Source organism: Anas acuta, chromosome 2 (genome assembly GCF_963932015.1).
Source record: "Anas acuta chromosome 2, bAnaAcu1.1, whole genome shotgun sequence".
Lineage (NCBI taxonomy): Eukaryota > Metazoa > Chordata > Aves > Anseriformes > Anatidae > Anas > Anas acuta.
In genome coordinates, this window is record NC_088980.1 from 16,368,070 (window position 1) to 16,439,178 (window position 71,109).

The following is a 71,109-nucleotide window of genomic DNA, read 5'->3' on the forward strand; positions in this document are numbered from 1 at the left end:
GAGCATATATCAAGCAGATGCAGCTTTCCCCCTTTGACTACTGCTTCTTAACCCAGCCCTTTTCACTGATATGGTGAATGTGACAGACCAAAAAAGCAGTTACATTGGCAGGGCTACTGCGAGTGGGTAGCAGGCATGGCCACAGTCCCTGCTGGCAGAAAAATTACAGCATCGAGCTTCCACCTTGTGAAAAAGACCGAGAGACAGCCCAGAGTAGCCTTTTGGATAAAAAAAGCATGCATGAGACAGAAATGAGGGGCTGGTCATGGGAGAGGAATAATGCATTTTCTCTTTCCAATTTTACGAAATGAAGTTGCAACGTAAATGTTTCAGGGCTATAGCAACGGGAGGGGAAGTGCGCCCGGGTATAAAACATATGAAACATCTCATGGAAAAGAATAGCTGAGAAGTGCCATGCAATAACAAAACTTCAGCTTCACATCTGTTCTGAAACACGTAAGCCGTTTAAAAATCCACTGGGCAGTTCCTGCTGCCAAGTCTGGGTGTGCTGGGCCTTATGTTAACACTGTTCTCTCTGCAGCCAGCTACTGAAGCCTCAAAGCAAAGCGTGCTGCCCCTCGCTGCGGGTCTCCTGTGTCCTGTTGCTGCTCGGTGTCCCAGATGGCGCTGATGTTAGAGGAGAAGCTGTGCTGCAAGGAGCTGCACTTGGTGCTGCGCTCTGTGCTCCCATCTCCAATAGCCACCAAGGAACAGGACAGCAGCGGTGCAGCTGTCACCCCTCATCAGCATCCCTGCGCTGAGGAGAGTGCTGGAGTTTGCTTTAATCATCTCCACCCATTGCGTGTGGCCGCAGAAAGTCAGCCGTGATCAACCTCAGGGCACAGGCGGCTGCTGCCGTGCTCCTCCATCACCACGGCAGGGGCAGAGCAGAGGTCCCGTGGGATCCGGCCCATTTGCCTCTGGGATGCTGCACTTGCATCTCCTGTCTGTTCTTCTCCATCAATTTCCTCCACAGTGGTTTCTGCTCCCCCACTGGGCTGTCCCCATAGCGGGGCTGGCCTTGGAGATCTTTGCTGCACCTTCTTACTTACAGTGTTAGATGGTTTGTGGGGTGAGCAGCTTGAGATGTGACCCAAAAGAGAATGCAGCCTGAACCAAGTATTTTAATAGCCCAAATTTACTCTTTCACTTTCCTCTCTTCCCCCTGGAAAAGCTTGCAGAAGGAATAGGGATTAACCCACTGGGTTAATTAATAGAGAATGACACCATCCAAATCATCTTCTGATACAGAGAGAACAAAAATACCCTATGGGACACCTCCCACTTTCTGGTCAAGTCTACAAGCAGGACCCTCTGTCTCTCCAAGTTAAACCTGCGTTCTCCAGAGCATGGTATTTAATTTAATTCTTTCAATTAGAATCACAAATTGTCAGGGGTGTGGGCTTGAAAATGGAGAGCTGCTTTTCTGCCCATTTGGAGGATTTAGTGTGACCATCGTGCCATCTGCATCCCTTGCCTTATCACCTGCTTTATGCCAAACGAGGCCAAATTTGCCATATTTTTGCTCCTTATGTATGCCCTGGAGCAGTGGGTAACGTTTTCTTGGACAGAAAATCTTCCCAGCTAGCAGTGCCCAAAACCCAGCTGTCCCACCGTGGCTGAAACTACAGAAGGATGCAGACTCAAAAAAGATCTGAGAAGGGAAAAAGTGCCAGCGTGGGGCAGAGGGGCGGATTTTGGCACCCAGATGGAAGGTGGGGAGCAGTCTGGTTCCCAGGGTGATGTGGGTACATGCAGAGAGGCACGGGGAGGGGGGGCCTTGTGCTTCTTCTCATCATCAGCTGGGGTCTCTGCGGACGGATGGGCAGGCGGAGGCCAAAACGATATTTCTGAAAAAAAAACCTGCTGTGGTTTTTAATGCAGGGAGTCTTCTTCTGCTTGAGGGGGCAAACATAAAAGGCAGAGGAACGTTTTGGAAAAAACTGTCATTTCAGAGCACGCCTGCTCTGCTGAAGCATGAGGCTGGAGTGCTGGGAGGCGGCGGTGCCCGGGTACCACACGCGCGGCCCTAAAATCGGCACAGCCTCTATCCCCCGAGTGCTGCTGGTACTTCAGCTGTTCGTTTTTTTACAGCACCAGCAGCACGTCGTGCAGCTGAAAGCTGCTCTCATCTTCCATTAGCACATTTTAACATCATTAATCTTTCAGGGAAATCCTGCGGTGTTGCAAGTCACACGCCGGGTAGCAGATTAAATTTGGGTGTTTAAGCGGCACCATTTCACCTTTCCACCGCAACAGCGTGGCAATGGTACCCCTGTCTGGGGATCTGACAACGTCAGCAGTGGCTCGAGCACTGGGGGTGGGAAGAGGTTAATGGAAAACCTTCACCAGAGCTCTCCTCCTCTGGAAAACGAAGCCGAAGTTTTCAAGGATACGCTGCAGAGGTGTCAATGTGCAAGCCCCGTGCCTTGGAGAGCAAAGCACAAACCCGCGGGCATGCCGCAAAGCCAACTCTTCCCACAGGCACTGAGGAGGAGGATTTAGAAATAAGGTGCTGGAGGTGGGAGGAAAAGGAAGAGGAGGAAGGTAGAGATATATGGGTTAGGATTACATGGAATCATTGCTGTTGAGATCATATTTTCTGGAGAATACTGTAGAACAGGATACATATATATACCGTGAGCACTGCAGAGATTAACAGAAATCTGCATACCTGCTATAGGAACTCCATGAATTTCAGCAAGTGGCAGGGTGCCATGGGGTGGAACAACCCCAGGTACTGACACATGCTGGGGGAAGAAAGATCTGCAGAAAGGACCCGAGAGTCCTGATGGACACCGAGATGAACGTGAGCCAGCGGTGTGCCCTTGTGGCACTGAAGGCCCACAGGCTCCTGGGCTGCTTTAGCAGGGTGCTGCCAGCAGGTGGAGGGAGGAGATCCTTCCCGTCAGCATGGGTGAGGCTATCTGTGAAGTCCTAAATCCAGCTTGGGGCTCTTCGGGGCCAGAATGATGCAAACATACCACAGCAAATCCAGCAAAGGGATGTGAAGGTGTTTAAGGGATTAGAGCATCTCTTAAACAGGGGGGAGCTGAGAGATCCGGGACTGTTCAGCCTGGGGAAGAAAAGGCGCAGAGGGGATCTCAGCACTGTGTATAAATACCTGACAGAAGGGTTTAGACACAGAGCCAGGCTCTTTACAGTGGTGGCCAGTGACAGGACAAGAGGCAACGAGCACCAACCGAAATGTAAGAAATTTCATTTAAGCACAAGAAACAAAAACTCTGTGAGAGTGGTTAAAGAGGAGAGCAGGCTGACCAGGGAGGTTGTGCAGGTTTCATCCTCAGACATCCAAAACCAGCTGGACACGGCCCTGGCCAACCTGCTCTAGCTGCTAGGTGACGAGATGACCTCCAGAGTCCCAGCCAGCCTCAACCATACAGTGATTACTTGTTACCCAGCTTCAAATTGATGTGGTTTTTATCTCTCCATTCATTTGTTGGTACGAGGACTTTTTTAGTGAATGATAGAAGAACTTTCTGTTGGTAAGGAGTATCCAATGACCTGGGCTTTACCAGCTCTCTGCTCAAGTGGAAAAGTCTGTAGATCTTCACAGGGATGAAATGGTTCTGCCACACGTGCTTAACAGGGCTTGGAAAAAGTACTCTGAAATAATGAGAATTTTATAGGAAAACGCCATGGAACAAATTTTTCTGGTTCATGTTTACATGCATATGAAGAAACCTTCTGGAAATAATCCATCTCAATTTCAATTTTAGAGAAATCAGTTTAGAGAAAGTTTTCCCAGCTTGCTTGGAACCTCAGCAAAGCCCTTTCTAACCAATAGCCCCATGCTCAGCCTCAGGAAGAAACGGCAGGCAGGCTGGCTCAGAGAGTGCTTTGGTGCCTTTGACTTGTGCTTCTCCAGCAGCAGCTATTCCTTGTTAAAATTATATATATTTTTTTGCACAGGAGCCTGCAGCCTCACACTGAGAGAAAGACGCTGAGCCGAGGCAGGGAGTGCTGATGTCGGGAGGTCTGTGGCAGGCAGAACAGATGCATAGCTTCATGCTGAGAGAAATCACCTCCCTGTATGAGCTGCCTCTGGTATCCCTCCCACCACTCCTGGTGGCAGCCGCCTTTCTGGAAAGCGAATCCACCACACGCAAGAGGTAATTTATCTTCTCCTTTTAGGAGATGTTTTTGCTGGCAGAGCCAGGCACCTTCTTTGCTCTTCAAGGTTTTCCAAGCACTGTGGTGGATTATTTCTAAACACACTTCAATAAAACCCACCAACTCACTTGTTGCTTGGCAGGGGGCTCACGGGTGGGTGGATGTAATTGGCTTAATCGCCTGTTTGACCCTCAGCTGGTGCAGGTGGCCATATCCCGACCAGGGCGACCTGCACCCTGTGGCACCATGTCCACCCTGTGGCACCACGTGCAACTTCCAACAGCAATGAGGAGGGCTGGGATGCAGCTAAACAGTAATGTTTTTTGACAGGAACAGCAGTGTGAAGTTCAGACTTATGTGCTGCGCTGAAGTCATCCAAAATTATGATCTACAGCATCTCCCCACCCACCGGGTTGCTACCCTTGGGAGCAGACCACCCAATCTGTCTTTCTCAGCATATCGCAGGCTCCTGCAAGACCACGTCCACGTGCTGTCTGGATGCACTGCAAGACAGGGAGCTTTCCAACCCACTGCCATTGCCATCACCAAGGACTGGTTATGGTTAAAGTCGTGCAAATAACTTTTTTTTTTACTATTACTGTTGGAAGTAAACTCAAAATTTCTGAGGCAGAACTGAGCTGGCAAGGAGCTATGGAGCAGGAAGGCAGCAAGTAGTGTGTGGAAGATGGGAGGTGTTTCTTTGCCATCTTCTGGCTTTTCAGGATCTGTCTTCTCCCAGAACGTGCAGAAAAAGCATATCTTCTATCTAGGGCATAGACGTAATACCAGGAAAGCATAAGTGTTTGTCCAGAGTTTGGTCCAGAGGTGAGCAGGACAGAGCAGGAGGAGATGGCACACAGCCTGGGCTGGGCTCCTGTGCCTTTTATCATCATGCACAGCACAAAGCATGAGGCAGGGAAGCTGAGGGGGCCACAACCTGCTTCAAGATTGTCGTGGTTCCGCTCGAGTGGGCAGCCGAGCTCCACCACAGCCGCTCTCTCACTCCCCTCCTCAAAGAGGAATGGGGAGAAAATATGTGAAAGGGGCTCAAGGATTGAGATAAGGACGAGAAAATCACGCAATAATTAGTGTAACGGGCAAACCAGACTCAGCATAAGAAGACAGATAGTAAGATTTATTGCTCATTACTAACAAGCTAGAGAAGTGAGAAACAAAGGAAAGAAACCAAAAGCACCTCCCCCCCCATCCACCCTCTTCCACCTCCTCCCCCCGAGCGGCACAGGGGAACGGGGGAATGGGGGTTATGGTCAGTCTACAGCACTTCTTCTCTGCCGCTCCTTCTCGGTCACTCTCATCCCCTGTGCTGTGTGGTCCCACCCACGGGATACAGTCCTTGATGAACTGATCCGGCGTGGGCTTCCCACAGGCAGCAGCTCTTCCAGAACTGCTCCAGCTATGGGTCTGTACCACGGGGTCCATCCCTCAGGAGAAAACTGCTCCAACCTGGCTCCCCTACGGGCAGCAGCTCCTGCCAGATCACCTGCTCCTGCGTGGTCTCCTCTCCACGGGCTACAGGTCCGGCCCGGAATCTGCTCCGGCAGGGGTCTTCCACAGGCGGCAGCCTCCATCGGTGCAGGGCCACCTGCTCCACCGTGGTCTCCTCCACGGGCTGCAGCGTGGAACCCTGCTCCACCGTGGTACTCCATGGGCTGCAGGGGGACATCCTGCTTCACCATGGTCCTCACCACAGGCCGCAGGGGACTTCTGCTCCGGCGCCTGGAGCACCTCTCCCCCTCCTTCTACACTGACCTTGGCACCTGCAAGGCTGTTTCTCACTCCCTTGACTCTCCCGGCTGCTGTGTGGTGCAGCATTTTTTTCCTGTCTTAAATATGCTCTCACAGAGGCGCAAAACAACATCGCTTATTGGCTCAGATTTGGAAAACAATGGGGCCCTTCCCAAACATGGGGCGGCTTCTAGATCTTTCTCACAGAAACCACCCCTATGGCCCCCTGCTACCAAAACCTTGCCACGTAAACCCAATACAAAGATCCAGGTGCTTGCAGCAGGTTGATCCCAGCCCCTGTCCATCACCGTGCCCATTTTCAGGTGCAGGGCACTGTGACGTGGGGTGCGATACGGAGCCATCCTCACATCGTCCGTCTGTGCTGGCTGGGGTTGAAAAACAAAAGAAATCTCTTCAAGCTGCGTAGATGCCTTAAAAGGAAGCAAACAGAATTAGCAGTTTTCATGCTGTCAGCGTGGGGAGGGATTTTTTCCCTCCAGTGCTATACCAAGAGAAAACGTGCTTTGCGTCACACTCCCAGCAGGGCTCCAGCAGCACAGCAACGCTTCTGCAGACTTTGCAGAGATGTAAATGTGGGGACCGGGCCCTTTTCACAGTCATGGATTCATTCCCTTCCGTGGGCCAGAACACAACTCCCTAAAACTGACAGAGCCGTCCCCAAATCCCCCAACCCGACCCCCTCTCGAGGAGCAGCGTCTCTGAGCAGTGAAGCCTAACTGGCAGAGGGAGGCAGTGCCGAAGCCACATGAGATGAGGACAGAGCTCTCCACATCTCCTCCCCTGTGGTTGTAAAAGAGAAAGCTGCGAGGGCTGAGCAGCGGCACCCCAAGGCCTCCTCTCGAGGCAGGGGAAATCCCCTGAGAGCGCTCGCCTCGCCCAGGCCACCCCGCCAGGAGCTCCCTGCGTCACGGGGCCTTGTGTGGGCACGGGCGCCATGGCACCGGGGGCGGGCGCCTCAGGAATAGACCCACGTCAGCCTTTTCCCGATTAAAACCCGAAGTTATTAGAAACTGGGCTGATGGTTCCTGCTGACAGGCTGTAAAAGAGACAGGAAACCGTGCAGCTTCCTGGGCTCCTTCAGCCGGTGCTGTGAATTGAGGCCTGTGTGGCACCGGGGTGGCCGGGGCTTGAGCAGGGGAGAAGAGATTTCACCCCAGGCCCCTCTGCCACAGGGGAAAAAAATAAATAAATAAAAAATAAAAGAGAGAGATTGAATTAGCCTCCTGTCAGCAAGGAGGCTCTGAATGAAGGCTTTCAGTTGACTTACAGGACCACTGGCACAGTGGGTCTGTGTTCGTAGCTTAGCAGCTCTGAGCTTGTTCCTGCTTCAGCACCTGACCCCCATGGGTGCAAAACACCTCACTCACCCCTCAGCTGTAACACAGCCTTTTGCAAATGTCAGTACGTTTTGCCCATTTCAGTACATTTTGCCCATTATATACAGGAGCTTGTTTCTGGAAATAATACCTGTAGGGCAGGCTGTCATATCACGACCACAAGCTTTCAAAGAGATGCATATAAACTGCTCTAGAACTGTGAGGGAGGAATAAGAAAGCTTTCATGAACAGGCAAGAAAGTTTTGAACTTTGTGGGATTTTGGCCGTCTTGTCAGCAGCATCCTTAGTGCCAATGGAGAACAGCAAGGTGGAACCCATTTCTCTTAATTTTAATAGGAAACAGGCTGAACACAACACATTTGAACAGGAAACAGAACAAAATCAACGAGTTACTTTTAAAAGTAGCTTTATTAAATTAGTGTATTAAATAAATACACTTACAGATAGCTTAATGCAGCAGTAACTCTTACGTCATTCGAATCTGAGTACGATCTTTAAACCTGACAGTCAGTGTGGTAAAGTCTTATCAAAAGATCATATTTCATCCTATCTGCTGCTCCTTACTCTGGTGTTACAGATAATAAAACAGGAAGATTAGAGTGCGTCTGTATTGCTTTTTTTTTCCATTTCTTTCGGCAACAAACAGTAGTGGCAGTGTCAAACAAGGTTACAATATCTTGTTTCATTAAAAACATCGCCATTATTTGAACATTTGAAATACTCGGCTACATTTTTGTCACAGCACCAAGTGAGCTGTTTCTTGGATCAGTTTTCCAGTTCCAGACGAGTTCCCATTCTCCCAGATACACACTAGCTCATTTACAGAAACAAAGAGCGGCCCAGAATGGACGACTGACTCACCAGACCTCCTGGCCATTCATCACAGCGTGATGCTTCAGCAGAAGACATGCCCTGTGTCTTCTTCCCAGCACAAACCTCTGTGTCATTGATACCGACAGCGATTTGTCAAAGACGCCTAAAAGATTTGGGGTTCGGCATTGGAGCCCTTTGAAAATTCAAGTTGTATTTGCATACAGATGCTTCGCTGTGCCTGAGCTTGGTTTTCTGCTCTACGTTTGATGCCTTTCATGTACGAGTATAGTTGCAGAAACCAAAACCCCCTTCCAGTGGTATTCTTTATGCGTTTATTATTACCAGTAACACCCAAGATCCTCAGCTAGCGACTTCTGTAGAAAGCTATTAAGCTACAGTTGCTTCTACAACCACGCTGGCTGGGGCTTCAGTCTTCTTTTCTCTAGAAAATAACTCTGACTTTTAGGCAGGTAGACAAGATTTCCTTATTCATTTTCTTTTTATTTTTCCCAATTAATCCTCATCAGCAAGGAAAAATAAATTAAATCAAATTCTCATGTTGAGGCTGAAAAAAAAAATCAGGATTACTTTCTGAATTGTGTTGCTACTTAACATCTTTGATTGTATATATCTGTATTTCACATTTATCATTGCCTCACTTGGCATTTTTCCTGTACGAGGCAGATTTTCATAAAAAAAATTAACTGAAGCCCAGAGAAAAGAATTACTATAAATGGTTAGGACATAAAAGTCCACGTTGTGCTAATAAACATGCCAAGAAATAATAGGATCATTAGACAACATCATGTCCAGCCATCAGGATTTATTTCCTCCTTTCCGGAGAGGAAAGGAGAGTGCATGAGCTGGTCTTGGAGCACTGCCTCTAACTGCTCCAGGAATCTGTTCAGATCTCAAGGTATGGGGATAAAGAACGTAATTATTTCCTGGAATGTGTATGAAGCAGTATCTAATCAAACATGGCTTTGGCTGCAAGGTTTATTTACTGTAACATATAAAAAACGATGCTGTAAGAGGTTGCACATTTCTCCCAGTGTTATAAGAAGCAGCTGACAGTCAGTGTCAAGGAGATGTGTCACTTGGGAAGGAGTTATTCTTCCCAAAATAGGAAGGCACAATACATGCCTCAGTTTCTCCTAGGTATAGAGAAGTTTTATAAGTTGTGCTGCTGTTTATGTAGCTGATGGTAACACAACTGTGATGAACAAACCTGGAAACTAGAGCCTGAGGTGCTTGCAGGGGCACGCAGTGCTCCAAAGAGCATATGGTATCGTCCAAACCTACCAAAACAAAAATAGTCCCAGATCCCTTCCCGTGGAAGCACTCACAGAAGGAAAGAGATAAAAGCTCGGTTCTTGATCTTCAATAACAAAAGGCTGTCTTGGAAGGAAGAGACAGCACGGCAGAGCTGGTAGGCTCCCACACGGAGCCATGTCGTGACAATGTGCAGTGGGGCGTCCCATAAATCATCGTAATGAGTTAAACAAAATTATTATCTGCAGCAGCAGTGTTTCCTGCCAGCATGCAGGGCTGGTGTTGACTGGATAGGCCAAACCAAAACTGAAGGTGAACAAGTTTCTGATGCACTGTTATTGACTTCAAAAGGCACAAGGCTGCAAGAAAAATCCAGAGCTAGCCAAGTTACCTGCTAATTCCCCCTGACTCTTAAGTACATGAAATATCTTCCTGAACATAAACTGCTGTCAGGTAGTCACACTGGAACGGCATGATCGAGCATTTCTGGGGGCTTTCTCCTCAACACAAACCCAGACTTTAATCACAGAGCCTGGGTGTAGAGTAAATGAGCTGTTTAACTAGAAAAATTAAACCTCCTTATACACAGACAGCATGCAGCTATGCCAGCTAGATGGCAAGTCTTTTACAGCAAACTGTTTATAGCCTACCTCTGCCAGGGGAACAATTTAAGTAGTAACAACTTTTTTTTTTTTTTCTGTAATGCTTCCCATTCCCAGACTTCTTTGTAAAGTCTGCGAAGAGCGATGCCAACATACCCCTTTCTGACCTACATAGAAAACAATTGGACTTGTGTTCCTGCTGCGTTATCACAGAAATGAATCGTTGCTGCCTCTCCTAAACGTCCTGGCGAAACGGAGAATTTTCTGCTGGGAAGTGTCAGCTGTATCCCGCACCTACTGCTCTCATGACACCAACTGCATATTTTGTGTTTATCTCAGAGAAGAAAAACACACAGCAGAAAAAGGCTCAGCTTTAAAATCTGCTCTTTGCCAGTACAAACACGGGAGCAAGTGAAGCACAACTTTGAAAGCTCCAGCTTATTAAACTCCAGAAAAAAAGAAAAAAAAAAAAAAAACAGATCATCAATCTTTTTAGAAAAACAGAATAAAGATGCTAAAGAAAAATGTTCACTCCACCCTAGACATTCACATAAATTGCCCAAAGTTGGGGAACAGCAGTGGCCATGTCATAACATCAAGGTCCACTCTCTCTTTATCTGAGAATAATTTTGGGGTTGTTTCCTGCTGTTATTTGAAGTCAGGAGGAAAAAACTTGCTGGGAACGGGGAACAGGGATGACAAACAGTTCTCTGCCTTCTCAGGCTTAAGAATCAGGTAAAACAAACAGATGACTTCAGAAGCCCCTGGGTCGGCTTGGCAAGGAAAGGTCCCCACTGAATCACAAAGATTAACTTCAGGGGAAGGCATCCCTACTGGGAGCGAGCAGCTGGCAGCCGGGAGTATTTATAGTCATCTGCAGCAGGGGTAGGTGGGGTCTGAAAGAGTCGAGGAGATTCAGACGAGGTGTCTTTGAATCAAGTCTGCATTAACCTATGTGATCTGAAGCTTCTCTCTTATCAGCATTTGGAGCATAAAATCATATCGCTTATGCCTAACTGCCACATACTTGTAACCCTATACATGTGGGATAAAACTAAATCAAGACAAACTAAGAGGCCTGTATTCACCCTTTATAATTTATAAGGATAAAATGCAAGGTTTTTGCCAGGGCAGGGTTCAGGAACTTTAGATATTCTGCTAGAAAGAAAATTTCTTCTCTCCCCATTAAGAGATATCTTTCAGAGTTTGTCAGACATCCAAAAATATTTCTGCTCTCTTCATTAAAAACCATGCTTTGTGACATACTCTTCACAGACCACCCTTTACTTAAACGGAATATTAATCATAAAGTGAAGCTGGAACGCAAGAAATGCTGCATCTCTAATCACGACTCAACGGTGGTGGATTTGACCTCTGTTTTGTTTGGAAAATCCCAGAAGGTGAACACCTCTCGAGTGAATTTGAGCTGGCTGACCGTCAGGTTGGCTTTCTCAGGGTTTGTTTTCTTGCTTTTTTGTGAGCTCTTCAGACATAGTTCCCCGGACCCTGAGGGATTCAGAGACCAATAGTTAAAACTCTTGCTCTGGGAAATGCATTCTCATTTCTGTATGCAACCAACTTCTGCCTGTTTCCGAGGATGGAAAGCATTGGATATTTTCTTCTTTATCTCATCCAAGACTTCAACAAGACAACCAAACAGCAACTTACTGAACTAACAGAGGAGATCTTTTACTTTATTATCTCCTAGAGGAAATACGAAATTACTGCAGAACAATTCAGATTGAGAACATTGTCCATACGAAAAAGGGGACCTAAAATCTTCTAAGTGGGAGAAGAGTGAAAGTCAGTTGCTATCTGTAAGCATTTGGATTTTTAGGGTAACCCAAAATGGCAAAATTCCACGTTCCTAAGCCAACTGCAATGCAAAGCCTCTTAAACATGGGTTTTATTGCAGAGCTATAATAGCTAAGGTGTTTAGTGTCTCCACATAAGAGATCATGGTTGCTTCAAGTGAGATTTTACTTTCCAAGCTCATATATAAAAAGCATTTGCTGTAATTCCTTCACAGGTGCCTGAAGATAATTTTCAAAGTAGAGGGGTACGAGGCACCTAAGGATGCACGGAGCCATTCTCCATAGCGTATTTTTGAGGTCACTAAATCTCTGAATCTTGTTTCAGGATGGAGTCAGCCTTGCTTCTTTTATTTACTGCAGGGGCTAAATGCCCTCTCATATATTGAATACCATCATCTCCATTCAGTATACTCTCTCGAATCCCATCCCTTTATAAAAGTAGTGCATCACTGGGAGGACTACCGAAAATTAAGAGAGGAAATAAAATTGATTCAAAGAGACAAAGCAGTGTTTCTTTTCACTGCCAGATTGTTGGATGTAATACTTTCCACTACATGAGTATTTTTGATGATTAATCTAACAGTAACTACCATTTATCTATGAAGCTTTTATGTATTCTTCCAGTTCTTCTTTTCATCCTGACAACCTCTAGCAAGAGCTCATAGAAAAGGACTTCAGAAAATCAAAGTCAAGATGTAAACATACAGAAAGCATTTAAATAATGCTGCTTTTCAACCCCACAACCCAACATCTAAAGCACATAGCTCCTCTCTGCAGGAACAGCAGAGCTTTGCCTGTGTCCAACACGAGAAGAAGAGACACAGAATTACGGGAATTGTTCCATCCTATGGAGTGAGCAACACAAATGGGAGCCTTTGTAATTTGTGGTGTTTTTACTTCCCCCATTGGGCTGTGAGGATAATACCTACAAGACATATTCTGGGAGTTGTTCCATGCAAGATTCCAATATAGGGCTGCACTGTTTACATTTACTACAAATTTGTATGCACAAGAGAGCTCAGCATGGGAACAAAAACCTATCTCTGAAGGCTTTCTGTAAAACTAATTGAACATAATGTTCCCCATAATAACAGGGGGAAACAGAAATCTTTTTAAAGGGCAAAGTATCTCAGAAAGTTTGCGTGAAACTTCTGTTTTCTAATACCACAGGCAGTGTTAAATGAGCATCTTAAATGGAAATGCTTCTTGAAAGTGCATGCTTTGTGTAGGCGAGGCCCATCGAGTCCAGCTAATTAATCTCTCCGTGGACCATGGAAAAGGCAGGATGGAAACTCAGCCTGCAGAGGAAACGAAGCTGTAGAAAGTCGCACTGCAATGCCAGTGCCACATTTTAAAAACCACCCCACTTTGATTGAATGCAGCTCTCTTCACTGCTGGTCCACAAATACTATAGGCCAAATTAAAAACTGCTGCTTATTGGTCAGATCAGACTACCTGTGATGAAAAGAGAATGGCCAGGAGAAAGAGAAGTAGGAAGGAAGGAAAATATTTGAGATCAATAGCACTGAACAGAGAGAGTCCAAAAAGAACAAGTGAGGAGAAACGCGTGTACCTGCAGCAAGCCCATCTTGCAGAGTGAACATGGCAGAGCAGTGTTTTCCAACAGGGACACTAAGCACTTGAAGAGATAGTTAAAGTGTTTAAAAAAAATAAATCACCTGTAATTAAGGATTTTTATAGTGGCATCAATCAAGCTGCCTGCTGGATGCAGAGAATTAGGCTCCATCTTTTCACTTCAGAGCGGCAAGGAAGGTAACTTCTGGAGACCATGATTTTATCTCCTGGCACAGGTTAGCCTTGTGTAAATCCTAATCCTTGCTTGTCTAACCCCAAATCGCCCCTGAAGTTTAGGATAATTTTGTACTAGAAGAGAGCCTTGGTGGTAACTTTGTGATAAGCAAGACAAAGCCTTGGGAGCAGCAAGTTTTCCGGCGAGTGGGATGATTTCACTGTTGAAACTCCCGAACTGTTGATTCATCAGATTTCAAAAGCAGCTCAGGCTGGAAATCCTAAACTTGCTTCAGCTGAACCCAGCGCAGACCTTTAACTAGCTTCTTGGCAAAATTATTGAAACGGAGATTATTTTTTTATCCATCTTTCCTGTTCCAAAGGCACAGAATCGTGTCAAATAAAACACAGCCTGTACCCCCAAGAGAGTATAAATTAAACTGAATTTAGAAATAAAAGTTGCAGGGAGGAAGCCATGCCCTGCTAGGAAGACAGCTCCTCGTCAGCCACCGATCCTGCGTGAGCACCCAGTGCAGCTCCCCTGCAGCCAGGAGAAGTGAAGCAGCAACCACATGCCGCATCCAAGCTGGCAAGCTCGGTGGTACAGCAGAACTGGGGTGAAATCCTGCATTTACACCTGAATTCGTGTCTCTGCAGGTGCTGTGCAGCTCTGCAGCGGAGACCAGCTCAGGCGTGTGCGCCAGGCTGCCCTGCAGAGGCACAGACTTCTTGTGTCATGTCAACCCTGTATTCACAGCCTTTTATTTTCCTACAGATCCTTTCAGAAAGTCATTTTTAGGCAGGATTTAAATGTCAAGGGAACTTCTGCAGCAGGATGAGAGTATTGGCTGGGTGTTTCCAGGCTGAACTGGTGAGAACAGCTTCCAGCTATGAACAATAAGGTGGAATCAGAGAATATCCCGAGTTGGAAGGAACCCACGAGGGTCATCGAGTCCAACTCCTGGCTCCACACAGGACCACCCAAAAACCAGACCCTGTGTCTGAGAGCGTTGTCCAAACTCTTCTTGAACCCCAGCAGCTCGGTGCTGTCACCACTGATCCTGTCCCAGTGCCCGACCACCCTCTGGGTGCAGACCCTTTCCCTAACCCCCAGCCTGACCCTCCCCTATTGCAGTTTCAAGCCACGACAGCTCAGCAAACGGTCAAGATGCTTCCAATATTTGATCAGTCTTAAATAAATGACCAGATCCAGGACAGACTCTCCAAAATATAAGTGCTTATTTTAGCAAGGGCTCTGATTTCCCTGGTTGGGGATGGCTGCATTTTAACACTATCTTAAAGAAAAGCAGAACTTGGAGCAAAACAAAGAAAAGATTTCATAATACAAGCAAGGGCACCCCAGGAGGAGCTGGCAATAAAACACCCAAAGCTGGTTGTGGTCTTGGCTTTTGCCACTTCTCTGTGATCGCAGTAAGCTCACGTGTACAAAAGATGATAAAAACAATAAAAATATTTGAAAGTTTTAAAGGGTAAACCCAAACACCTTATAAAAGGCAAAGCTGTTGACTGATAATGTGTGATACAGACAGTCAGATGCCTTTGGATACTTCAACAGGTCCCCTGCAGTGGTCTCCAGCTTTAGCAAGGAGGAGGGACACAGCTCAGCCAACCCCTGGGCTTCGCCACACCGCTGGCTGTGTTGAGGAGAGGGAAGGAGGTTATCCACGGAGGGAAAACGAGCCTGCAATTGTGTGGCAGCACAATTCCACTCGGGAAGTGAGATGGAAAGGGCCTGTTAAGGAAATGAGGATGAGAAGCACGTCTGAAGGGCGAGGGAGTGAGATCAGTAGGAAGGCAGCGCTGAGGTGAGAACAGAACTGTGTAGGTGATTTCTTCTTACGTAGCAGGGTGACAAACCAGCTGGGGAGGCGACGAGTGTTTTTCTAACAGTCTCTTAGGTTTCTAACATCACTCGGTGCTTTCTCACAGCTATAACCTGCAATTAAGCGAGGCAGGGGTGGAGAGTGATTGAGAGAAAGGATGCAGGGTGACAGGAATGAGAGACTTGATAGAAAAGGACGAACAGATAGCACCTCAAATGTGCGGGTGGCAAGGTGTGCAGCCTGGGGGACAAGCAGCAGGAACGAGAGCTCTGGTGCTGCCACCACAGCACTGTGGGAATGGCAGACACGGGGGAGAGCTCACGTGGTGGGAGCGTGGCCATGGGTGGGCACGAGCTCCTCAAAGAGCTTGAAGGAAGGGTGATGATCCAAAGGTCTCTTCCACCCTGAATTATGCAGGGATCTGAAGTACAAAGGACAGAACCCCGCAGGAACTGTAGTTTTGAAACTGAGGCAGAGGAACAGGGCATCTGGTACCTCCTAAAGTCCCAATTTTGGGGCTGAGTAAGCAAATTGCGAAGTTTATTGGTATTTGGGTATAAGCATCCTGTGTCTGGGTGTTAAAATCCTTCAAGTCTTTCGTAGCTACATGAGAACGAAGCCTCCTGGCCCTTTCCCCAGCCTTGTTGCCCTCCTGTGGATGCCTTCCAGCACCTTAACATCCTTGTTATATTGTGGAGCCCTGAACAGCACACAATATTCAAGGTGAGGCTGTGCCAGCATTAAATATAGCAGGAAAAACACCTCTTTTGGCAGGCTGGCTACGCTGTCTGCAAAATGCTGCTGGCCAACTTGGCTGCCAGGGCACGCTGCTGCCAACCAGCACCCCCAGGGCCTTCTGCAGAGCTGCTCCCCAGCCACTCGTCTCCCAGTGTGTACCTGTACCTTTTCCTCAGTCTGAGTTGAGGATTTCTCCTCATTGCCTGTGGAATAACTCCTCTCTGCTACCACCCTGGGCAGGTGATCAATAGCAGACACCCACTGCAACATCTGCTTTGCTGTTCTTTCCCTTAATCCTCCCCCGGAGGCCCTCCACCACACCATCCCTATGTGGAGATCCCTGTGGTACCCGTTTTGTTTGGCTGGGAAAAAGGAAAGTCGCAAGTACTCAAGTACCACCCTAATCTTCAACAGCTTCAAAGTCTGCTCGGGAAACAGGAGAAAAATTATTTGGGTTCTCTAAGGATCAAGATAGCAACAGACTGCTCACCACACCAGTGCCAAGCTTGATATCAAAAGGTTTTGTTAGCACCAATAACAAGTTACACCAAACTTCTTTCCAGCCCCTGAGAAGTTCACGCAGAAGTACAGGGATTTAAGTAGAAAGCGAAGTTTGAACATCAGTGCTCAAAGCAGTTAATATGAGAATTGATTCCTGTGACTAAGATAAAAACTGTTTAAAGTCATGTGATAACATGTTTATGAACATGAAATGGATGCACATGAATATTATTTGAGAGTACAAATAAATTAGCATCATACTGATCTGTAAGAGGGTCTTCATGGCACTCAAGGTCTAATTGATCAGATTGCTAACTGTGAACAGTGCTTCTCCCTGCCCAGTGGTATTTTACAAATACTTTGGAATTACTTGTTAGTGCACAAATTATTTCTGACAAATATACCTCCAGGAAAAGAGAACACACACTCTTCAACTGCTAATACCAACATACCAGGTCAGACTATACCAATAGAAAGTCCACACAAAATCATGTTCCACTAGTGAATTAAAGAATCTAAAAATATTGATGTCTATGAGTACTGTTTCTTTTTCAATATTGCATCGGTGTGATAATGTCCGAGTTACAGTCATCTCTTGCACAGAATTTCTTTAAAGGTTGCTCTTAAAAGATGTTATTTAACAAACAGCAGTCTGTAAGTTGTTCTCATCGTGCCTGCCATTTAGTTTTAATGCATGAGTGGCTCTCAAACTGGACAGGTAGAATACTCACAAACCCACCTGGAAAAAATCTGACATTTGACGGCTCTCTCCCCATTTCTCTTTCTGTCCTCCGTCCTTCCACCCCCTCCATCTTCCTCTAAAACACTATTTTATGGTGAAAGCATAGAGAACTCAATTCTTTCTTTAAGCCAACAATAAACATTTCTCACTGGTTTAGCTGATCTGGAAGAGGGACAGTCAGCACTCTGGTGAATATCTGAAAAATAAGGCAAGACTGGGGACAGGACTCAAAACACATTATGTGATTCCCTGTGGACCTCTGTAAAGAGCAGAGAGATGCAGAGATCATGAGAGGAAGGCTTTGGTGTTGCCTAGCAGGCAGCAACTTTGAGGGGAGTGATTAGGCAAGAAAAAAACTCCTACTGGAACCTGAAATACAGGCTTAAAGTGAAGCTGAAGGCAAAAGGAGAAACATGAGTGCATATCAGTGAGAACCAGTCCCATGGGTACAAAAGATAAAGAATAGACTGAAGAAGTTTGAGAACAGGTGGTAAACACGAGAGCAAACCCAAATTTCCAACGCAAAACAGGTGTGCTATTCTTGGAGAGCAATCCAGTATGAAGCTGCAAGCCCTCCTACCTAATTCCATTCTCTTTATTTTTGTCTCGGCACTATCTACATGAATCAAAACCAATTACAAAAATAGATGCACGCACTTGGGTTTTACTGGCTCCCAGAATGTGGTTGCAGTGGAAGCAATGACTCTAATATTTGTCTTCTTTTAACATGTGGTTTCACTGGAAGGTGGTTGCTTCTTGAGCTTTTCCTTAACGCATCATTTGGATGTTAACCACGAGAATTCCCGAGGGCTTTTGCCCTTGCTGCTTTTTTCAGTTTTTTTTTTTCTTTTTTTAAAGAGTGAAGGATATTTCCAAAATATATCTGTAAAACTTGCCTTTTAATGTTCTTCATTCATAAAACAGATGGAAAAGTGAAGAGTAAGGAGGAGGTAATGTACAGCAGGAAAGCAGACCTGTACAAAGAACCATCACAATGAAAACCAGAGGTTACCTGACTCTCCATTTCACCATAGTAGAAATATTAAAAGTAATGTTCTTCAGACCGTATCACATTTAATTCCTAAAACAGAATAGCAGCTACCTTGGTTTTGTGCCGAAAGTCACTTTCCCACTGCTTTTTGTAGGTTGCTTGCATTACTTAACTTTAAGGAGTCTAAAAGGCTTCTGATTGTTTCACTTCCCATTCCCTTTGTCCTTCTCATCTTGTTTGTATTACTTTTTCCAAATGGTATTAGTAGGGCTGCCAGTCCCCAGGGCTCTTTATTGATCATTCGCTGAGTTCTATCTTCCTTCTGTAAAATCCAGGCACTTTCTCGGGCCATAGCTACAAATTTCTCCAGCTGTGGCTGATTAACATTCTTGCTGATATTAAGGTCTTGTTCAAAGGGATTCCAGATATAAAGAGGAGACGACTCAGGTTTATTTACTTCCTTTCCCTGCAGATAGTGTAAAGGAAAAAAAAACACACACAAAGTTGCACGTAGGCATTATATGCTGAGCAAGTACCAAATCACTTGAGTTATCACATCAGCGTTAAGGGTATTCTGTCCTAGTAGAGAACTTTTTTTGGGAAAAAAAAAGTTGATTAATAATCAAGTTAATTTTCCTGTCAATCTAACTGTACGACTCTATTCTCTAAATCCTCTTAGTGGTTGTTTTCCTTGCCACATAGAGCTTAGATTTCCTTCGAGGCAAAGAACGTACAACAACTTACCCTGCCTTTTTGGCCACCCTCCCATTTGCTTTTCCACAAACCTCAAACCTCACTCGCTGCAATCTGCTCCTCTCTCCATTTGTGTACGGGCAGCACGAGTGTGTCATATTAACGTGCACAGCCCAGGCTGATAAACTACTCCAAGCACTTAATCTGTTCAAACCATTCCCCTCACAGTGCTCACTAAGAGCTACTATAACAAAGCAAGACTGCTGCCTTGGCTGAAATTCCCCCCCAGTTCAGTTTGGTTTTTAAGTAGAGAGCTATTTGGGTCACAGTCCACTTTTGTGCACTCGCTGTAGTACAATGCAAGCTGTTGACAACTACATAGTTTGCTACTTAAATGCACTTCCCATCACAGCGCTTATCAGTGCTCCCTAGCTAACTGGCTCTGCATTACAGAACCTCTGCAAGCTCTAGGAGGAACCTACCAGCTAATCCTCCTCCAGGAAGAGTCTACATACTGATACATCATACCCTTGGCCCCAGGGCCAGGACTAGTCAAAGAGAAAAACAGCAGCAGCACAGACATTTCCCCTGTCCAGGTCAGGCTGTGGCATGTGGGGGCTTTTGCTCATTTCTTAAGCCTTAACGGCAAACAAAATTTACCCAGCTTAATTAATTAGTTTCTAGGATCAGCCTGTACTGGCAAAAGAACTTTTATGCCAGAAAGTGTTGTACTGAAATCCCTCATCCTCCAAGCAACCCATCAAAAACAGGTGCTAGTTAAGGTACTTACATATATGCACGTCCATTACACTTGCACACACACACACATATCAGCAAATAATATGACTGATATGTAACAACCAAAGTGACAGTGCAGCCCTCTTGGCAAGCAGAGAATGATCACACATTACCTGTCACAGAAATTCAACCAATGATGAGAATCAGAGATTCAAATTCACTTACCCGTCGAAGATTTAAGGAATTCTTCCTGAAGTCAAAGTTTCCAAAATACTCAAAGAAGTCACAGAGCAGCTCATCTAAGGGAAAGAAAACCAAGAGCCAACAGTAACGTTAAGGAAACATTTATTTTCAACACACAGAAAAAGGGAAGTTGATGAAGATTTACCTACCAAGTGTTTCTGTGTTTTTTGTAGGGTTAATCTTGCTTAAATCGCTAACAAATGAGCAATCATATCCTCCAATTATATGCTTGTCTTTTTCATCTGAAACATAGATTGCAAGAGTATTCTGAAGTGATAAACAATAAAATGCCATTGTATGTAATCAGATTCAAATATGAGACATGACTGAATTCAATGAATGCTATCAGAGTAAGCACAGCAAATGAGAAGTTCACAAGCATGTTTTAGCTATTTAAGTTGAATCTTAACATTAAAGACTTAAAAGAAAAATATTTTTTTTGACAAGCAAAGGAGAGGAAGCATGAGTAGATGGCATATTTTCAAAAACATCCAGGAAAATGGTATATGACACCTTTATATCTCCAAAGTTAAGTAACAAACCTGATACCTCTGGATACAGAGCTTTATAATACACGAAACAGCACAAATTTCTGAGGTTAATAGTTATTATAGGGCATCATTAATCACACCCAAAACCTCCACACCCCTTTTTCTGTAATGGTATTGACATTTCTACAAGCATACTCCTATGACATGTTTCATTCTGAGTATAAAAATTCCGGGTTATTTTGAGAACTTGTTGGTAACTGCTGATGGAAACATTTAACCTGATTTTCCAACAACAGAACACAGACCTTTTTCTCTACTCAAAGCTTCCAAGGAAGCATGTCAATAAGCAGAAGAAATAAGTGAGGAGTCAAGAATCTGGGATGTCATTCTCCAAGCTTTCATTCAATTTACTGAAGATAACACATCCTGAAAGCTATGTATGAAACAGCCAGAACACCAACAGTCTCAAGGATATTACAAATTGTGAGAAAAAAAGTAATATAGATACATCTGGTGTCTATAAAACAACAGACATCGCATCAATCTGCACCAAATCCTTAAAAACTGCAGAGACATGAGATCTCACAGGTCTGCTGCAAAACAAAATAAACAATAAACAGGCAGCGTGGGAGCCCTGGGCAAATAAATCACTTCTAGTTGTCTGAGGCATAGAACAAGCCTAACCCCTGTAAGCAGAATTTAGCATTGCACTAGAAATGCAAAACTAAAACTGTTTTAAGATGCATTATTTTCGCAAAAAACACAAGTGAAACTTGGGTGTTCCTTCAAACTTAAGGCACAGAAAACATACATTGGTGTTTGAGAGCATACAGAAATGGCTTGGGTTTATTCATAACTTTACGGAAGTTAAAATAAATGTGAAAGTCACTCCAACCTCTTTGATAACCAGCTACCCTTACCTGCCAGTTCTTTAAGCTGGTCTAGTGTTGGAATGATAGGTGGTGATCTCTTTTGCAGAAAAAACATGACCATCATGGTAAGAGAGAAGTTTGTAATCCAGGTACCAGGAATGCTATTGGTAAGTCCATGAACACGGGCCCAACATCGCAAACTGAACACCAGGGCTCTCACACGGGGATCAAGGGTGCCATAGATGTACAAGAGTTCTGAACTTCTGATAGCAATACTGAGGAAAAAAAGAAAAGGTACGAGAGGTAAAAAATAAGAGAATGGGAAGTACCAGTTGCAGTGCTGGCTGCTCTGCCCTAGATTATCAGTTATAAGGAAAGATGATATCTATTAAACAACAACAATCAAACAAAAGAGCAATAAAAACCACTTTTATCCATTAAAGAATAGAAAAGAATGTCTGAAATCGTCCAGGATTAAATATCCGATAACTTCCTAGAAGAAGAGTACAGTTTAGGCTAAGTAGTAATATTACACTTGTGCTGTTTCCTGTTTCCTTGTTCCACATCATAATGAAGAAGAAAAGAAAACCCAAAAAAAACATCACATACTTGGAGTTAAACTATGCAGAATCAAGGCCAAAACCATATAGAACTTAGCCACAATTGCCTTTGGAATGCTTTAGATAATATGTCTATTCTAATATATTCTATACCAACTATAAATTCTTTTACAGTCTTATTGTAAAGACTGATCCGTTTGGTAATTTTCAAACGACCAACATTTGAAGCTTTATATCCTTAAGTTTTTGACAGCACAAAACGAACTTATGAATTTTAAACCATAAAGTGTTGAAGACATTATTAACGTGATCAGAATGAATCTGAAGTTGTTCTTCAGCAAGTTCTTTAAACAAACAAGCAAAAACTGCAGCTGAAAGCAGCAGCTTCGCTTCCAGGTGCTTGCTCTCATTCCCACACTGCCACATCCACCACGCTGGTAGTTGTTTGTAATAACTACCCCAATCCAGGTCCTGCTGCAAAACAACTAATCTGGAAGGATAAAGGCTTTCAGATGGATCAGCTTTGATCCGTTTCATCACATGGTTGTACAAACACTCTCGCAGTCTATGAATGGGAAGGCAGTGAAAGGCAGGGAAAAAAATGGAAGCAGGATGTGAGAGCAAGACTTAATTTGGGGCCAAATTTAGTTTAAATTGCTTGTTGAACTACTGTTGCAGGAATTTTTACTCCCAGTCTTACACCGAATTCCTCTAAAAACCCAGCAAAGCATTTTGCGGAAGTTTGCCATATTGAAGTTTTGTAATACCTGGACTTCTAAGATTTCAGCTGTGAAATGCTTCCTTGTGTCTGTAAGATTTTTGTTATTTCTCCACAATAACAAGACACACACAATCTCAACCAACCAAACCTTTGGCAGGGAATTACAAAGTTTGCACAGAACTGCATGTTGCCTCTCACTGTGGCTGCACATTTGAGAGCAGAGTTATTTTAAGACGTTTGTTCAATACTGTCCTAACAATTCCTGCATATTCTGAAACAAACCTTTGGGTAATTCAGAAAATTCAGTCTACATCAGATGTGATCAGGTGCTAGACAAATCACAACATTTATACTAGCATTGAATCTGTAAGTCATATCAGAAGTATTTTGAAAGATGATCACTCATCACCTTTCCCTAGCACTAATAAAAAGGGTTACATACTTTTTTTCAATTATGTACTTCACGCCAGTGCTACACGTGTACACTGATTTATGTATTACAAACTAAGTGACAGCAAAACAAACTATATGCTTGACTATCACCCACTGGTTACCTAAAAAAGTGAAAGCAAGCTGCAAGAGGAGGAAAAGATGCAAAGGGAAATATTTCTAAGAAGGCTGCTCCCTCTGTTGGGCACTACTGCGAAAGGCCCTGACAGTAACATTTCAGGCTGTTTTCTGAGGCAGTGGGCTGATTTATCATTCCAGATACTTTGCCAGCAAACAGGTAGACACAGGCCCTTAAGAAGCAAGAAGGAAAAAAAAAAAAAGACCCAAAAATAACTAAGAGTCTAATGACCACAAAGCAGCTGAAAGACAATAATGAAAATTAGCATGATGCTTAACCTGAAGCAATCAAAACAAGCTGTGCACCCACATACCTGAAGGGAAGTAGTGACTGAAGAACCACGTCTGCTTTCAATTCCCTACAAGCCAAACTTACCATATAGAGTGTTTTTCAGGCCTGCAGTTTCAGCTTTCAATTGTTTACCATACTGCAGAAAGAGATCTTAATTTAACCACATTGGAAAACTAAGATCTGGAAGTCAAAAACATCCTTTTCAGACCCAACATTCACATTTGTTAACAACGCAGAACTGGGTAGTCTAAACGTTTTTAATGACAAGTTTCCAAAACATAAGCGCATTGGTGTTCTGTGTAAAATGTTTAAAACCAGGCCTTACCTGTTGCTCACAGACAGATCACACTGGAATCCTGTTGGTTGATGGGCAAATTTCACCAGTGGGCAGCGAGCATTGAGTATCTTCTGTACGCTCATGCATCCGGGACCAAAATTATCAAGGCAATCACCGATCACAGAAAGAATTTTCTGAGTTGCTAATCTTTCTGATGGCAATCTTTTCATCTGATACTCCATTTCAAAGGGACCTTTTTTCTAACACAAGATTTTTTTAAATAAGTTAATAGTTCTGGAACTAAAGAGACATTTAAGAATAGTTCTGAAAGACAACACTTTGCAAAGGAGTCTGAGCAATTACGAGTTAAAATATAATTATTCAAAGCAGCCTGCAGAGCTTAAAAAAAAAACAAACCATAAAACATTACTTTCTCTTTTATTTTCTTTCTCAGTGATTCATTTTTTCCAGGTTAATAGTGAGTAACTTACTGTAAAGTTACTTGTTTAGATGAGGGTATAATGCTACTACACGGCTGTCTACAACAAGTCGTTCTGGAATTCCCAAGACAGCACAGACTGACTGAAAAGAGCGGCATACAATTAAGTTAAAAAGTAAAAGGGACAAAACACAACCAAACCACTATTAATTTCTAACCACCACCAGTAATTCCGTTTCATATCCTCAAAGTAGCAGTGTAAAGGAAAATCACTTTTAAATTAAAAAGCTTTAAAAAAATAGCATGCATATCGCTTAATGCTTCAAAATGACGGTAAGTTTCCTTAAAACTTAAAATAATTGCTTCACACCTGATGCAGTTTTTTCAAAAAAATAAAAAAATTGTGGAGCTGCACTCTGAGATCAGACATTAAGTTTCTTGTAGATATTTTAATTGTCCCATTTGCAGTTAACACCCAAATAAACTAAGTCCATACCCATGAAATCTCTGTTTGCTTTATCCTCTGTCTGTTTTTAAGCCCTAACTAATTTTGCTTGCTGATTTGACACCTGACAGTGACTTATCCTCCCCTGTGAAACATGTAATGAATGTAGTGTGAATGTGTATGATACAAAAAGCATTATGCAGCGACCTAATTAGTCTTCTAAGACATAAATAGAGGAGGTTACTCCTGTTGTCACTGTGTTAGCGCACAGAAAACAGGCACTCAAAGACAGGTGAAACAATTTGGGATCACGGACCTTGCAAATCATCCCATAGACTTACTTCAGGAGCTGTATTTGTGTCACTCTGATAACTAAGGTGACCCTTTCTGCTCTCCTCTTACCCACAGTTCTCCAGCCAGCCCATATGTTTGAGCATACCAGGAGAGTGCTCCTTAATCCCATTTGGCTATGCAGCTGCATGCTACAGCAGGACCAGCTCAAAGTGTAAGAAGCCTACAGCTACAAACATTAAGGTAGGTAACAGGAAAGAAAAAGATGGAGAATTGGCTGACACTTGGGTGTGCTGGTGTTTGTAATTATGTAGCAAAACAAAACAAAACAAAATAAAATAAAATCACAACATGCCTTCCCAGGCAGCAGCTCAGTATCTCTAAGAAATTGGATGAAGACTTTTTTGTAATAATGAAGGAGATGCTCTTAATTGGTTGGACTTTCACATGGAGCTTTGGTTCCTCTTGTGGAGGATAAAATACTGATACTCACACCCTGTGGCATGGTGCTCAAAACAGCAGATACAGGTAAAGTAAACTACTTCTTTGGGGTAGACTGATGCACATCCTCAAGCAAGAAGTGCAACATTTAATACAATAACTTACTCTAAAACTATCACAAAACTCTGTTTTAAGTCATTCCCTAATCTCCCAAACTGCTTACAAGTTAACCACACCACATCCGTGGTAAACACTGCACTGATCATCTGCTCTTGGTAAAGAACACTCTGACTTTTACTGCCACCTAAGTCACAGTCACTGACCTTTTTTGCCACAAGATATGATAAAAAAGTGTGATTTAATGTAAATAGATGCTGAAATGCCTGGTCCTCTGTCACTGCTGGTACCTCCTGAAAGGCTGCAGCAATTTGGTATTTCAGAAGATAGATAACCTTCCCCCTGCTGCTGCATCATCCTGTAACTAATGCTACCTTCCTCTGCCTCTGCTCATCCTAGGAAAGACAATCAACTTATGGTTATTAGGAACACAGTTTGCCAGGGAAAGTATCGTATCATTGTCCCCATAAATCACACTGCCACCTATATGAGATTTTTGCCTTCCTCTGAAGCATTAAGCTGTCGCCTATTATGGGAGGTCCCCCACATCTTGTTTCCCTACGAAGTATAAACCTCTCTAGGTGCTGCCACCTTATTCTCCTCTACTCTTTGGCTATGCTTGAATCAGGACAGGAGTTGCACTAAAGATTTTTACAGTCCTTTGCAAGACAATGCTTTAACAAACCTTGCTTTTGTGTATACTTTCACCGTGATGGAGCAGATCTGCCACATTTTAACACTCTGAAGTTTGAACACCACCAGTGAGATCTTCATCTTTAGCACATAAAGATGACATCTGCATACAGGACAAAAGCCTCGCTGCACCACAGAGCGTAAATATGCCGTGCAGCCCCTTAACCTGTCCCATAACCGGGAGCCAGCAGTGCAAACAGCATCCCTGCTGGCCTTTGCTGCAGCAGCCCCACCGCAGCAAGTCTGTCAACTGCCCACAAGTCCTCACCACTTCTAGTAACCCAGCCTGTTCCCACATCTCTCTGACGTTTATAACAGAAGTTTTAAATAGCGCAGTTCATTTAGGGAACGATGACAGGCAAATAGCTCTGGACACACACTGCTAGTTTGGTTTTTGTTTGCTTGTTATTATTTTTCTTGCAGCACTTGCTGTGAATGGATGACAAGACAACTTAAAAGAACAACGTATACAACTGTCTGTCCTCACGCTGAGGGAGAACACTCCATCTCTTCGGTGCATCTCGTAACACTCACTAGACCACCTGGATTCTCACTGCAGAATTTTTCATGCCTAGAACTGCTGCCATTTCTATACACTCCTTTTAGTTTTCCTGTCAACTACGTGAATCCAGTTCAGCTAAACTACGACTGAATAAAGCACATTATACAGCCCAGTTCCAAAGAACCTTCCATGACTCACTGGCAAGTGCAAATTATAGGCGAAGAAGTATTCTGAAATAAAATTTGGTGATGGGAAACTATTTACCCAAGTAAGATGTGGGCTGAAATGTCTCTAGCGAGGCTAAATATTATGACTACAGTGGATTAGTTCTCCTCCTTATCTTGTTGAGACTTTGCATCTTCTTACATGTAAAGAACATGTAAAGAAACACTAGTAAGAAAAGCTTGAAGAATTTCTGTAATTTTACTTTTTTTTCTGTATTTTTCTTAAAGTTTTCTGTACTTTTAATCTTTTATTAAAATGTCGTTGTTCATTATGTCAATTAAAAAATCCTCCTTTACCTTCACCTCAATTTCAGAACTGTTTTAGAAGCACAGTGAAGTTGAAGTGAGAATCTCTGTTCCCCTCCTCATATAAAATAATCTGCAGTGACAGGAATCACTCCATTAAAACAGAATTTATCAAGTATACTGTAATGCTGCCTGATGCCTAGGCATGCTGTCACTTCAAAATTCAACAAAAGGAAAAAAAAGTTATTAAAAAAATGGGCAACTGCAATTACACTTGCCTCCCTGCTTGATTTGTAGTTTTTCAAAAGGACAAATGAAAAGTTCACTATACAAGAACAAAGGACGTCAATGGTCAAATTTTGTTCTTTTTCTAAAATGAATGCACTACATGTTTCCTAGCATTGGTATGGGACTTCTGCACAAGGATGATTGATTTGACATCTTTTCCACCTCTCAAACATTAAGCAATTCATTTTAGGTATAGTCATTTTTCCTCAATATTTATATTAACATTGTCCTGAAGTCCGCGTGCTCATGCAAACCGCACACTTACCAACCCAAGTCCATTGTTTATATTAGTCTGACTGAAAAAATGATGCATACATATATAAAAAAAATGATCAAACCAAATGTTAAGATGTAGGTAAGATGATTTTAAAAACTAAGATTTACAGTGACCCACTGCCTTTTATCCTTAGGTCTGGTTTATGATTCTGATTTCATCTTCTATTATAAGATTGCTTTCAGAGTGTGCATTTTCCTTAGAAGGCACAACATGAAAGAAAGATTTTCTCTCTGCAGAGCATCAATACCAAAGAAAACTGCTACTTACAAAGCATGCTTTGAAAACAGACGTTTTGTATTTGTTTTTTCCTCAAAACTCAAGAGGCAACTAAAGCAAAGGTTTCCTAGATTTTAACCTTTCCCACAAAGGCACAGTGATCTTATCCTTTAGCTGACATACCTGCTTTCATTGTGTTTGATCACTGCAATAATACTGAAAACTAGGAACGTCTGAAGGCATATTTTAAAGAAAAATAAAATGCATGGTAATATGCAAATAGTACAGAAAAGCTAAGCAAATTTTCAATCTCCAAAAGCTTAAGGCCATCATCTTTTTTTTTTTTTTTTTTTTCTTTCCCTCTTTTTAAGGAGAACAAAGATAGCTTTCCCCAAACTATTATCACATACATAAAAAAGCAGCTTTGGTAATTAAGTGATTCTGGCATTTTCAGAATCTGTGAAGAACTCCAGCATCTCCACAGGACACTTCTAATCCAAATCTCCCTTCTTGTCCTGATTTTCACCTCTTTCTTTCATATTTCCTTCTCCAGGTCAACAGGACATTTACACTATCCACAGTCAAAAACCAATAGCAAGAAACAAGCCTTCCAAAAAGACCTTGTCTAGCCCTTTCCTATTCATTATGCCTTCACAAACCTGGACCATGACACAACCTACGGTAACCATTGCAACTGGGAGCTGCTCCAGTCCCAACACCAAGCACGTGACACTTGGCTACTGCACAGATTTCAGTATTCTGGTACCAGTGAAGACATGGTTATGAAGAAATTTAATTGTTGCTGGACAGACACCATAAACACGAACGGTGCCACCTGCAACTACTCACCAGTATTACTCCAGAAGGTCTTAACACAATCTTAGGTACAGGTGTATGTACTCTAGTAATGTAGTAAAGTTTCTATAGCAAGTGAGCTCTTTAAACCGAGGAAAAGAACCTGACAACCCTCCCAAAATGCAAATGCACAGAATTATTATGTACCAGGACACGGAGGACCTTAAAAATCACACCCAAGCTTTAAAATGGCATGGGTGAAGCCCAGCAGCTCCAGAGAAGAAAAAACAGTGATAATAATAAAATTGCGAAGTGTTGCTCAATCAGCTTTGGAGGATGAGGGTTTTCTTCACAGTGAAGTCCACCCTGACAGTACAAACGAAGTCTGGAAAAACAGCAAATTATTTTCTCCCTATTACAAGGAAGAACAAGGACTGAAGATGCACAGCGTAACCTTACCATTTTTGCAGCATGCTCTTGTGTGTCACGGAAGTCCAGAAACATGTCCACATCGCATCCCAGTTTGCCAAAGGTGTTCACTGAAGAGCCAAATGGCTTTACCGTGCTGTCTGGAAAATATGCACGTGCAAAATCCTGAACCAGGGAACAGGCCAGAAATCGGAGCTTGATATTTTCTTCGGTGAGCTGATACTCATTCAGCAGAATGTACATTTGACTGCTTATCTATTAAAGAAAATAAATACTGTAATAAAATACAAAGACCACCTTCTATTAATATATATTTTTCTTCTACTTACTATCATCGCAATTGTAAGATCTTTATTAGTTTCAAACAGGTTTACATCATATAGAAAAAACGATTTTGACATTTAAAATAATTTTCTCTATTTGTTTGAAAGTATGAGAACCACTGACACAAAGTTCTAACAGATTTTTTTTTAATAGAAATAAATTGCTTTATATACTTCACACAGCCACTTGCAAATCTTAAGTGGACACATCATTTTTGTTTGAGAAAACTCTAGAAATCTGTACTTACACTGTCTGCCTGATGAAGTTTTTGAATAAGCTCGTTCACTGGAATGTGAGACTGACGGGAGAGATGAACTGGTGTTTCTTCAGCAGTTTTAGCCACTGGATTTTTCAGCGTGAAGGTAAAAAGTCTAGATTTAAATGGGACGACATGATGCTCTACAGCCTTTGGAATTCCAACAACATCTTGTAATGAGGCTACACTGCTCTTTTCAGAAAATTCTATTAAAGCATGGATACCCTAAAAAAATAAGAATGGAAATAGACAGAGTTAGATAAACACATACAAGCCTTGAACTTATTGTACTGACATTACTCAGCCATTTGTGGTAGCACTGGGACATTTTAATGAGAGAGTCACAAAGCAGAATACCAGCTTCTGTACCTCAGGACTTTTAAAATGTTTTTTTTTTTTCACAAGAGGACAAGACGATGTAAGGCATGCTATTCTTGGTAGTAAGCACTACACATTACAGTTCTGAAATCTATTTACGTTCACAACTGTAATGTTCATTAAAAAAGTGAGCTCTATTTTTAGGATAATTTACAGTGCTACGTAAAAGTTTAAGATTTAATGTAAAGCAGGTTGCTAGAACCACTTAGAACAGCTATTGCTTAGCTAACTTACAAATAAAAATCTGTTGCTCAGCAACTTGTAAACATTAATAAAGACAAAAGCTAGTTTAACATATTAATTGTCCATAATATGCTTGACCTACATGTGTGAGGCCTTGACCAAATAAAAGCTTTTATTTTTTGTCCGAGTGCACATTTCAGTTTACATGGTTAATAACTTACCCGATTTTCAAAAAAGAAGTGACTGTTAATTTTTCCATGACTGGATAAATACTGCAGTAATTTTTTTTCATTAACTCTTGATGGGCATTTAATTAAAACAGTGCGTTCCGCTTGCTCCAGTCGTTCCGTTTGAACCTCTGTGAATGTCTTCTTTCTGGCATTGACTTCAGCATCTGCAAGAAGAAATGAGCATCGGGGTTTTTTTTCTACATAAAGATTTAAAATTGACTTTCAGCTCCTCTTCTGGGATTGAACAACTACAAGTTTTGCTTTGGCTCTCTGAGAGGATCACAGCAGAACAGCAAACAAGAAAGAATGAAATACATGAAGAAGTACCTATCTCTCACAAACACATATGTTCTCTAAGAACAAGGAATAGGAAATACAGGATGAAAACAACACTGACTTTCCTTGCTGCCACAGGAAGTTTGATGATACAAAGAATCTTTGCTCCTCTCTGATTTGCTATTCAACAGGAACAACTCAACATGTATCAAGTCTAACACCAAGGTACCCAGCAAGAACACCAGGCAAAGCCAGACCTTTGGCAAGCTGCCCTAAAAATTCACTTTCTCTCTGCTACCATGAAAACAGCACTTTCACCTGGGGAACAATTCAGCACTTGCTTCTTTTTACAAGTCACCACCTTCTTTTACAGTAAACTCCTACACAAAATTTTCATTTGATACTATCCTTGCATCAACTCACATCAATTTAACCACAGATCAGTCATATCTTGCTGCACTACTGGCAAGGTAAATTGCTGCTGACAGCCTACAGAATCAACACGGAAATAAGACAAGCTGGAACAGGCAAAAAACACTGAAAAGTTGTTTTTTTTGATTGCATCTAGGCAAAGGGGCCACAGCCCAAATCTGAAATCATAACCACATCCCTGCGTAACTCAAATTAATCATCTGACCACATCCCACTACCACAGGCTGGAAGGCGCTCCCTGTTCGTACAGCCATCCATAACCCAGACTGGGAAGCGGGAGAGCATGCAGCTACCTCCCTGTGGCTACAGAGAAGTTCAACAGAGAGCTCCTTGTACAATATTTTTGATTTTGAGGAAAACGTAGCATTTTGTAGACTCAAGAAAATCTTATCTAATCAAGCTTGTTACTATTTATTCTAAATTAAAAGGAGTATTTTTATAATCTCTTTGTTTCTCATGCAAGCTTGCAAACAAACTACACAAAGCAGTTGTTTCAGCTGCTTAGTTGTGCACAGCACTTTACATCAGAAGAAACACAAGTCACAGCACGTCAGCAATGGCTGGTCCTCACCGGTTCTTGGCTTGCACTAAGAACATGGCGACAATCGAATGTTTCAGCAGAACAACTGCTTTCTCTTAATTTACCTCTAGTCCATCTCTATGCGTAACATTTTTCCTGGGGGAGATGAAGAAGCGTATGGTGACTGAGGTGCTTGAGCAGTGACAGGTCCCATGGACCGGTGCCACAGCCAAGAGATGAACACAGCTCTTCTCGCTCCTGCAGCTCTCTGTATGAGGCCTGGCTGGCTACACACTTCTCCCCTGACCTATACATGTTTAGTTACTACAGCAGAAGATGCTGTAGGCACCTGGCAGTGCTCTGCCATCTCCTCCTGGCTCTGAGCACTGCACAAACGCCAATGAACCCATCCAAAGGGCGGCTGTGCGCAGCCTGGCTGTAACGCAGCAGCCCACATTACCTTCTTCCCCTGTCCTGTACAACATTCCCAGCTAGTGCCAGAGCTTTGCAGTTATGGGAAAAAGTCCCAGAGCAGCAGCAGCGGTGCTGGGACCAGCCCCGCCACCCCCTGAGGTGCTCACACACACCCTGAGGCGCCATCCGCACGCTGATCACACAGCGAGACAGAGAAAAGATTAAATTTATACCACAAAACAAGAACGATCAACCCAAATTGGGAACTGTGCTACATGTTCGTTAGCTAAAGGACACAAACAGCGAAATATTTTTTCGTGAGGCTGCGACAACACAGCCCGACCCCCCCCCACCCCCCCCCCCCACACACACTGAAACAAGCTGCCCCTGAAGTCCTACACCACCAACCCCCACGCACAGCCCCAGGACATTACGGCTGGAAAAGCCCTCCAGGATCGCCTGCTCCCTTCCCCTCCATCCCCGTGAGGCACAGCCTCTGCCCCCCCTGTCCCCCCCGTACCCTCCTGCGCCTCGGCCGCCCCCCCCGAGCCGAGGCGGGCCGCGGGCGCCCTGAGGCGGCCCGGCAGCAGGCGCAGCGCCCGCCCGCCCGCTCGCAGCGCCATGGCCGGGGCAGCGCCCGCAGCGCGCAGCCGCCTCACAGCGCCTACCGACGGCAGCCGCCGAGGCTCAGCACTCCCCTAGCGGGCGCAGGCCTACCCTAGTGTTTAAATTTATTTATTTATTTGTTTATTTATTTATTTTTGGGGTGGAAAAGGAGAAATAAAAGAGTTTCGGGGGTGGGTGTCGTCGGTCCGTGTCACGGTGCCCTGTATAAGGGGTGGAGAGGACACGCTGGACGCCGCTGCATGTGGTGTGTGAAGGCAGTCAGGGATGTAAAAGTTTCAGCACATCTGTAGGGGCGATGAGGGGTTGTGTGGGTGCTGTGTGGGGTAGCAGGACTTGGTGGGTCGGCTACGCTCTTATTCACCTCCCGTAGAGCTGGAAAGATACTTCTATAACTTTATTATCTTGGGTTTATATCCCAGGATGACCCAGAAGATGAAGTAGATCGCTTTTAAAGTACTGAATTTTAATTAATATCCTACATACCCATGCCACAGAGCAGAAATGTTTTCATCTGTCTCTCTGTAGCAACTACAGGAGTTTCCTCAGGAGTCCTGTGACGCAGCTTTCCTAATTTCATTGGCGTGGAAAGAGAGAAACTCCTCCTCTTTGCTCTTTGAAGCTGGGCTAAAAAAGGAAAATGGTTTAATTAAAATTAATTTGGGGGTTAGGGAAACTAATAACCGAGGCATGTTCCCGAAAGAGGATACCCAAATACCCTAGCGTGTGAGCTGCTGTGTATTAAGGATGTGTTACTCAGCCTGAACCTCCTACCTTCAGGCTGCTGCCAGCTCTGCTCTCTCCCAGGCCTGGCCTCTCTCCCTTTTACCCCTCCTGCAACCTGCCTTCCTCAAACCCCTTCGTTTCCTTCCTTCGTTTTAGTTCCATTAATCATCCTCAACTTCCTTGCATTTATTCACAGGCATTTCTCAGCACACGCGCCGAACAGAGCAATCGAACAAGTCCAGCCTCGACAAAGCAGATACATGTTCCTTAACGGGGCTTTGCCGATGTGTTTATCACCTCTGTGTTTTGGAGAAGCAAGCGTGCGAGCACGGGGCAGCCCTGCCAGCAGCTCTCCACACACCGGGTCGTGATGCTGAGGAAAATGGGGCATCAGGTGGCGAGTCTGTCTGAAGCCCTGTGCGTTCAGAACCTCATTTGTGCTGTTTTGAATATAGAGAAGTGGTAAACCTGTAACCTTTCAACAAGGTGGTCAGCGTGTCTAGATAACGTAAATAGTAAAGGAGTTTCACGTACTCAAACACCAAAACCTACCCCGAGTCTTTGTCCTGAAACCTTTTAAGGAAAGTTTTGCCATTGGCTTCAGTCAGCAAAATGTCAGTTTTTGCAGGTAATAAACAGCAAATGCAGCCTGTGTCTCATGAGATTGTGACAGAGGTTCAACTCGACACCTGCTACTGCTGCAGGAGCTGCTTTGGGTGATGGAGTCCCATTTCTCTCCTTAACCAAAAATTAATCCAAGGGAAGCTGCTGGGCAGCACAGTAGTCCTGCAAGAGTTACTGCCCTTTGGATGGGGAATAAAATGCAGTCCTGCCCCTTTTTGGAAATGGTCAAACTCATGCTACTGTCACCCGGAGCATTTTAATCCTAACGCCACTAGCAAATCCTACGCATTGTTGTCCTAAATTCCAGCAGACTTGCCGCTGAAGTTTTATTTAGATGATGCTTGAACTGAGTTCGCGTAGGAAGAGCGCTGGCTCTTCTGGAGTGCGTCCACCACACCGGGGGGACATGAGGGGCTGTGGGGACGGGGTTTGGCACCTATGTGCTCCAGTACAAATCAGGGCGGGCAGGGACACAGGCTGGGGACACCAAGAAAAGGGACACAGGCTGGGGACAGCCGGAGGAGCATGGTGCGCCGGGACAACCAGCCACTTCTGCTGCCTTTCGGGTTTCTCTTTCACCAAACGGTTCTTCATTCCGGGATGATGCAAGGGCCAAGCTGCTCAGACGTGCTCCCTGCCCTCACCCTCCCCACGATATTTGGGGCTGCTTCCACGGGGTACCCACGACCAAGGGGAGCTGTGGGGCGGCACAGCCACCCCCTCACCCCTCACCCCCGAGCCTCAGCGAGCCCCCCAGGGCCGTGAGGGCGGCGCTTGCTCTGTCCTTCCAGTAAAACGAAATAGAAACCGGAGCCGGTGCCTGCCGCTCCCCCGCCCCCGGCCGGGCCCGGGCGGTGCTACCTGAGCCCTGCCCGCCCCCGGGACTTCCCCGCGGCCGCCGGCCGGCCCGGCCCGAGCGGCCCCGGCGCTGGCTGCGAGCAGACGGGCGGCCCGGAGGCTCCCGGAGCCCCTCAGGTAAGCCTGGAGGGGGGGTTTGGGAGAGACGGGACCCCAAAACCCGGCCGGAGGAAGGGGCTCGGGGGGCTCCCAGCCGGCAGGTTTGGCTCTCCTGGAGCTGCCCCGGATGGGGAGCACCTGCCCGGGAGCCCCCCTCGGAGCCCCCTGGGTGATGCTGTAAGCAAGGATTTGGGGGGGTGGGGTGTTATTTATTTATTTATCTATTTATTTATTTATCTATTTATTTATTTATTATCCCAAGTGGGCATCTAAAGTTATGAAGAAGTTGAAATTGTGTGTTTTTTCTTGATCTGTCAACAACCCGAGAAGCAACCGAGGCTTGATCTAATTCATTTAACTTGCCATCAGCGGTGGGTGATCGCCCGCAACTTCGACCAGGAAATTATTAACCCTACAGGCAGCACAGGAGACCTTTATTTTGAATATCTCGCTGCTTGGAGGCAGTCAGCACAGCTTTTTAATTTCATTGAAGCTTTTTGGTCGACTCCTGCCACGCACGCACACATCCCAGGGGGACTCTGCGCTCCTATCCAGTGACTCTTACACTGTGTGGTGCGTGCACGTCAAAGCTGTGCTCTTCCCAGAAAAGGGGTTTTAAGGAAACGCTGTTCACGATAAATGGGAGAAATAAATCTTGGCTTGCAGCTTGCTCATGTGATGATGTTGAAATAGTGACAGAACTGGAGAAAGAGTCTTGTGCTTTAGCAACTGACCCAAGTGCTTGCTTAGAGGGTTTCTTTTTCCTGCTGTAGGTAAAAGCAGATTTTTAACTGAGAGCATAGGTAAAACGTACCTCGTGACATAATTCCTTAATTTTGGACTGTAGAGAGTAATTTGGGTCATTAGGTTCCCACCACAGGCATTAGTGGAGAATTTTAGGGGGAAAAATGGAGAACGGATTCCCTGGTGGTAAATTGACGCCTTTTTGCCAGTGGTGGAAATATAATGCATAAAGTGCTGTATAATTTAAAAAATCAGCTTCACGGAGCCTAGACACAGCTCTCGGTATGTAAACGTTTACTCCTTCGAATTTCCTAGGTTTGGGAAAAGAGACGGGCTTGCAGGTTTTCTCAAGCAGTAACAGCACAGAACTGAGGATATGCTGGTAGCAGACACCTCCTGTTATTCAGAAGGTCCTTTTGGGTAGTAGTGAGGCTGTTGAGAGTAAGAGTTTTACGCTGGAGTCTGGGAACACTTGGGGGAATAGAGCTGGTATTTAGGGAAAGCTCATTTTGCTCTAAACTCCCTGTTGTCTTCTGCATGAAAACATCAAAGAGGGAGTTGGTTTCATCGTGGTGCTTACTTGTCCATATCCACAAAGGACTAAAGCTTCTCTAGGCTCGTGTTTTTCTTCTGAAAGTCCCTAAAGACTTGTTTCTAACTTGACCTTGCTGTTCACATGCAGTCCCTCAGTTCCTCTTATGACTGGACTGGGTGTTTCTTTTCTCTCCACCCCCATTAATTGAGCATCAAAAAAGCAATGAATAAAAATCCTGCTGTGAGGAAAAAATAGAAATCTCCTTTATAATTAAGAGTAACCACTTTCAGGCTTTCAGGACAACCTTTAATTAGGGGGGTAGAACAGGAAGGTGAGATGCTAGGGGTTAGAAAACAGCTTCTGTTACTTCTTGCGTAGGTTGACAAAAACCCTGACCTCTCAGCACCCCAGATGCAAGGTCTTTGTGCTCCCTGCTGAACCAGTGCTAGCGACCACAGGGGTTCCTGCTCTGCCTCCCCAAAGCTGGGGACCCACACGTGGACCAGAGGCTGGGTGCACGCAGATGAAGCACATTACCTCCATCTGCCCAGGGCTGGGGGCTGGGGGCTGCTCTGGCAAAGCCACCACAGGGCTTTGAAAAGGTGCACGAGGTACTGCAGGCACTCCCCGTGCCTTTTCCTGTTCTGCTTCTGCCGAGTTTTCCTGCCCTGCCTTCCAAACTGGCAGCACATGGTCTGAACTCCTCTGCCATGCTAGCTGCGTCATTTTACTCATTTTTCTTCAACGTTAGAGCTGACGTAAATGCTCTCTAACCCATGAGAAATATGTGCCGCAGAGCTTCCACGTCCTTGTGGGGAGGGTAAGAAAGATAATGATCATAACCAGAAACTGTACCTGGGTAAGCTGCATTGCTTCATGGCCTCGGGGGACCGAGTCTGCTGCTTGTCCTTGAGATAAATAGGTTGTGCTTCGTTTCTTTTCTTTTTCTTTTGTAAGTATCTTCTTGTCCGGTTTTTATCTTTTGCTAAGAATAGTTGGCTGCAGTGGATTATGAAAAAGGGAAATGAGAGCTCTCAGTGTGTGGTGTGTTCTGATAGAAGAGACAAATCTCATTTTCCTCCATCTGCAAGCATGAGGCAGCAAGGATAAAACTCCAGACCTGCCCATGGAAAACTTACTTTTCACTACTACCTGGAAATCTGGATGATTACACAGTAGCTTGATTCTTTTTCACAGTCATCTTTTTCTGCCCAAAATCCCCTGTTATCTCAGCCTTGTGATTACTACTTTTTCTTTCCGTGAAGCCTGTGAAGCAAATGATCATATGAATATAAACCAGTCCTTCTGCTTGAGCTGGTCTGCCATGGCTTTATTTGTTTTGCTTTTTTTAATAGACTGCTACGGAACGCTGTGAAATTATCGGCGGCGGTAAACACGGGTTCGAGAAACATGACGGCTTTGGGGATTATATTGAGACGTTTTTGATGGTTTTGTGTGATGTAACCAGGATAAACATAAGGTAAGTGCTCTCAGACATTTACATGTCGAAAACTATTTGTGTCTGTGTATTAACGGCTGACCACGTATATGTGTTTTCCACTTGAGCAGAATACCTCTCTTTGGCTCAAGCTAGGAAACTGGGATGGGAATGGACTTCTTTGGATGTTGAATCCAGTTTCTTGGAGCTAGAAATCTACTTCAGCCAAACAGTCAAGGATTATCCTAGAAGTTATTGTTAGACATAGTGAGGGCAGAACAAACCACTGGAAACTGCTTCAAAAACTCACTGCTTTTATGCTAGCTCAGTTTCTGACTTTCTTCCTAAATCGGTGAAAATTTCGGTTCAAGTCTAGTTCTGGTCAGTCATTTGCAAAAAAAAAATAAAAAAAAAATGGGTGGTGTATCTCAGGTGGTGACTGATTTGTGCTTTATACAGTGATACTAACAGGTGCTTATTACTAGTGGATGCTTATTAGCTTTGCTCTGTGACCTTTTCTTTCTGGACACATCACGTCAATTGCTCACAGACTCTTGGGGATAAACTAATATGGTACATTTATATCTATCCCTCTTTGTCATCCATTTCCAAATAATGCATCCTTTTGTAGGCATTGAGGGTGCTCCTGCATTTTTGCATATCCAGCAAAATATAACTGGCCCATGCTTCCCTACTGTGTCAGTACCTCTAATTAAAAGCTTTGATATAAAGTAAAGTCCAAGACTAAATGACGGGAGAGGTTCACTAATAACTTGCAGAAGAATTTTGCTAGTAAAGGGTTTTTCTCCTTTTCCTCTTTACTCAGTCTACTAATGAGGATTTTTTTTTTCTTAATACAAAATGATTTTAAATCTAACTGTATATCGACGAGCCATCTGTCACTCTGATCACTTCCTTATTGCTTTGCTAAAACAAATTTGGAAGAAAAGTGTCTTCAGGTTTGTTTGTTTCTCTTTTTTTCAGGAGTGGTTTTGCAAAGTGGACAGTAATGGAGTATATGAGCACGGGTAGTGATAGCAAAGAGGAAATCGACTTGTTGCTAACTAATTTAAATATGTCTGAGGTGATAGACATCATGGAAAACCTTTATCCAGGTGGAGACCTCGTAGCGTATGAAGACAGCTTAATTACGATGTGTGAAGAAGCAAATCAAAATGAAGAACGTGCAGAATCTTTACTGTTTTGTGAACGGGAGGTTTCTTTGATGTCCTCTGTCAAGTATGGGACTGTGGAAGACCTGCTTGCTTTTGCAAATCAGGTGTCCAACACTGCAAAACAATTTAAAGGATGCAGACAGCAAGAATCTGGAATCCTCTTGAATATGGTACGTTTCTTTTCTTTTTACTTGAAAATGAGTAGGTATTAGGTGTTCAAAGTTACTCCTGAATCTAAATAAAGATCACCTCCATTCCCATGGGCAGAATGTTGTTCCCTGTGGAAGCCTGGGCCTGGAGGGAATCCCTCAGGAGATCAAATCCAGCCCCTGCAGTCTCAGGCTCTATGGAGAAGGATCTGCTGCTCAGAATGATCCGCTCTGTGTTGACTCTTGGTAGCCCTGGAGATTAGAAAACATTTCCCAGTGCTGAAGACAAACTTGAGACACACACAATTAAGAAAAAGACACAACTCTGAGGGCTTACAGGGAGAGTTTGGGAGATGGCGAGGGTTCTCCAGTGCCTTGTGCTCACGTGGTAACAGAGCTCATTATGCAAAATTCCCAAATAAAGGTCTAGGGTCTATTTCGGTAGAGCTGGTAAGCTCACTGTCTGCACAAAAATGTAAAACGTAGTAATGAGAGAGAAAGTACATAGTATCAACTGTGACTTTCAGAATTACAATATTATCTAATATCACACTCTGCTGAATGCAAGCATGGGTGTGTTGTTCTGAGCTCTGTCCATTTTTATTCCTGAAATGATTTGTGTTCTACATGCATGTGTAGATACTGGTGTCATTGAAGTTCTATTAAAAAATCATCTGTTTTGGAAACAATCAATCAAGAAAGGGAAGTTTATTCATACATGCTTGTCCTGCTGCTTTGTTCTCTTAGTATGTTCTAGATCTATCACCTAAAATACTGTGCATGCACTATGTTTTGCATGTGAGCAATGGTTGCTTGAGGCTTAATGAGTTTCTTAAGTGTGAAGCAGCAAAGGGTAATGCTTTATTCTGATTTTGAGGGCTATTGCAAAAGGGTCCCTTTTTGAACTGTAACACTGAAATGACACCAGTATTAAATGTTTCCTATACTTAGGGTAGGCACTGTTCTACATACCCAGGGTTGTTTTGCTTGGGTATTATTCCTATAGATGCATACAATTGGTATGAACCAAGTGTTATTAGGTGCACGTGACTCGTTGAGCAACTGAGGACTGGAGGCAGGGCCTTACCTATAGATGCGTTTCAACAGGCACATCTGCATTGTAAATACCTGCTGCATTTTAGTCGGGATCAGGCGTGTTTCTGATTGCCTGCTGACTGCCACAAACTGCACCGTGGCTTGCATCATGGAGAGCCTCTGAGCACACAAGCTGGATTTCTTTCAGCTGAAACTAAATTGGAAGATGATGGGCTATGGCCACAAATGAGCGTTTGCCAGGCTAGGAACTAGTCCAAAGGGAAGCCTGCTGAAATACGAATAGTGTGATGTTTCCTGCTCTCTTTTGTTCTGCAAATGCACTCCACTCACTCTGCCTTGCTTACCAGGACAGCTGTCACCCACATGGATTGGTGAATCTCAACCCTGTGAAATGCAGAAGTGCTCAGGGGAGATGCAGGGATTGGTACAGTCTTTGCCTTGGTCCTGATGAGTAGCTTGGAGGCTCATTCTGCATATCCAAAGCAGGATAACACCAAAACACCTTTACTGATAAGGCACTCTCCCCGTCAGCTAAGAACTTAACCTCACAAAATTTAACAGCTTCTAAGAATTAACTTATTTCATATATTTAAATAGTAGCCACAGATGACTGTTTTAGCAGTCGAGAAGATGCTTTCCTAAATCAAAAACACCGAAGTAGTTAAAGCACGGAGAGATTACGTGCATGACATCTTAAAAAGAAATCTAAAACCTGTAATCTTCCTAAGATGCTGTTATCTTAGGAAGGAAGGCTGACGAGCAGAGCACATTGAGACCATGTGACGGGCACAGTGATAAATATCCTTAATCTACTTTTACATGCCTTGAAGAATCTTGGTTAGCTATCAGTAAACAGGTTAACCATATTCTGGATGCTGGCAGAACTGTATATCCCTGCATTAATTGAAAGCATATTCACAGGAAAGACTACTACTGCTTTGGCTGAGAGAATATGAAGAGACTTCAGAACCAACATCAAACCTAAGGCAGGACTCATGTTGCTGCAGTTAGGACTTTGGTTTCTCTGTCATGTGCAGAGGGAGGGAGCTCTTTCAGGGGAAGATTCAGGGCGAGATAACAGACTTCGATGCCCTGAACCGCTTCCTGGAGGACCCCTCCTTGCCCTGGTGACAGTGTTGAAAACCAGAGCCCTATACATTACCCACCTAAAGCACATACTGTGATTCCCAGCCTTTTTTTCAGCTACAATATAAAACTTCAAGAAGGTGGCTGGTGAGATTGTGGCAGACCTCTTCAACTGCTTACTAAGCAGCAGAAATTCTGATACAAAATGGAAAATTAAAATATGTTCCCCTAGCAGTCCATGTGATATTAGGAAATGCTGAAACTCTTGCTCACATCATATAAGATAGCCTGTGAGTAACAGGTATGTGGCATAACAAGTTAGCAGATTACAGGAAGGACAAACATGTGCAGGTAAATCTAATAACAAGAGGTGGGTAATTTCATTAACCCAGCTGCTGTTGTTGTTGTTTCAAGACAATTAATTGCAACTTACACTTTGTGAGTTAGTCACTGGAGAGAAACGTGGATGCCTGGGCTGTGAATGGATGCCACACCTCACATGCTGTTCCCATTTGGTGTTTCTAAATAAAGACTGCTGAACAGATCACGTGCGTCGTGCACATATACAAGTGATATTTTTCTTTTCACAATGTATAAAATTAATTAGGCTTGAAGTGATTTTAACCTCAGTGTTGTTTTGCTTGTGTTTTTTTTTTTTTTAATTTTACTCCACAGATCACCCCCAAGAATGGCCGCTATCAAATCGACTCGGATGTGCTCCTGTTCCCTTGGAAGCTGACTTACAGAAATATTGGCTCTGACTTTATTCCTCGGGGAGCCTTTGGGAAGGTGTACTTAGCCCAAGACAGAGAAACCAAGAAACGAATGGCATGCAAACTGGTATGTTAGTTCAGTGGTTTTATCTCTGAGCAAACACGGGGTGACATGGTACGTGTGGTAAATTTTCAAATATGTCAGCATCAGATTCCACTGGTGGGCTGAATATTGCCCGGGTTTTGTTGGCCTACACAATGCAGGAGAAATGGACGTTTTTAAGTGTTAATTTGTTTTTGGTGTTTGGCCCCAAGACCTTAAAAAAAAAGTTTCAGCATTGTGGAAGTATCTGGTAGCCTGTGTGGCTGCCCCGCGGGCAGGCCTGCTGCCCTGTGGCAGAAGAATTTCTGCTTGTCCTGCAGCACTCGTGGAGATAGAATATCAGTGTGGAATCACATCCCTGCTGAAGGTGACAGTGAAACCCTGTTGCTACAGCTGATTCTAGGATCTCACCCTTCAGCTGGGGCCTTCAGACACATGTTTTTGTTAGTCAAGTACAATTAATGTCTCTGTGAGCTCAGCTTACACGCAACTGTCATCGCGTTTTGGACGCTAACTCAGCATAGCATTGTGAGGTGTCTCAAGACAATTGCTGAGCACCCCTGTATTTTTCTGCAAGCCAATGTTTTTTTTTTCGACTTTACCTTTCAACAACATATTCTGAATTGAGTAGTACATGTTTAGGGCCAGCAAAAGCTCAGCTGGGACACTCTCCTGTATCTCAGCACTTGTGAATGAGCACCTGTGCGTGACAGAACTGGGGAGGCAGTTGCATGTCCTTCCCTTGTGGCCAGTGTACTGATGTGGGAACGGATTTAACTTGCTAGCCCTGCATAACCCACTGCAAGGTTAAAGCTCCCTAATGCTTCTGAAAATGCAGGCAGTGTTTCTCAGAAAATATTACTGTGTTAATTGCTTCACAGCCGCAAGTTTGAGGGAAAGAGAGTAAAAAGAGTGGTAATAGCCTTGCTGTGTGTAAACAAACACTGCCTATTGCTTTAATAATCTGCCATCAGTACTTTTTAAAGAAATAGTGCTGAGTGCTCACTTTAAAGCGGATTTCCTGTCTTGGAAACTGTAAAAGAAAGCTGATAAGGATTTAATCAAGGTCAGTAATGGTCTGGAGCATTGTTAGTCTGCAGACTGTGCTGAGCGTTTCTTTGCTAGAAGCTCTGATCCACGTGTCAAATGGGTGTACAGATCTCGTGGAGCAGATGAGTGTGTGCAAAGCTAATTAAAAAAGCAGTGGGACTTTTATCTCCTTCACCAGGAAGTTTGCTTAGAGCTTTTGCGTAACCACTAGTTTTTGACAGGAATTGTTACATTGCTTTTTCTGGAAGATTGCACTTTTTACTCGGGCACAATTCCAAAAACTCTCAGTTCTGAACAGGATGTGCTCCTCTGACCTGGAAAGGAAGAACAAGTCACAGGATCAGAATAAAATCAGAATAAATCATATTTTAATAAGTGGACAGGGGTGCTTTGCTTCCCTCTTCCATTTCAATCTATAGGAAAACTACTGTTTGTAGAGATACCCTGGGTCTTGAGCTGCTTGTGTGTGGTTTTGTTTCCATCTCCTAGGTCCCAGTGGAACAGTTCAAACCATCAGATGTTGAAATACAGGCATGTTTCCGTCACGAAAACATTGCTGAATTATACGGTGCTATTCTGTGGGACGAGACGATCCATCTCTTTATGGAGGCTGGAGAGGGAGGATCTGTCATGGAAAAGCTGGAGAGCTGTGGGCCTATGAGGGAATTTGAAATCATTTGGGTGACGAAGCATATCCTGAAAGGGCTTGACTTTCTTCACTCCAAAAGGATTATCCATCACGATATCAAACGTAAGTGTGTGATTCCTTCGGGTGCTTTTTGTTGCAGGTCGGACTGGGGCTCCGATAAAAGGCCTGGTACGGAGCTGGGGTGCACTGCCTTGCGTCACAGGGAGGGAGAAACTGGCTGACGCCCAACAAATAACAAGATCAGGTTCTTAAGATAAGTTAGTTACACTATTTATTACTACTTTAGTGAAGAGGATGGTTTGCAAGTCAGAGTTCCTTTGCTTTCTTGAGCAACTCAATCTGGAAATAAAAACCTGAAGAAATAGAGCAAAATTCTCAGGAGGGATTAACCACTTTTCTTCTTCCCATGGAAATTTACCGAGTGTTTCCTTGCCCATCTTCCACTTGTGCCTTCTTTTAATAATTTTGTCTTTGTGCAGGGCTGATTCACAGTTTGATTCTACTTTGGAACTAAATACATAATTTCTACTGCTTTTTCTTTTAGCAATTCTTGGAAATTTTAACGTTTGTTTTTAAAATCCTCTGGGCATTAACATGTAAATAATCAAAGTGCATTGATATTAAACATGAAATTAATAGATTAATATTACATTGTTCTGACATTCAATTTTAATGCATTGCATGTAATTTAATATTAAATACTATTTCTCCCAGCAACTCCCCACCACTGCAGACAGATAAATGTGCCTGCCTTTCTAGTAGCAGTGCTTCTAATTAAGATGCATCTCTTCTGCAAATTCATTTTTGCTAAAAATAGATATTTTTTTTCTGTGAATTAGAAATATTCAAACTGGAAGTGTTAGGATTATTAATCAGCGGAAAGCAATTATCAAGAATTGCTAAATTTTGTTGGATTTTATTTTTAGATAATAGGGGTCAGTGCTTGGATGAAAATTAATTTTCATGTGTTTTAGGAGGATTTAGGGGTGTTATGGGGTATGTATGTGAAAGAAGCAGGGCGGGCAGTCTGTGGGGGTGTTCCTCAGCCTTGCACCCTTGGGGCAGTTTGGAGGGAGCCACGAAATCCCACTTCAGCTGATCTTAGACTCCTGTGCTGTGGGGCAAATGGTTTCTTTTCACCTCATGCTTGCTGGGTCTGCCGCCAGCACCAGGAGAGCTGGCAGGGGGCCGCAGCACAGGAGTAAGGGGCATCATGTGTGGAAGCAGGGAGGCCCCATTTTTGGCAGAAGCGGGGATTTAGGTCCCTCTAATTCTGAAATTTCAGGCTCAGGCATGTGCGGTGCCCCTGGGTGTGAACACCACGGCTTCCTGGCGATGGCCTGTAGGTGTTGGACAGGCTTTGCCTGAGGTGTCCGCACTCCCGATGGGACCCGGTGCACTCTGCCCCAGAAAGCTGACCTAAACGCCTCGTGTCGGGCAGGGCAGGTTCCCCAGAAGGAGCCAAGGTGTGTGGTTTTCCATGCCAGGCGGAGTCAGTAGAAAAGGCTGTTATCCAAACATCTCCGATTTCTTCCTCTTCTATTGAGTCTGTGGCGCTGACGCAGGAGGAGGTGGGGGTTGTAGTGCCAGAAAGGCCTCCTTGAGCCGGGAAGGAGGGGGACTCTGTTGGCTCCTAGGAGTAGGTCAGTGCTGTGGCTGATTTTAACCCTTTGCTGGGAAACTGTTAAATCATGAGTTTAATGGAGGTGTGTTGAGGAGGAGCTGTAGCAGAGCTGTCCCTCTCTGCAGGGTCCAGCTCTTCTTCCCATGTCCCACCTCCAAATCTGGCCTGGGGTGCGATCCCAAAGCATTAGCTGCCCTTATGGCAGTGCTGCCTTCTGCTTCAGTTTTTTGTGGTGTTTGAAGTCTGTACCTTCAAAGTTATCCCTACAGTTACACATTAATTTGTGCTCTTTCGTGGCACTTGTAAGTAGGCAAATACCTGGGAGATTACCTCAGGAATCCATATAACCAAAATCAAAGTTTGTTTCTTCCCATTGTGTGGTCATGGTGGGCATTGTCAAGATGGGAAATGACCTGACTTCATGGTTTTCTGTGGGGGGAAAAAGTATTTCTGTAGCATAACTTGGAGACTTTGTCTGTGTTTTGGAAAAAGTGAATACAAATGTCTTAAGGCTTACACAGAGCCTTACTTTGATAAGCACTTGATCAGAAATACAACTGCAAAGAAAGCCTGTGAGTGCAAAGCTGTGCCTTAGGCAGAGTTTCATGAAGGAGAGTGAATTAAGCTCCTAGATATTGCTGCAATTCACTGGGAGTTTGAAATTCTCTCTTTTCTTACTTTTGCAGCTGTCTTCTGCTATATTGAGCTGATATTGCTGACCGGTGGGGCTGCTGTGGCGGGGCCTGCGTTCTTTATTTCTGTCTTAATTTAAATTGCTTGGGTTAAGAAATCTCTTGGTGACCAATAGTTATGTTGTTCCTAGCATGAGCTGCACAGCATGCTCTCACTTTGGAGACAATGAAAGGTCTTCAGAGCAAGCCAGGAGCTCTGCTCAAAACATTGTTTTCTTCTTTTACACAAACCAGTCCAGCTTGATTTTTTTTTTTAAAGATATAATTAAAAATTGGTCCCAATCACTAACAGACCTGTTCTGGCTAGGAGAAGGACTTTGTTGGCTGTTGGGACTGGTTGTGCTGGTCTCCAATTTCAGGCAAACATCCAAATGAAAGTCATGTTGTGAAATAAACGCTCAACATGCTAGAACCTTAAATGCCATCTTTTTGTTTTTCTTTTAGCAAGCAACATTGTCTTTATGTCAACTAAGGCTGTTTTGGTGGATTTTGGCTTAAGTGTTCAAATGACTGAAGACATTTACTATCCCAAAGACCTTAGAGGAACAGAGGTAAGGCACTAGAGGGACAAAAACCTCTTTGTTGTATCACTCCAATTGCTGTGATGCTCAGGCTCAAATTTGGAGCTCAAGGGTAAATATATGTAATACTTTTAATTAATGTTTGATTTTAAATTTTTATAATCTCATTTTTTTAAATTTTGATCTGTTGAATGGAAACTCAAGTGTTACATTTTGAAAACCTTGTTGCCTTCTCTGCAGCCCCACTTTTTAGTGGTTATTCAATGTGAAGTCAAGGAGGAAACTGGGATCCACTATAGCCAAACAAAGGAACAATGCTCTGGGGAGGGTGGTTTGCAGCAAATCAGCTGCTGGTCACAGACACTTCAGACTGCAATTTGGTTCTTTTGCTCTGTCAAAGATTTCTTCTTGAGATACCAGCTGTGGACTGGGGTGACCTGCTCAGCACGGCAGTTGGACTCCTCCTTTGCAAACCACAGAAATGACAAACCTGTGGGTTTTGATCTCTGGCATTTCTGAGCCATGTTTCCCATATGTGTGTTGTCCTTACATGCTACGGGGGTTATGTGCTGCGTGGGTGATGGTTATCTGGTAAAATGCTTGGGCATTACAGTGAAGGAGGTGGGGGCCTTCGAAATGTTCTCAAGCACTTGAACTCTGAACACGCAGAGAGGTCCTGCTCACCGCTTGGGTACTCTCATGCCACAGTGTTTCCAGGACTGGAGCTTTAGCAAACAATCAAGCAGGGGTAATTAGCACGGATGCAATTGTGGCTTTGCTTGTCCTCTGTTGCCAGAGAAGGTTGTTCACAGGAAATGCCTCAGCTTAACTGTTGGCGCTTACCATTTTGATAGCCTTTCACAGCAGAGGCTTGTATTTGGAGGAGATACTCACATATTTGACAGAGCGTAGCACTCCTTGGCAGGGTAGGATAAACTAAGATTTCACAGAATGCCACCCTTGTTTATTTATTTTCAAGATATTTGGGAAGATACTTGAGCATTTGTTTGCATTGGCTTTCTGGTCAGAGGAATTAAGAGCTTTAAATGCTTACCGTACTGGAAGTAATGTGATTTTTTAGCATTTAATGTATATGCTTTGAATATATGTGCATGTGCATGCTGTTAATACAAAAATAGTGGGATGACGATAGGAAAAAAATGGGATGGAAGCCCTGGAGATGTGTGTAGGTGGGAAATTCGCAGGTTTGTGGAGCAGCAGTGTTCCACTCTTGGCTGTTGGAGGACAGTTCAAGTTTGTGTTGGTAAGAACAACTGTGAAAATCACATAATTCTTCACTTAGTAGAAAAAGACTGCATTGTTGAGTGCCTACAGCCATGTCCACAGAAAGCAGACAATCCATGAACCCTGAAACGTGCAGGGGCTTGGTGTGTGCTGTCTCAAGGTGAGGGTGATGCAGAGGCAGCCAGTTTCTGGCAGTGGCCATCCTGGTGTTTTGCTCCAGGTGAGAAGTAAGGCTGCGGAGAGGGTGCTGGGGAAGGAGAAGTCCCAATGCCAATTGAAGACTTGCAGGAACATCATCAATGCTGTGTATGGGGTTTTGTGCTTACGAGTTCTGTAGGTGCCCATGGTGAGCCTTGTGCAATGCCTGATCTAGTTGCCCATAAATGCCACCTGTAGTCTTTTATAGCACCATTTCTCATGTAACGTGTGTATGAATCCTCTCTGAGTTTATAAAAATGAATAGTTGCAATTCTGAGCGGAATGATTAAATGGTTAAATTTTGTTTAGCTTGTATAGAGTGAAAAATCTGGGTTTTCTGAACTACTTTTCTCCGATGCACGCAGTGCTTTACACCATGGGTGTGGTGAAGCTGCTCTGCAGGACAGGCTTTCTGCTGTGCTTCTGTCGCTTTGTTAAAGTGCAGAGGCTTCAGCTGCAAACATTGTAGGGGAAAAAAGTCTGCTGAGGTTAATGGAACGTTGAGGGTGTGCTTCGTTTGCACGAATGCTGAACTAAAATGAGGGCAGCACAAAAAATGGACCGTGTTACAGCTGGATTGTGTCTGACGGGCAGACAGCTGCTAGCCCAGTGACGGGAAGGAGCAGGAATGGGGAAATCTGGGGTTGGGCTGCCCTCTTTGGGGGGCAACCGAGCTTTAGGCCAGACTAAATCAGTTTGCGATCACAGCTTGGGTGCACATCTTTGTCCCTGCGCAGTCAAGGTGCATCTTGACCTTTGTCACACACTGCAACTGCAGACAGGTTCTGCTTCCAGGGTCCTTTTTCCTCAAGAAGGCAAATTCTGTTTGTCTCTACAAACTTCACTGCAGCTGCACTGTACACACTAATTACTTATTTTATAAAAATGGGAACTCTTTGCTTTGCTCTGTATGAAATTTAACCGTGGCAGGTGCCTTATTTTACCCTAGCTCTGAGGAAAGCAATGGACAGGGGTCGGTAGCAGCCCTAGACATCTGCCAAACGTTTGTACGTGCTTCCAACCCCAAGCTCTGGTGGCAGATGTGAGTGATTTACCGGGAAGTATTCCTGGGAATTTGCGTGAGCACGGCAGCCGCTCTCAGTCTGCAGCAGCCAGCCGTCCAACGAGGCAGTGATGATTTAACTTCCTGCCCCTGTGGCTTTTCAAGCGATGCCGTGTGGCAGGGCAGCTTGAACTAATTAAAGATCCATGTTGGCTCCTTCAGAGGGAAATGGGGCGAGGGAAAAGTGGAAACCAGAAGCGAACAGGACGGCTTGCTGACCGAGCTGTGTGTGTTGAACCCCTCCCCGTGGCAGCAGCATGGGCAGGGAGTGCCTCCTGCATCCCATCCTGCTCCTTCTCCTCCAGCTGCAGCTGCTGGGGACTTCCCTGTGAGCACCCCTGCTGCTCTGACAGAGCTGAACTTTTCAGTCAAGGGTTCAGATGGAAACCGCAGCTTGGTTTCGAGGAGATTGGAATTCCTGGTTAAAAAGGGGGTGGGAGAGAGATGCTTGCCTTAACAGCTGCTTGGGGGAGAAATCAGGACTTGAGACCTGGCTTTTAACTGGTGCCCAGCCTCAGACCTGCCCCATTTCTTAGGGCAGCGCCCCAAATGCAGGTTATTAGATAAAGGGGGGAAGAGAAGGCTAATGAAGACATGAATGAGTGTATCTGCCAATTCTGTCCAAAGAGTTGTGTATTATTCAGTGTAACAGAGCAGAAAATCTATTCCACAGCTGGTGCTCGGTCTCCAGGCTGCGGGTACCAGTGGGATCCGTGTGTGTGTCTCACACAACAGCATGTCACGCTTGGTCTTTGCTTGTTGCTTTCCTCTATTGATTAATCTTCTCTGACAATTCTTCACAGATTTACATGAGTCCTGAAGTTATCCTCTGCAGAGGCCACACGACAAAAGCAGACATCTACAGCATGGGGGCTACCATTATTCATATGCAAACTGGCATCCCGCCCTGGGTGAGCAGATACCCTCGCTCTGCGTACCCATCCTACCTCTACATCGTAAGTGCTCTCAGAAAAGCCATAGCTCTGGTTCAGTCGAAGGGTTTCCTGTGCTCTTGTTGGGAAAGCTCCAGTCATATAAAGACTACCAAAATATTTGTCAGAGAGATGATATCATCCGTTTTGCTTCGGGGGAGGGAGGGAAGAAGCGGGTTTTGATCATTTAGGGGAAGACAGAAGCTGAGCTGGAGTCATCTCTGTGGTCTGTGTTACAATGTACAGGCCTTGGGTTTCCTGCAAGGACAGGGTTAGAACAGTGTGAAACTTCATTGGAACAAGCCCATCTGTGTCCGACCAGTTTGTTTTGCTTAGAAGCTGCAGATAAAAACAGAGCTTGGCAAATTTGATTCTGTGGCTCGCCCACTGCGGCACAGAAGTCTGATGAATTTGCATTACACTGGATTTTATACTTGCTTGGAGTAGCTCTGAGTTTTGAGATTTATGATAAAATCTGCTAAGAGGTAGATTTTGTGTGCTTGCATATTCTGTTCTAATTGATCAGCACAGCTTGGAAAGCTGGTGAGTTGTAAGTGGGGAATTCCTAGACTGCTAACGCGATTATCTGTGACTTCCTTTTCCATTGTTTTTGGAATAACTGTTTCAGTCTTTTTTTCTTCCAATAGATACACAAGCAAGCTCCCCCCTTAGAGGACATTGCTGAAGACTGCAGCACTTCCATGAGGGATTTGCTAGGAGCAGCTCTGGAAAGGAATCCTAACCATAGACTGTCTGCGGCAGAGTTACTGAAACACGAAGCCTTACACCCACCCCCAGAAGATCAGCCGCGGTGCCAGAGTCTGGACTCAGCACTGTTTGAAAGGAAAAGACTACTTGGAAGGAAGGAGCTGCAGTTACCAGAAAACATTACAGGTAAATACTATCAGCCTTACTCACCTTGCACTTTGTAGATTTTACTTATTGTCAAACTTTGATTTGACTAAGTGTTTAGAAACAAGCTAGACTCAAAAAGCTTCTGGAAAGAGACCAGTAAAATCCCAATCAGATGAGGTCAGACCCAGAACTCATTAAGAGTTCTGTGAAACGCCCGTTGACTTCAACTGGGGAAGGACTCAGCCTGCATTCTGCAGCTCTGGAAGGATTGGCTCATGAAAAAGCTGTGGCAATCATTCAGAGCAGTTCTTCGTGGAGTATAGGTTGCTGTGCCAAGTTGACTTGATTTGTCCCAGTACTAGGGATGTTTTACTGATGCTACTGATCTGTTTTTAAACAAAAAAAGTTTCAACAATCACAACAAAAGTATCACTTTTTTCCTCCTTAAAGATAAGACACGCATAAAACCGTAACTGCAATGATGCTGTCCAAAGTACAAGCCCTCTGTTTTAAAAACAAAAATGACAGTAGGATAGAATTCAGTTCCCTTGTGCATTAATAATTGCTTTATTAACACATCAATAATAACATGTGAACCATTTAAAAACAAACAAACAAACAAAAATAAACAAACAAAAAACACAACTTGATGTGTACTCAGACTCAAGCCCAGGGAAGCCTGGGGATCAGTAACCTGCTAGCAGGCTTCAAAGAGCTTTTCTTCTATTTCTAAGACACGTTAGGATCATCCTGAGAAGCAGCATTTTAAAAGTGACCCCAAATACTTTATTTTATTGTGATAATTATTTGAAAAAAAATATCTATGCAAAATTTTGGGTGCTCTAGTGCATAATTGTTGCAGTGAATCCACTTAACATTTAAAGTAATCACTGCCTTTACATCTATAATGGCATTGCTCCTTCTGGATTTTACTTTGTGTGTGCATAATATTTTGACTACAGGCAATAAGAATTGATTTTTTTTTGTAAGAATGTTTGGCATTAAACTGGAACTCTAATTTAGGTGCATGAGATTCCAGGACAGTCATTACACAAGTATTCTGGGGATGTTCTGTAGCTGCAAATTTCTTCAGATGTTGAGCTAAAAGAAAAAAAAAATCTGAGGATGATGGTCCTGGGTTTGTTCTGTACTGTTACGCCCAGTGGCACAAAGAGGATGTCATTTATTTAGGTGAAAATTCCCCTGTAATGAAGGGAAATTCTCAACTGGCAGAAAACTATTAGAGTGTTGTATTTTTTCTTGCACCAGCCTCTCCTTTAGTACTGTGGCTCAGAGAATGAGGAACCTCTGTCTAGTTGTCCCAGCTGGCAGAGGGCTTTTGAAATAAATGAACATATTTGCTGTTTGCAGTAGCAAGCTGCTTACCTTCCTTTGCCCTAGAGTTACGAGCTGCTTTGGTATCTTCCATTTTATTTTATATGAAATCTATTTTATATTGTCTTTAAAAATTGAGAGTTCTAAAGCATGAGTAAATAAAAACAAATGCTAGGCCAATTATTCCAATAATGCCTGTAACTGTCAGACTGCACTAGTAGAGCTGTTTGTGCAGTAGTGACACGCTTTGTCTCTTTCCTTTTCAGATTCCTCATTGTGTACTGGGAGCATGGAGGAGTCAGACCTGCTAAAGAGGCAAAGATCACTCTACATAGACCTCGGAGCTCTAGCTGGTTACTTCAATATTGTCAGAGGACCACCAGCATTAGAATATGACTGACACCATAACATTTTGTGTCGGCAGGTCAGAAATGGACCTCTACCTCTTAGAACTTGATCTTAAGACTTGACTTTCAAATCTGTACATAAAACTATTGCCATTGTAGGCTGTAAAATGTGAATAGTGTTTAATTGCACAGATGATTAAGCTAAACCCTTTGGGGCTTTGATAAGCTGATGCCAAGCAATGATATTCGTGCGTCTGCTGGCTGACCAACAAGAAGACAGCAAAAAGAACACTGCTGGGAGCGCCTCATTCTTGGGAGATCTTCCTGTGCTGGGTCTTGCACTTTCATAAAGCTGATATTATATGCTTGCAACTATTGCCATCAAGAAAAAAAGAAAAAAAAAAAAGAAAAAAAAGAAAAAGAGCATGTGGGCCATAAGATCTGGTCTATCTGAGCTGTCCTTAGTGAAAACTTTCCCAAAACAAAGTCCTTGGTCAATCTTTGAGACCTGGCCAATCTCTGGTCATTCTTAATGTAAATCAGGACCTTCCTGAAGCTGAGCTAGTTTCTTTCAGCTGCTCTTTCAAGTCAGAGCATCACTAGTTACTGATATGTTTCGGCTTTGCATCTTCCCTGTACCCCCCGCTCTGCGGGTGGAGGGAATCCATCAGTGCATCTGTTAGCTTTGGGAGTAGCTCAGCAAGCTGGTCCTGACAGCGCGCGGCAGTGACTCCACCTGCTTTCGATGTTACAGAAGCTGCAAGGATATCTCAGCTAGTTTTCAGGGGTAGGGCAGATGTTATTTCCTACTGGTAACAGTGGACAAGCTCCAGACTCTTGCTTTTTAATACTTCAGACTTGTACATGTGTATAATTGGCGTGAGCGCTATGGTTTGGAAAGCGTGTCCTTAGTGACAAGCTGTGTTTATGTTCCTATGGAAATGGAATTATATTGTTCTCGCTGTGCCTCATTCATTTGAAACACGATGTTTTGGATGATAGTAAAACTATGTGAACTGCATAGTTCTGTACATCCCATGGGATGAGAACGTAAACTTTTATAGAACTCTTTGATGCTTAGGATGACTCTCTTTTAAGCGTTTTGTGTTAAAATGGCATACTATGTATGTTGTACACTGAATCTTTTCTGAAGCACAGTCTCTTTTTCATACATCTATTATTTAATGCTGCTCCTATCTAACATACAATCTTAAACAGATGATTTCTAGTTTGATACTGATACGGTCAAATGAATAAATCCAGCTCAGCGCCTTGAGACATGGTCACTCTGTTCTTTTCTCTTTGGAAACAGCATGGGGCTGTGATCCTTCCACCTCCCCTTCCACAGCCCAGGTACATACGTGCATTCTGCAATGCTGAGGTGTGGGGTGAAGGGTGTTGCTGACACATTTGGGACTCTAACGACAGACAACCAGTGTTTCTGACAAAATCTCACCTAGACCACGACTCTCCTTCTGGACTGCCTGAATGGTGCACAGCAGTTGTGTGCAACATGCAACAAACATGTCAGTCCTGATGGTAATTTCTGCAAAAAGTCCAGGTGGGAATAGCCAACCTGCCCCGTACTTACTGCGAAATCTCCAGATGGAGAACTGTGCAGGGGAGCCCTCCTCGTATTCATTCTGGCTGTAGCAATCTTTTCCCCAATTTCCCTTCTGAAAAATTAAGATGTTTATCCTTGTTAAAACAGTAGCTGGATGTTACAGAAATGCTTATCAACTATTGAGATACCACAAGGTAAGAATTACAGGCTCCTAGGGAGCTTGAAAAATGTTATGGTGATTTTGTTGTTGTTTAATGTGGTCCTTGTCTTCCCCCCACCCAGCCAAACAATTCAGCATGGGAATCTGCATGTGGGGGCAGGCTCACTAATTAAAATTTGTTCTGAGTGTATGGCGGGTATGTGTCTTCACACCATGCAACTAATATCTGATCGGGCTGTCCAAAGTAATTACACTTAGCGTGGTGCCAGATATCGGTGATAAGGTTTGGCTGAGTGAACCAGTAGCTCTTTATGGTCACATCCACAGGTCTAAACCGTATGAGGCTGCATGATAAAGAGCACCTCCGAGGCCTGGTACACAACCAACAAGTAGCTGTTCAGGTACGCCAAGCACCAAGTGGTGCTACCAGCACTGAGAACTTTCTAATAGCTGAGGGTGATATTGCAGGTGAGCCACAGGATTTCTCTCCAGCATCACATCCCAGGCAGATCGTGTCCCTCGGCGTATCCCACAGTGCTTGTTCCCTGTGCACTTGGAGCGATGGAGGCGGAGGGATGATGGAGAGGGAATGGAAAGGGGTGGTAGGAAAGCTGCCATCGGGGGGATGGCTGGTCTGCCCTGAGCAGTGGGATTTTGCAAATTGGTTGCCTTTGTGTTAATGCCTGGTGTGTAGTTTCATTTTCTCCTGGGGGAATAGTGAGACCGATGCTAAACACAGAAGAAAGTGTAAGTGTGTGGAAAAAAACAGCTCTGGGATGCAGAGCAAGCAAAACACGGTTTGGAGCCAGAGCATCCTTTTCTTTTCCTTACAGGAAAGCCCAACCAGGTGCATTTCTAAAACTATCCCCATGCAAAGCTAATCATCTGGGCGATGGAAAAACAAGTTCTTTATAAACTCTGCATACCGGCAAAACTCAGCAACGCCCAAAAACTCCAGACAGACCTTGGGAGTGGCTCGTTACGGTCCCGGGGCTGCACGCACACTGTTTCAGGCTGGCCACTGGCATAGCCCTGCTGTCTGATGCTGGGGCACCGTGACTCACCAGGGAGGAGACGAGCAGTGGCCCCACACCTCCCACAGCAGGCAGCAGTGCCTGCCACCTGAGCTGCACCCTGGTACAGGGCAGAAGGTGGGCTTGTCTGGAGCAGGACCGGTGGGAGAGGAGGGAGGAGTGCCCCAAAGGGAGGTGTGCAAGGGAAAAGGGCTGTGCCTGCATCATGCAGCAGCAGCGGCACAGGCACCCAGGGATCCACTCCAGGGATGCTGGCTAAGGGACGTGTCTGAGAAATCGTCCCCAGCCCTGTGCAGCTATGGCTGGTCGGAGTGGCTCCTTGCTTGCTCACAGACCTGCTGCGGCAAGGGCACGTGTGCTGCATCCCCGTGGTTCCCAGTGGAGGTGGTTTAGAGTGCACAGAAAACCAGGCTTCACTGGTTCATGCACTTAGCCAAAAACCGTTTTCATGTATACATTGGGTTATTTTCAGGGAAACCTGAATCATTTTCCGTGTAAGAAAAGATCTTTTCATGCAAGCAAGGTTACCCCTTGAAGTCAAGTTGGCTCCCCCACAGAAATATGAAAACATCCTTGGCTGCACCACATCAATAACTCATCTTGCCGAAAGAGCAACATTTCAGGGAAGGGGAACGACCCAAATAATGATAAAAATGCTCAGGAAGTGCTGGCTCCCTTTCTGCACGTTTATGCAACTGCTACCACAGCTAGGGTTTATTTTCCAGCTCTGCAGCAAGACTCCAGCATTAACCGTGGAGCCATCTCTTCACCTTCCCCGTAACACACACGAATAAGCACACGTTTGATAAGAAGTCAGAAGTGAGGTGGAAGGAAGAGGCCTCGAGGTGCGTTCACATCTTATGGAGAGGCGTGGTATTTCCTCCTGCACCCATTAAAGCTGTGCATGGGGCCAGAAGCATTCCTGCCTCCATGACGAGCGCGGGGTGACTTCCAGCTCTCATTTCTCAGGCAGGTGCTTGGGCAGTGCTTCACATTCAGCCAGACTTTGGTGCGTGCCCGGCCCATGTGCCTGTCAGCAGGTCCCTCAGTGGGCAGGCCACAAGCAAGAGTCCCTTCCCATGCAGACCTGCAGGCCGCACGGGCAAGGGGAAGCTGTTTTCTCCATGTGTTTGACAACCACAGAATGGTTGAGGTTGGATGGGACCTCTGGAGGTCACCTGGCAGATGACCTGATGTGCTCACAAAGCCCACTTGCCAGGACATTTGGGGGATGAAGCCAGCACGGTCAGAAGGCCTGCTGGAGATGGTGGGCAACACAGGCCCTTCATGCCCCAGTTTGCAGGAGAAAAATTCTGCATTTGGGCAAGGAGCTGTGACGTTCCTCACAAACTTCAGTTGTAAACTGGAATTTGCCTTCTCATAGACTTCAACTTTTTGCAGTGCTCAGTATTTCAGTTGGTGCCATTCCTCTAGGTCTCACAACAGTGATGATTCTGGTACTTCATTGCGCCTTTTTGACCAGGAAAGGTCTTATTTATATTTAGGTAGTGGTTTCAGTGAACTGGGTAGTGATGCTATGTGAAAAGCCATCAAGGCAGAGCCAAGGTGCTCACAAGAGCAACCGGTACCAGAATCCCTACGGACATCTCATCTTCTCAGCAACGATAACGTGGTGCCCTATTTGCCAACACCGTCTCAGACAACATCACCTCTGCCCCTGAAAGATTATGAAATGAGGCAGAGGTTATGCACCAGGGAAACACGCCAGGGACTGGATCCCAGCCCGCTGGGGCTGACTCAGCCCCACAGCATCCCTCCCGAGTGCTCCTCTCACCAGCGCCAGCCCGCGAGGCTGTGACTGTGGCCCTGAAGTCACACGCTCGCAGTGACATAACAGCTTCAGGCCTGGCTTCCAAAGCCGTGAGCAACCAACTGGGCACATAAGATTGCACGCACATTTGCGAATCTCATCTATAAGGCCAGTCACCTCAAGCTTATAAATCGGTATTTTTTTTTTACAGATACGGGATGTGTTTTCAAAGCGTGAATGGGCAAGGCCCTGAACAACCAGCTCTGACTTTGCAGTCAGCCCTGCATGGAGCAGGGGTTGGACTCAAGACATCTCTTGTTGGACTCAAGACATCTCAGGCCCTGCAGGCCTGTTTTTTGGGGGGCTGCACACATCAGGAGAAGGCTGAGCCATGCTGCACCCCATTGCCTGGAAGCACCCAAGCCTCAAGCACAGGATGAGACTTGGCACAACTGTGTTGTCCCCAGGACGTGCTGAAGATCAGAGGAGGCCTGTGAGGCTGGCTCCAATGCAGGATGCTGGGGAAGCTGAAAGCCATGGGATCAGGTCCTGTACTCCCCACAAACCAGAGCTGAGTGGCCCTGGCAGGAGCACGGATGTGCTGCTGGCACGCAGAGCAGAAGGGTGACAGATTGTTTATTTCCACTTTCCCAGCACTGTCAGTGCCTCCACCTCTTCTTTCAGGACATGAGGCAGTAAATCCAAAGTTGTTCCACCGCCAGCTCGTGAGTCAAAGCCATAGGGTGATGCATCTTCCAAAAGGGCACCGGGGAGGCAGAAGTGGAGAAAGACACAGGATGTAGTCCAGCTATATCAGTCTGTCTAATGCACTTATCCATAACATGAACACAGGTTTCTCTTTTCCTTGAAACAAATCCCCCCTGGACCTCCATCCTGCACACTCCTTCACACAGATCACTAGCTAGCAGCTTGCTCCCTGCTAGGCTGATGTTTTTATGCTTTTCACCCAAGCCTTGTGATGTCTCTGTGGTGTTACACAGCTAGCAAAAGAGGAAAGCTGCATGCATTCATTGAGCCTGCTCCTTCCCAAGACCCAGCCCTAGCAGCTAAGCTGCCTTTGGCCACTCAGACACTTGAGCTCTCAGCTATTCCCCTGTGGCAGGATCCTTATAATTATCCCCACCTCCTCCTCGGCAGCCAGTGGCACAGACCCAGGCAGGCACTTCAAAAACTCCACATGGGGCATGTTTGCTCCACATCTGCTGGGACAACAGATAGCCACATATATTTAGGGAGCTATGTTCCCCCTGGCAGCGAGCTTCACATAGCTTCCCATCACAGGGAGGTGCACGTCGGCTCCTCCACAGCCCCCGCAGCCCCCCCAGGCTCACTCCAGCTGCTTCCCAGCATCACGCTGCCGACTGCGCGGGCATGGTGCCAGGGACAAGATATCTTCCTGCATGTGTCCCGGTTTGTAAGGGGCTTCTCAGCCACATGCGCTGGAGGCTTCATCTTACTTCCTTGCTGTCAGGAGCCAAGTGCAGCACGGTGTTTTGTTTATTTGTGCCCGAAGCTTGTCTCACCTTTCACAGGATGGGGAGGGAAAGGCTGGTGCCCGAGAGCAGCGTCGAATCTGGAGGAGATGGGAAGGATGTTTCAGTAGCAGCAGGCTCTCTGTCTCGAGCCCTCCTTTGCTGTGGTTCCCCAGCCCTAGAGGGGCTTTCCACAGTGAGGTTTTGTGGAGTCCCTGTGGGGACGGAGGAGATGCCCCGGGTGCCAGACCTCACCACAGGCCAGCTCATCTCCACGGCTGCAGGTGGAGGGGAAAGCTCCAGCGCAGGTCAAAACGAACAGAGTGAACCTACAAGATAGAGAGGAAGTGGTTCAGAGGCCTTAAAGCTAGGAGGGCTGGTTATCATCTTGTCTAACTTTGTGTATTACACAAGCTAAAGGTCCTCTCACAGAAAGTCCCCCAGTCCTCTTCCCTCCCTTGCTCCCCGGAGCAGGTGGGGATGAAGAACGGTGGAGGAAACACTTCAGGGACAGGAGAAGGCCTGAATGCCAGGGCTGTGTGACACCAGCTGCAAACAGAGGCCTCGCAGACCTCAGCCATGTGGGGGTCTCCTCTAGGTCCTGCTCAATCCCTTGGAGGCACTGAGGGGACAGCAGAGGAGTAAGCCTGGATGCTGGGTGGGCCAGGCGGTGGGGATGCCTCTGAGCACCCCAGGGCTGCAGTACCTGGAGCAGAGGGACTTTGGGCATGAAGGCAGGGGCAGGCTGGTGACCCCAGCAAGCGGGTGCCTCCGTTTTGTGCCCCCCTTGACGACTTTCTTGGAAAAGCCTGTCTCAGGGTGATGTTTCCTATGTACAAGAGCAGTGCAGAAATGAGCTGGCAGAGTGGAAAATTTACTTTAAAAAACACTTTCAGACTTCACCTGAATGCAGAGAAAATCTCTCTCTCTGTCACATTTTCAGGTGCTTTTCTCTACTCTGGGAAGTCTAAGCTGGTTTTATTTTAAACCCTTCCAGCTGGGGGATTTCCTGAGAGCTTGAAGGAAGAAAGTGTCTGGAGCCAGATCCTAAAAAGGACTTTGAAACTGAAGTCCGGCATCTGATCAGATGATGCCAGGCCTCCATCATATTTAAAGCCTCCTCTTTTTTTTTTTTTTTTTTTTTTCCTTTACGCGCAAACTTCCCTAGAAACTGGAGGAAAACTTGAACTAATGAGAAACTAAGAGGATGTAGCAAAAACACTGTCAGGGAAAATGTCTGCACAGCCCTGCTGGTTTGTGCAACACCCCCGACACTGCTACATCACGCAGCAGACCTTGCACAAAAGAGGAAGGGTTCCTGTGGTGAGTTCTTTCTCCACTTAATTTAACCCATGCTTTCCTGTTTGTTTTGATGTCTTTTGGCTAGTGTGGTTGCCTCATGGCAGTTTTCACTTGCCTCTCGCACTGTGAGACATGCAAGGCATGACCCCAACTGCTCAGTCCCTTTTCAAAGTCTCTGCAGGTTCCTGCTTGCACGTGAAAGGACATTAACTCATCCCGTCAGGGATGCAGACTTTCCAATCTTCCTCTTTCTCTTGAGGGGCATTTTTCCCAAACAGCTTCTGCATTTACTACTTGGTGGATCACAAAGAATATGGTCAATAAATTTGCCTCTTACACCTGGAAAGGGGATGGCCCTGCCAGCCCACAGTCCGTTCCCTGCTGCTCTGGCTACCAAGGGCTCTGTGGTGTTTCTCTCCTACGTGACTTGTGTCCATGCATGCAGTCAAACAGAGACCTCTTTGGCATTCCCTAGCTGACCATCCAGACACCTGGAACATGCATGAGCATACGCGGAATATGTGGGAATATGTGGGCACTTCTGGTTCTGCAGCAGAGGACATCCCTGCTGGCTCTGCATTGTGGTTCATCAAGTCCAGGAGGAGAAAAACCTCCTGGCTACCACCTCCAGGCCATTGCTGTCCTTTTTTGTTTGTTTGTTTGTTTGTATTCCTATTCAGTAATTCAGGAGTCGAAGTTCCTCTCCAAAACTGCCATTATTACTCCTGCTCTGATGAAACTTGGAGATTGTTATCACAATGCAAAACTGACCCGGAAGAATTTATGACAGATTTCTAAAACTGCCCTGCTAGCACTTAATGACCAGCTCAAAAAAACTGATTTTTACACAGATCATAATTTTCCAGTACCACTCTCTTTCCTGACCTCTCTCAACCCTACAATCCCGAGAGCATTTTCCCCTACTGTTATCTCCTTACTGGTGGATTACGTGTCTTTCACTGGAAGATCAAGGTCCTCCTCCACTTTATTAGCTGAACTGATTACATTTAGGTACAATGCCCCTTAATTTCTGTTCTTTCTATTCTTTCTTTCTTTCTTGGTTGCTTGCTTTCTTTCTTGCTTTCTTTTGTGTGTGTGTTCTTTCTTTCTGTCTGACATCAACATATTTCTTAGTGGAAACAGGCACAGTTCTCTCATTTACTGTAATGTTTCCTTATTAACTAACCTTATCAGCATGACTACTTCCTTTCTCCTTGATACACATTCTTCCTATATCTCCCACTCTATCTTATTTTCCTCTTCCTGTCTCGTAAGATTAGACAGAGCAAACACAAACTTTTTTTTTTTTTTTCAACAGTTGAAACTTGGAGTTGAATGGGAAGTTGTCCTGATAATAGGCTATAAGCTGCAAGAACAATTCTCTGCCCAGATCTAAATTTCAAAATCATTTTGTTTGTTTGCTTGTTTTTAACTTGAAGTATCCTGTAGGGTCAGCTGGGCTGGATCCAGCCCCCAAAGGTAAGTCTTTCACCTAGGTGGATTTCATGCTGGGAATGCCTCCCTAAGGTCTTACATCTCCGCACTGTCCCTAGAGCACAACATCTGAAAACATCTGCTTGTTTTCACTGTGCATCTAGGACTTTGAAATCCTTGTCTGTGGCCTGAAAACTCCACTGGACTCCACCTGAAATTCCCTCACTTTTAGTATCTTCCATACCCTGCCCTGTGCCAATCTGTTCTAGTGTGATTTGCTCAGGGTCATTTGGTGTAACATAAAGAAAAACCCACAGGCTTTCACTGCTCCCAAATATATTTTCTGTTTCAAGTCCACACTCCATATCATTGCTGTTGGCAAATATTTGCTCTGTAGCAAAACCTGTTATCTCTCCTGCAAGAAGTGTATGGTGTATAAACAGATCTGCACCTCATCCCCCCATCCTGGCCAGAGGCTCTGCCTCTCTGAGTGGCTAACACCAAATCTGTACAAAACTCACTTTGAAAAGGAGACAATTATATTTTTTTTTTATCCAAATTGGCCTACTTGCTGAAGGAAAATATGCACAAATAGTGCTTACTTAAAGACAGAGTGTATCTGGGCTCTATCCCAGCAACTGAACATGAGCTTGGGCAGGTTAGGGAAAGCCTTGTGTTCAGAAAATCTGGTGTTTGTCTGCTCTTCCTCTGTCAAAATGAGGGTTATCAGATATTTTCAGATCCTCAGACAGGAATTCCTACTGAAGAGACAAACACTATTACTCAGAAACATTTTCTGCCTGGCAAAACTGGAACAGACTTGTGGATGCTGACACCAAGTGGGTATTTCAGAGGGAGGAGAAAGTATGTGGCTTGTTCACAGGGATAAGTAAGCGTCAAATTTTGCTTTTCCTTTAGCTAAGCACAAACCAAATTATCTCATAATTTGTTTCCAAAACCTCCTGACTCTGTCTGAACCTAAAATACCCTGAGAACTGCCTTTCTTGCTGCCTCTCACTTCTGCTTTCAGTTGTAACTGGAAATCAGAAGCTCAAGAACACATGAAAATGAAAATAGCGGTGACAGGAGAAAGAGAATTACATTTATTTTTCTGAATACCAATTAAAAAGAAAATAAAAAGAAAAAAAAGAAAAAGAAAAAAGAAAAGGTTAAAACTTCCCAGACTGGTCTGAGCTTTCGGTGGAGCCTGAAGAAAGCAGCTGGTGCAACTGCAGGTATCATCAGCAGGGCGAGGGCCGGGTCATCTGCCTCCAGCCTGCCTGGAGGCTGCCCATCCAGATGCAGAGATCAAATATTAAATTGCTGACATAGACTCTGAATGGCCAACACTCAGCTTTGCAGCTTGTGGGACTCTCCTTTGTCCTTTTTTTTTCCCAGTATGTTGTCAGGACACAGTTAATATCAGCAGTTTTAACACGTCCTTCAGGGTGCCCGCCAGCACCTTGCCTGGGCTGGGAGAGGGAAGCATTTGAGCCCAAGCCCCTGGTTTTGGCAGAATACTTCTTTCTAGCTCAGGAGGAGATCCTCAGCCCTGTCAGGGTTTGCAAGCACTTCCACTGGTAGGAGAAGTGGGTGATGCAATCCCGACCTTTCCTCAGCAAAGCCTCTGCGGCCTTACCCGAAGCCGTGCTGCTATCAGGCTGGGGACGATGCCAACACACTTCCCCATGGTGCTGCACGGCAATGTCCTGCTCACTGAGCCTTGCAAGGGGTTGCAGGGGGCAGTGAACCATCTGAGGTGTCCATTTCCTTCAGCTCCATTTGAAACCAAAACCCTGTCATCTAGACCACAGCCTCTTCTTTCTGTCTCACGGGGCACGATTGCATCCAGATGCTTACTGAATGACATGGGGCTGTGGGGTGTATGAGGACAACATGCTGTTTAGAGGGTGGCACAGGGAAATGAAGCCATGAGGACCGTGAGGGCTCACTTCTATGCTGCAGAGAGGCCACGGATCCTGCCTGTGCCTGCATGCACCCTGGACTTGAGGGAGGAGGTGACCTGCCCTTACGAGGTGTGACATCTCCTGAGTCACGGGGAGATCTGGGGCACAGGCACTTGTGAATTCCATGAAATACATCCCTGCAAGCCCATGGAGGTGATGCTGAAGATGATGGCTCTGGGGACTGGAGGAGCAGAGGACAGGTTTCACCACCCCAGCAGGATCTGCTGTCCCTGCTGGGAGGCAGAGGGATATCAGAGCTTTTGGGGTGCCACCTCTGCTCCCCTACCACGGCACAGCAAGCAGCAGAGCAGAGGGCAAGCAGGAACATGTAGGAAACAAGCATCCTTGGCCTTGGAAACTTCACTAGGATGCCAAAGCAGCTTAGGTAACTAACCCAAGTGTGATTTCACACTTGTGTGTGATGGGCCAGAAAAAAAAAGAAAAAAAAGAAGAAAAAAATTACTCAAACCCTTTCTAAAATTCATCTGGAACTGAAACTCTGTGCATGTTGCCTGACAACAATGAATCATAGAGGTCATTTACACAGAAAAACAAGTTAATCGTGTTTACAGCATATAATGAGGAGATACACCTCCCACAGCTTCCCTAGGCAGTACCTTAACACCCAGAATGGTGTCATCCTTGCAGAAATTTGTTACTGTATATAATACTAAATGTAATTTTTCTTGGTTTCTTCAATCTTGCAAGCAGGAGTGTCCCCCAGAGGTGGAGATGTGCTGGGGTGAGGACTCACGGGTGGGAAGGCAGCATGCTGTGCCCCGAGTGAGCTTTTATTCCTGCACAACATGCCAAAGGATGCTCTGGGCACTGTGGTGTTGTTCTGGCCAGCTGGCCAAGCTCTGGTTATTTAGCCAAGATTATTTGCCCCACTGGCAAGCAGAGGTCCTCCAGCTGCCTCTTTATCCCTGCCCCAGCATGCCAGATCCATGCCTCAAAACAAATATTGATATACTGCAGCTTACTGCCTCTCACGGAGGGAACAGGAGTGATGGCCAGAGCTGAAGAGGCCCAGCTACAGCCCCCAGCTACAGCCTCTTCCCCATGGGGATCTGCACAGGCAAGGGAAGTTAGCCTGCTGTGCTGGCAATGTACAGGGCAGTACTATAATATTATTTAAGGTCTTTCCTGCTTTCTCTGACTGACGTTTTTGCAGATCAGCTGAGGTCCAGGTCAGCCCCATTCCTTGAGCAGTTTTGGGACAGCCTGAGCCCCTAAACCCTGTGCAAAGCCTCAGATTCCAGCTCCGTTTGAAAGCTTGTATCGCCATCTAGTGATGTTTTTGGTAGAGGAACATCGGGAACTTCACGGCTGGCACCAGCCAGTTCCATCCACTAGAGCCCAGAATGGGACAGGGAACAAATAAATGAATGAATGAATAAAGACTGACTGAGAGCAGGGCTACTGCAACTGCTGTCGCCTTTAGTTTTGCGATGTGCCAGGTCCCTGCTAGCCTCTGGGGATGTCATCTTTCCAAAATGTGGCTGAGGCTGTGCAGATGGCCAGGATGGCACAGGGTGCTACTGGTGGGTGCAATGCCCCATAGATGCTGAGGCCACTCGGTAATTCTTTGCTCAGTGGGCAGCCACCAGCCACCGATTAACATCCAGGACAAACCTTTATAAAGTCATCAAATACAAGATGTGATGCAGAGGAGAAGCATAAACCACAGGGCAGTTAAAGGTTCTCTTTGTAAAAATGAACTCACTAAACTGATCCATAGAAAATGATGAGCTACCAGTCCTCCAGTGATACAGATTCATTCACTGCAGCCGAATTTTCTTAAATGGAAAACTTTAAGAGATGCCCTGAGATATTTGTGCAGCAGGAGCAGGAGGATCCACAGTCACAAGATCAAAAAAAATATATATATGTAAAAAGGTTAAATAACACCATCACAGGTTTGTTGGCTCTGTCCTTCGATGCAGATGTGTGGCAGTCACAGGCTGCCTCTTCACGAGGTGTCACACGAGTGTGTCTCTGCTGCAAAGCTGGGACAAGGGACCCTTTGCCCTTCTCCAGGCACTTGTGCATCCACATGCAGTCCACATCTCCCTCTCACTCCTACTTGGAAATGGATCTGGCTAAAAAAGGATCTCACAATGAAACTGAATGAATCTGGGAGCAAGCAGGCAGGGATGGGGAGCTCCAATCCCAAACCTGCAGTCAGAGTGTGGTGGAAAGGCACCCTGACAAACGTAGCTTATCTTTTGCCTTCCTCTTGGTTTTAAAATCCAATTTCATTTTCCTGGAACTTTTTCTTCCTTTCTAGTATCTTCCTTCCTCTACGTCACCACAGGGCACCCGAGTGCAGCTGTGTGCTCTCGCTCGTGCTGCTGGCCGGGTGGTACCGAGAGGTCTCCAATGGGCACATCCCCGCAGCTGATTCACCGTGCTGTTGTGCAAACGCCATCAGCACTTTCTTCTCTCTGTGCTGCTGCTGATACACAGCTTTTCTACTTCTCCCTTTCGTTCTTGGTCTCACTTTCACCCAAACGGCTTTTGCCATTCACTACCAACACCCAAAACTTCACTGGGCGTGAGTCAGCCCCCGGTTCCCTTTCCATGCGGTGCTGGAGGAAGCAGATATTTGCCGTGGCATGCTGAGATCAGCTCTGCTCAAGTGTTGGGGCCATAATTACTGCACAGGGGTGATCAGTCTGAGAAGGTCTGCGCTGCCCTTTTGGCCTGCTTTTGCCCATTTTTCAGCTCCCCAGGTTTCGCCCAGCCTGCTTGCATGTGTGCTGTGAGCAGCCTTCTGCTGCCACCTGAGGACTTGGTGACTTCACCCCGGCTGTTTCCCCAACACCCAGCTGCCTCACAATCTGTGAAAAATACAAATACAATCAATATTAAAACATAAGATACAGATAATGTTTTGCTTAACGGCTGAGGCTTGAAAGGTTTTTGCTGGTGCTCCACCCCAGAACTGGAGCTGTTGTTCCTTTGTAATTGTATCGGCTTTGAAAAGAACATTTATGGAACCACATTTTACAACCAAATGGGAAGTAATGATCATGATCCTTTTTTTTTTTTTTTTTTTTTTGCCTTGGGAGAATTCACAAACTTTATGGTGAGGCTTTCTTGGACTTTCCAGTGAGGTCACTCGTGGTGGAAGGGAGGGAACAAAAACACAAAAGCTGGGATAAAAATAAATAAGCTGAGGGAAGTCACCGGTGACCCTTGAAAACAAGGAGAGATGTGAAGAGAAATTGAATTGAAAAAAAAAAAAAAAAAAAGGTTTATTCACTGTTACTAGAGCTGGACTGGTTTACAACATTTATTGATGTTGTAATCTTGGTCAGAATTTTAAAACAAGAGCTCTTGGACCTCCTTTAGCTTGTGTCATCCTTTTTATGTAGTATTTTAGAAAATGAACTCACTGCCAGAAACTGCCCGATAGGTGCAGGGGATTTCCAGTGGATTTCAAACCAGTAGCACTGAATAGTTGTAAAACGTTAGCTTCATACTCAAAAACCACAAGCCATTTACCAGTGAAATCTCTTTTTGAGGTCTTTCAAAACAAACACGTTGACTACCTCTGTTTAGCCTGAAGAGATCAAAAGTTTGGACACTGTCCATTCATTCTGAAATACACAAGAAAGCAGCCTACAGACCAACATTTACTCAGGACTCCTCCAACATTGGTAAAATAACCCTAACAAATGAAACTACACCTCTGCCGATTCACTGGTGATTTTTTGGTCAGAAAAATAATTTTCTGAATCCTTCTCGAGCACTGATTTGGCTCTTGGTAGGAAGACAACAAGGCTGAACCTGCTTGTTCCTCTCCTTGCACAGGAAATAATCCAACTATTCCTCCTGCATTCAGAAGCCTGAGCTGTGCAGGCTTCTCAAAGCATCACAGTGCTTTAGTGGAAGTAATACTTACGCTGTGATATAAGTGGTTTTTAGAGTATGTGCTGTAGGAAAGGAGGAAAAGGACTGAAACCAGCATAGGAAGCCAGCTGGTGGTCTGTGACCATGCGCACCATGGTCACTGCCCTGCACCCGTCCTGAAACCAGGCAGTGATGTGCAGCATGGATCACCACTGCATTGGGGACCCAAGCATGGGCCACCGCTCCAGCTCAGGTCCAGGAGGGTGAGCAGCACCAGGAGCTCCCTACAGGCACCCTCCAAAACCCTGCTGCAGCCCAGTGGTTCTGTGCCAACAGAGCACAGGAGGCAAACCTCACATCATTTGGGACTTTTGAGTTTTGGAAGGCTTGTCCAGCATATGTTATGGGAAGGTTTCAAACACAGCACTTGTTCTCAGAGTTCATTTTGAGGGAAAAGTAGCATGCACTTGGTTTTGAGCTGGCATGAAGACCTACATACTGCTATAAGTGCAATTTGCTGAATGCATTGGTGTTATGTGATGAGCACATGCCAGTAAGGACAAATGAATTCAATATCTATGTGTGCTGCTCAGATGGGAAGATAATACACCTGGTATGAATCAAAACTCACCCCCGCCTAGTGGTTATTATCACCATCTAACCATATAAACATCCCCTTGCTTGTACAGCCACACAGTCCACTTGCTTGTACGGGCCACACAACACTGTGACTGACTGACATATTAAACAGGAACTATGGGCTTCCCAGAAGCTCATGCCACTTCTTTGACAACTGTGCAAGGACTTAAATATATATGGACGGCATGCCGGTATCTCCCTCCTTCATCTGCAGGCAGGACTGTGAAGGCCGAGCAGGGCGGTTTTCTGTGTTTTGGTTTTCTTTTACAACAAAAGCAAACAGCTTTGCTTTTGTTGGCAAGGGGTTCCTGTTCCAGGTGAAGAGAAATCATGCAGCGAGGAGCCGCCTTCTCTCAAAAAGTTTATTAGTTTATAAAAAATGGCCAGGAAGTTCCTCCCTGCCTGGCTATAATGCCGCTTCCTTCAGCCTGCAAATTAAAACTGCCCTTTGGCTGCTCTGCTTTGTATACAGTGCAGTGCTTATTAAATAACATTTGACTAAAAAGGATCTGGAAAATCAAATAGAGTTTACAAATAGTTGATAGTGATAAAGGAAGCTACATAAAGATAAGCGCTTTCATGTTTCAGTGGAAACAACAAGACCTATAAAAATAATCTTTAGTATACAATGTCATTTCCTTGAAGTATAAACCACCGGTCCTGTCTTCTACAAGCCTGGAGCTTAGATCTCAATAAAAGTCATACACAAACCACTTCTTTGCCACTGGCATGTTAGCAAACGCTTTTACTTGCAGTGGTTTCTGCTGAAACGAGTCCTCAGTCATTTGAAGTCTTCCAAATCTTTTCACTAGTAAGATTTTTTGTAACTGTGTTGGTTTAAGGGTCACTACACCTCAGCGCCTGTCATTAGCAGCTGATTTTAGAAGCAGCTCTTAAATTGGTGTAAGTTTTTACAGACTTTACTTTGCCTTTTTCTGAGTGACATTTAGAATTTATTTATTTTATTTTTTTTTCCATAATTTGAGCAATAATGGATTATTTCTATTTAGGACCAAATGAAAATCATATGTTTCCCATTCAGACTGTTTAGGATTGAGGTGGGGATGAGTTGGCAGTGGGAAGATGGAAGCGTCTCCAGCGGTTTTGCGTGCTGGATTGTGTGAGAACAGCATCCTGACGTTTTATGTGTAGGTGAGCTCACCATCTGGGCAGTCTGTGTTTGGGAATTGGTTTTGCAAGTATGTTTGTGTGTCACTTCTATACACAAGCATTTACAAAACTAAACACTACTAGTGCTTTCATTGAAAACCCTTGCAAATCTCTCACTCACATTCATTTATTTTGGAGCTAAAAAAATCCAAAGTGCCTGCTGAAATAATATACACCAGCAAAAAAACCTGTGTGACTGTAGGGTGAAAGTCTTCAGACCGGGAAATTAATTATATTTAAAGACACTACATCCTCCCCTAAAATGCTTTGTACAATTTCCCTTCCCCAACATAAAGAGCACTTCCCTATTTATGTTGCAGCAATAACAAGCTTGAAAATTACCCCAAATTCTGCAATAAGCTTTTTTTTTGACTCCCGTTCTGTTGGAGTCGGCAGATATTTATGAAAATTTTCTTCCTCATCACAAACAGTCGGGTCCTGATGGTTGCAGGGCATGGATGCTGCTGTGAAGCTGGCGGGCTGCGGAACCTCAGAGGCTGGGGTAACCCCTCCACCTCCCCTTTTGGATGGCAGAATGAAAGCCCTGTGCTCCCTAAAATGTTTTAGGGCTCTGGAAGGGGGCAGGCCTGACTCCGAAGCACCCCGGCGCTGACTTTGTGCCCACCTCCCCGCTCCCCTTTTCCCCCTGAGGCCGGCAGAGGGCAGCCCGGCCCCCTCAGCCCAGAGGCCATGGCGGCCATTTTCCTCCCGCCCTCAGGGGGCCGGGGGGAGGAGGCGGCCATGGCGGCCTCTAGCGGGCCCACAGGGGGCTAAGGGGGCTGGGGACACTCAGGGGGGGGAGCCCCCCGGGCACGTCCTGCCGGGTTTTGCCCCACAGACTGGTGGGGACGGCCCCAGAGACTCAGCCCTGTATCCCACAGGGGCAGATTTCATCACTCCTTTCCCTTCCTTCGAGGAAGTGGCCAGGGGGCAGGGTGAAAGTGTTGCAGTGCCAAGCGCTTGCTGCCCTGTGGAAAGTACAGAAATTCCTGTAACACACAGCGATGGAGCAGTCCGACTAACAAAATTTCCTCTTTTTTTTTTTTTTTTAATGATGTATGTCTTCATATGGATCTCGTTTATCCGTGCCTAAGTCCTCTCAGAAACCTGATATGGGCATGGCTCAAATGAAATCACGAGGCTGTAAGCGCCAGAGATAACGTGATATAACAATCCTTTTGTTCAACTTAAAATTATCCCTAAAAGTGTCGCTTTTCAGTTTCATTGAATTATACAGTTCCAGTGTTTCTCATTGCTCTTTTTCTACCTTTGTAATCATTTTCAGCTCCTGCCTTCTAGCTCCCACTACCTCCGCATCATTTCTTGACACCGACTGACCAGGGCTGATCAAATTATTCTTGTCAGGGCAGCCTTAAGGATTTACCCCATAGTTTGAAATACTTTTTAGTTGACTGGGGCTAGAGGATATGTAATGGGGAGAGAGCATGGGCAGCTAGTTTGGAGCTGTGGATCTAAGTTTTGTAGGATCTTGTGTTTGTTTGGAAATCCCTCCTGCATACATGGCTCGCAGCTTGGTTTCTGTCCCAAAATGTGCTTTAATACTGTGATGCCGTGGTCACTGTAGCACCGTGAAGTGAGTATAGCCAGAGCTGGAGCACGGGCAGGCTGACAGCCATCGGGGGAAGCAAATAAGTGACTTCACCCCTCTTTGCAACACGCGGTGGAAGTTCAAATCTTGCTGTCGTGCTCTGTAAAGGGTGTCGATACCTGCTTTGGATGTGCTGGCACGGCCCGCAGGCACACAGTGACCGCTGCAGATGGTGGCTGGGAGGCTCGCATGGAGGGGCAGCATCAATTAGCACTGGAAAATTGGCCCAGAAGATACTTCTGACCTGGGGGCACCCAGCTCAGCAGTGCGCTGGGTCTGGGCAAGTGCAGGTGTCTAGACTTTGCACTGTGCCTGTAGCGGTTCTGCTGGATGTAAAAATAATCTGGCATGTTTCTAAGGGGAGAAAATGACCAAGGCAAAGCTGTTCCTCCAACTGAAGGATATGAGAGGAGACACTTTTATAACCATCGGAGTAATCCTAAACAAATCCTGAAATTTTAATGGGAGTCATTTTAGCATATTTCCTGTAATT

At 44.9% G+C, this 71,109-nt stretch overlaps 2 protein-coding genes across 4 annotated transcripts; one reads left to right on the forward strand and one right to left on the reverse strand.

The window, feature by feature from the left end:
- Positions 1–17,890: 17,890 nt before the first annotated feature.
- MTPAP (mitochondrial poly(A) polymerase) lies at positions 17,891–32,835 on the reverse strand. The gene is made up of 9 exons (XM_068673628.1): positions 32,695–32,835; positions 30,524–30,696; positions 29,733–29,966; positions 29,192–29,416; positions 23,807–24,018; positions 21,390–21,616; positions 20,128–20,220; positions 19,961–20,034; positions 17,891–18,770 (listed from the first exon to the last, which is right to left on the reverse strand). The coding sequence occupies exons 1-9, from the start codon at positions 32,795–32,797 to the stop codon at positions 18,435–18,437; spliced, it is 1,677 nt and encodes a 558-aa protein (XP_068529729.1). The 5' UTR covers positions 32,798–32,835; the 3' UTR covers positions 17,891–18,434.
- A 2,140-nt stretch (positions 32,836–34,975) lies between these two features.
- On the forward strand, positions 34,976–53,891 carry MAP3K8 (mitogen-activated protein kinase kinase kinase 8). Of its 3 annotated transcripts, none has more exons than XM_068673632.1 (9): positions 34,976–35,123; positions 37,740–37,864; positions 38,807–39,167; positions 41,964–42,128; positions 43,644–43,905; positions 46,564–46,670; positions 49,950–50,102; positions 50,726–50,972; positions 52,535–53,891. In XM_068673632.1, exons 2-9 carry the CDS (start codon positions 37,830–37,832, stop codon positions 52,666–52,668), a joined length of 1,464 nt encoding a protein of 487 aa, XP_068529733.1. In that variant the 5' UTR covers positions 34,976–35,123; positions 37,740–37,829; the 3' UTR covers positions 52,669–53,891. The 3 variants fall into 3 exon arrangements, with proteins under 3 accessions (XP_068529733.1, XP_068529730.1, XP_068529732.1); XM_068673629.1 differs by lacking the exon at positions 34,976–35,123 and adding an exon at positions 35,432–36,131; XM_068673631.1 differs by lacking the exon at positions 34,976–35,123 and adding an exon at positions 36,173–37,336.
- Positions 53,892–71,109: the final 17,218 nt, after the last annotated feature.

Coding starts and splice junctions, on each gene's coding strand:
- MTPAP (XM_068673628.1), bottom strand. CDS start 32,797: ATGGCGCTGCGAGCGGGCGGGCGGGCGCTGCGCCTGCTGCCGGGCCGC. Junction 30,697..32,694: donor GGCGGCCGAGGCGCAGGAGG/GTACGGGGGGGA, acceptor TTCTTCTTGCAG/ATGCTGAAGTCAATGCCAGA. Junction 29,967..30,523: donor ACTTCTTTTTTGAAAATCGG/GTAAGTTATTAA, acceptor TTATTTTTTTAG/GGTATCCATGCTTTAATAGA.
- MAP3K8 (XM_068673632.1), top strand. CDS start 37,830: ATGGTTTTGTGTGATGTAACCAGGATAAACATAAG. Junction 43,906..46,563: donor TATCCATCACGATATCAAAC/GTAAGTGTGTGA, acceptor TTTTTCTTTTAG/CAAGCAACATTGTCTTTATG. Junction 46,671..49,949: donor AAGACCTTAGAGGAACAGAG/GTAAGGCACTAG, acceptor AATTCTTCACAG/ATTTACATGAGTCCTGAAGT.